Here is a 70,644-nt window from a genome sequence, read left to right as displayed (position 1 = left end):
GACTGTCATTGCACGAGCAGGAGGCAAACAGAGCTCTGCGCCTGAGTGGCAGTCATGCAGGCTAGCAAGCCCTTGCCCCCAGGAATCAAGACCCGGAGACCTAGCCTCTAACACCCGTGAGCTTCCCTCCCTGACATGGAGGGGATTCCCACCCACGGGGACTCTGAAGGGCAGGGTAGACCCGTCCCTGTGGGTTCCTGAGGCTCTAAGTCCTTCCGGGAGCAGAACGCCTCATCTTTCTCCTGCAGTGGCTGGTGGTTTAGAACTGCCGACCTTGTGACTATCAGCCCAACGTGCACTCCACTCCACCACCAGGGCTGGTATGGAAGGAGGGCTCGTGGTCCCAAGGCCTCTTCACCCTGTTTCAGAGTGAGAAAGACCTCCAACCCAAGCTTGGTTCACAGAGACCCCTTTATCAAGCCCCAAACAGGCTCCAGATGAGACCCAGAGACATCCACCAGATGAGAGCGCCCATCAGCAGGGGGCTCGATGGTGCCCAAGGGTTCACACTTGGTGCGTCACCTGATTACAGGTGGTGGGAAAGAAAGGGGCACCAGCAGGACTGTGGAGATGCTGTGACAGGGAGACCTATGCAATTGTGGACTGAAAGGACGGGTATAGAGGATGGGTCCTGGGGCCCTGGTTGTCCAGGGCCTCTTATAGCTCTTATAATAATCCATGCATCCATGTGTCAAACGCATCTGTACATAGGTTGCCATCATCATTTCCAAAACATTTTCTTTCTTCTTGAGCCCTTGGTATCAGCTTCTCCTTATTCTCTCTCTTTCCCATCCTCCCACCCTTATGAGTCCTTGATAAATTAGAAATTATTTTTATTTTCATATCTTACACCATCTGCTGTCTCCCTTCACCCACGTTTCTGTTGTTTGTCTCCCTCAAGGGGTGGGTGTGGTGGTTATGTCAATCATTGTGATTGGTTCCCCCTCTCTCCCCTTCTCCTCTCACCTTCCCTCTACCCTCATGGTATCTCTACTCCCATTATTGTTCCTGAGAGGTTTATCTGTCTGGGATTCTGTGTGTCGAGAGCTCTTATCTGTACCAGTCTACATGTTCTGGTCTAGCCAGATTTGTGAGGTAGAACTGGGGTCATGATAGTGAGGGGGTGGGGTGGGGAGGAACCATTAAAAAACTAGAGGGATGTTGTGTGTTTTGTCAATGCTGTCTATACTGCACCCTGGCTGGCTTGTCCCTTCCTTGTGACCCTTCTGCAAGGGGATGTCCAATTGTCTACAGCTGGGTTTATGAGGTAGAGCTGGGGTCCTGATAGTGGTGGGGAGGAAGCATTAAAGAACCAGAGGAATGGTGTGTGTTCCGTGGGTGCTGTGCTGCACCCTGGCTCCACCCTCTTTTCTTCCTTGTGACCCTTCTGTGAGGGGCTGTCCAATTGTCTACAGATGGGATTTGGGTCTCCACTCTGACCCCCTCGTTCAAATCGATACGATTGTTTGGGGTCTCCTGATGCCTGAATTTTTATGGGGGCAGGCAGCCTCAACTTTCTCCCGAGGAGCAGCTGGTGGGTCTGTACCACTGACCTTGTGTGTAGCAGTCTAGTGCCTACCCAGTAGCACCACTGGGCTTCTCCTGGACTGACTGGAAGAGCTGTAACGTGCTTTCAGATAAACTCTGCCTGAGGGTAAAGCATCCACTGTGCTGGTGCATAGTCAGCAAGGGCCCAGAGGGAGGCTGAGTCCATGCATGCAAAGACCCCGCGTGGAGCTGAGGCTCCCGCTGTAAATAGCAGCCTTCCACAAAGCCATGCTTTGAGAGCTTAGCTCCCACACTTCACCACAATGTGCAAGGCAGAGGCCCCCTCCTGTCTGGGGGCTATCGAAGGACTTTGCTACATGGTGACCGTATGCCTTCCACTGAGCTGGATTCTGTACCAACCTGATGTTCATCCAAAGCAGATCGGCCTGGCCCAAGCCAAACCCTAGGCTGTGGCATGAGATGAACAGTGCCAGTGGGTCACATGTCATGGGCTTCATCTTAATAAGACTTAGTCGTGTATCTGGAGAAGGGCATCATGCTTGGAGGGGGAGAGACATCGTGCTCCAACAATGAGCTCAAGCACAGGAATGATTGTGAGGATGGGCAGAACGGGGCAGTCTGTCCATGGGGCACGCTGAGTGTGAGCCAACTCCACAGCACCTCCCGACAACAACAGGCACGAATTTTCCTCAGGGAACACGGGCTTCGTGGAACACTGCTCCACTAACTTTTTGTTAGATCGCACATGGTCAAGGACCAGTGGGGCTGAGGGGATAACTCCAAGCTGCACTGAAGACAATAGTTGTTTTTGTTTTTTTAAAGAGCTCTAGGAATTGGAATTGATGGATGAGGCAGTTAGTTTATTGTGCTAACCTGGCTGATAAACACATGTGGGATTAATTGAAGGGCGGAGTGATAAATGGCTCAGTGAACCTCACCTTTCTAGTTCTCAGGTCTCTTGCTTTGTGATGGTCAAACCAGGGTGCAGCTGCCTTAGCCAATTCCCTGCTTCAGCTGGTAAGGCTCACTTCCTGTGAGACATCCCTGAGGAGAAGTCACATGGACAACCCTGATGCAGCCCTGGGTGCTGGAGCAGCCATGTGGAGACCCCTGCCAGCGCTGAGATGCTTACACATTCACTGACTCGGCTTTCCTCCTGCAGTCGGCATCATTGCCTCTATTTTGTGAGATGGAGGAGGACTTCGTGGACTGGTGTTGGACATATGGGTTAATGGATTAATGTTGAACTTGTGGGCTTGGGCAGCACTGGGTTGGGATGTTTCTTGATGTGCACTTACCCTTTATATAAAACTCTCTCTTATACACGAGTTTCTGTGCATTTGTTTCTCTAATGTACCCAGACTAACACAATGGGATATCAATTGAAATGTTTCAACAAGTTGAGGAACTTATTTGGAAGACAGCTATTCGGTCAGGTGTCCAGAAGAGATTCACAGCTGTACCTGTTCCTGAGACAGATGACCCAACGGAGCATTCAAATTAAAGAACGATATCGTTGATATCACATGCAAGTCAAATTTTGCTGAAGATCATTCCCACCATGGTTTTAGCAATGCGCTGAGTCCAGGTTGCTGCCGAGGGTTTGGGCTGGATTCAGAAGAGGATGTGAAAGTAGGGGTGACATTGCTGACGTAGACAGAGAATGCCAGGGACATGTTTGCTTGTCTCATTGACCATGCGAAGACATTTGACTGTGTGGATCATATCAAAACATAGATCTCATGTGAAAGGCATGCTTAGCAAACGGAACAAGGCACGCCGCAGGGTTTAAAAGGAGAGGTGTGCGTCAGGGTTGCACCCTCTCGCCGTGCTTATTCAGTCTGTGTGCTGCACAGAGACTCAGGGAAGCTGGATTACATAGAAAGGACTGCAGAGTCAGGGTTGGAGGAAGGCCTATTAACCCTTAGATATGCAGATGATGGACCTTGCCTGCTGACTATGGGTAGAACCTGAAGCACTGGCTGATGAAGCCCAAAGCATGTAGCTTTCCGTATGGATTGCAGTTCAATGTGAAGAAGACCCAAACCTCACAATTGCACGACGGGACAACATCGTGACAAACTCCGAGAAGACCGAAGTTACCAATGATTTCATTTTGCTTGGATCCACAATCAATGCTCATGGAAGCATCAGTCAAACAACAAAAATCAAATGAGACACACTAGCCCGTGTGATCCAACGATTATAAATAATACAATCCAAGAGGAAGGGCCTAGGAAGAAAATCAGTGGATAGAGGTATAAACATAGCGGTGCGCATATGTAAATACATTAATCCACAAGAATAGAGGTATTGGCCTATGTACATCTATTTATACGGCAATACACTGACGTAGTGGATGGACTTTGGGCCTCTGCTCATACCCTCCCTCAATACAAGAACATTTTGTTCTAACAAATCGGCAGTCTGAGATGTTCACCCTCTGGACACAATCACTGAAGACAAAACGGGTGCATAAGCAAACATGGTGAAGAAGGCAGATAGTGCTCGACTATCAAAAGATATAGCATCTGGGGTCTTAAAGGCTTGAAGCTAAACAAGTGGCCATTCAGCAGAGAAGCAACAAGCCCACATGGAAGAAGCCCACCAGCCTGTGTGATCATAAGGAGTCATCGGGACCAGGTAATAGGCATCAGAAGACACATAACAAACAAACACACAAACAAAAACATACTGTTGAGAATGAGGGGAGTCAGAGCGGAGATCCAAAGCCCATCTATAGACAATGGAACACCCCCCACACATACAGAGGGGTCACAGGGAAGGGATGAGTCAACCAGGGCACAGTAAAGCATCGATGAAACACACAATATTCCTCTGGTTCCTTGAGGCTTCCTCACCTCCAGCTATCATGACACCAGCGCTGCTTCTCAATTCCGACTAGACTGGAGCATGTACACAGGTATCGATAAGAGATGGGGGCTCACAACACACGGAATCCTGGAGCAGGAGTGGGAATATCGACACCAGAAGGGTAGGGGGAAGGAGGAGAGCGGATGGGGGGGGGGTCCAAATCCAGAGGAGGAACCATGGCTGTGCTGGGGGTTTCTTGGAGGGCATGCCGGGGGCGGGGGGGGGGAATGGGGAGCCGATGATGGTGAGTACAGGAAAGGAGGACACGCTCTGAATGGATTCTGGCGATGAGTGTACACCTCTTCTTCATGTCATTCAACTACTGAATTAGACGGCACGTGAATTAGATGCCCATGGAACTTGAAAAGAAGAAATCAAATGATGCGTTACACTGGGCACATGGACCACGAAAGACTTCTTGGAAACGTTGTTGTGAAAGAGCAAAGATGTCACTGTGGGCACTAAGGTGCGCCTGACCCACGCCATGGGCTTTCTGCTCACTTCCTGTGTTCCTGAAAGCTGGACCACGCAGAGGGGCCGGAGAAGAACTGACGCCTTTGAACTATGCTGCCGGCAAAGAAAATTAACAGTGCCACAGACGGCCAGACAGACAAATCTGCCTCGGAAGAAAGGCACAGCCGGCATGCTCCTCAGAAGTGAGGATGGGAGACGTGCTTGGCACGCGCCGTCAGAAGTGACCAGTCCCTGGAGAAGGGCGCCATGCTCGGTCATGCAGAGGGGTCAGTGCAAAAGAGGAAGACCCTCTAGAAGGTCGGGCGGCCCAGTGGCTGCAACGACGGGCTCACTCTTGGGCGTGATTGTGAGGATGGCACAGGACTGGGTAGTGTTTCATTTGCTCTCTCAGATGTGGGGTCACGGTGAGTCAGAACTGGCTCAAACTGCACGTAGCAGTCACACATTTCTGTGAAGCAAGCACACAGTTCTGAGTCCCTCATATTCCCAGAAACCCCTTTCCGGTCCCTCTTGTGCCTTCCCCAGTCTCTTCCTGGTGGTGCAGTGGGCTAAGCATTTGGCTGCCAGCCACGCGGTCAGAGCCTCACACCCAGCAGCCACTCTTCGGGAGAAAGAGGAGACTTTTCCTACAAGACAGGAAGGACATGTCTACGCTGTCCTGTCGGGTCGCCGTGAGTTGGAATTGACGGATGGCGGGGGAAGCTCATCTTCTTGGACGTAAGATCATCAGAAGGTGGCATGGGTCCACAGGAGGGGATCTTGGGCCGTGCCGGCTCAGCCCCATCTGCTGGGCTGTCCTAATGGACATTCCCCACTGGGACGGGTAGGGCCCACCAGCCCCGGGATGCCCTTCAGGTATTCATTTCTTCGCTCTGTCTCCCCCTGATTCTTCAGCCTAGAAAAAGCTGTTTTTCCCAAACATGCCACCCATGTCCTTACATCTCCTCTCCCCATGAACCCCATCGCCCTCGGTCTATGAAGAAGCACAGGAAGGACTGTGCCAGCCTGTCACAGACCGCCCCCCTCCCCCAAAGGCCAGGAGCTGGGAATCGGCCACCAGTCACATGTGGGAAAGAACAGGGAAAAGACAAAAATGGAAGCTGGCTCTTAGGGCTCTTATCCAGGGGGTGAGGATGCCGCGCATCGAGCTCGCAAACCCACAGCCTTTCTTCCCAGGACACATGCTGTTTACTCAAATGCCCGACGTAGGGGACACAGTCCACGCTGGCTGAGACGCAGGTGAAGTCAGCGCACAGGCGCTCCCGGAACCGAGCTGGTGGGTCGTCAACTGGTGCACGCACCCCTGACGCATGCCCAGCCTGACCCAGGAGGGCCCCGAACCAACCGCACGCATTAGACGGATGAATAACACAAACGTTAAGCCCCCCCCCAAGTCGGGGGCAAGTCAACGTGGAGACGTGGATTCACTCTCAGAAACCACATAGCTATCTCAAAAAAAAAAAAAAAAGACAGGGGCATTATTCCGTCAGGAACATGGCTTCTCCTCACTTAGCAACTCTCCCAGGATTCAACGTGTGTGTTCACCACAACAGTGAAAGATCTACAGTCCAACGGCGTGGCGGGCATATTGAGGGCATGTGCTTGACAGTCATGAGGAGACGTGTGCATGACAGTCATGAGGAGACGCTGAGGTGCCGGGCAGGAGTCACCCTGGCTGTGGTGGTAAAGTTGTGTGTCAGCCTGGCCAGGTGGTGAGCCTCGGTGGTTTGCCGTGCCGCAAGGGCGGATGGCTGATGTTGTCGTCCTCCGTTTCCACCTGGTCTTTGAGGTCTGAACACGTGGAGAAGTGAGGAATGGGTCCGCACTGTACGCATCTCACATATGCCATGTTGTTGTCACGGTGGGTGCTGTCTGGCCGACAAACACACCGCACCCCGGTGACAGGGTAGAATTGTCCCGCGGGTTTCCCAGGACGCCATCTGACTGGGAGAGATCACCAGGTCTTAGGCTGGCACGTGGGCTCGACCCACTGACCTTTCCCAGTTGGCAGCCAAGCGCTTAGCTAGTGTGCCACCAGGGTACTGTTCACACAGCATATTCCAGGAACCCAAAACTGTCGCTGTGAAGTGCATGGAGATGCTCTCTCTCTCTCTCTCTCTCTCTCTCTCTCTCTCTCTCTCTCTCTCTCTCTCTCACACACACACACACACACACACGGCTTCAAAAATTAATGAAAGATAATGGAATTTTACCATAAGCCCTTTCAAGTCTCTCTCTCCCTCTAGCTCTATATGATTTATATACCTATATAAAAACAGCACAGTAAAATAAAAAAATACCAGCTACTGATGCCTGCACCCAGCCTGCTGCCCCTTTCCCTGGAATCCTGACACAGTTGCTTTGGCTAGAAGCTGACTCCGGACTTGGGACATCTCCCGGGATGGCCCTTCCGTGCAGTCATGGCTGAGAACTCCACACCTAAACCCCAAACCAAAACAAATAGATAAACAAACTGCCATCAAGTCCACCCCGAGTCGTGGCAGCTCTATGGGACAGGGCAGAGCTGTCCCTGTGGGTTTGCCGAGCCTGTGACCCTTTCCGGTAGTAGAACGCCCCATATCTCTCCTGCGGAGCAGCTGGTGGCTTGGGACTGCAGACCTCACAGTGAGCTGCCTCACTCAGAACCACTACTCCACCAGGGCCCCAGCCGTGCTGTGGCCGTTGCTGTCAGTCATTTCCATCCTGTCGGTTCCGACTCATAGTGACCCTGTGCACAGCAGAACGAGACACAGCCCGGCCCTGCGCTGCCCCGCCATTGTTCTACGCCTGAGCCCACGGCTGCAGCCACGTTGTCAGTCCGTCTCCTCCAGGGCCGTCCTCCCTTCCGCTGCTCCTGTGCTTGCCCATGCATCATGCCTATGTCGTTGGCATGGTGTCACGTGGACCCCATGTGACAAAGGACAGCCGCCCCGGGTATTTCCCAGACTATCATCTTGCCAGCAGAGATGGCCGGGCCTTTCTCCCTGAGACCTGCTGGGGGTCTTCAAACCACCAACCTTTGAGTTAGCTGCCAAGCTAAACCCCTGGGCCGTCGGGCCCCTTGCAGAGGCCACCTAGGTCTCCCCTGTCTCCTCAGCCGGTGCCTGGCAGGGGCGAACAGAAAGTCCAGCCGGCACTGCTCAGCATCACTGCAGCGCCGAGTGCGTGGCATGCCGTGGGGGCTCAGCCGGCTGCTCGCTCCTGCTCATCAGCAAACGGCGCCGCCTGGCATCTCCTGGAATCCTAATGAGAATTTTTTCCGGAGCCGTAATTGGATTTCGAGTTCCTATCATCCTTTCTAAGACAAAAACAAAAGAGGCCGCAGTATATTATGCACACCATGCCAAAAATATTTTGTTAGCGCTGCATTTTAAACAAGGGAGACAGGAAAAAGAACGGATAGCTCATTTAAAAAAAAAAAAAAACCTCAAATGGCAGAGGCACTACTTAAGCATACACCAGCATGGCAGACGTGGACGGGGTCCAAATTCAGTTTACAGAACCAAGAATCGCACTAGCAAGAAACAGAAGGCGCGGGCTCACGGAGCAACAAGGCCCCGGACCCAACCCTGCTTAGAGGTCGCCGTGTCTCTGCCTGGACCCAGAAACTCCCAGGAGGCTCCCTCTTCTCAAGGAGCAAAGAGAAGGAAATGGCCGCCTTTCCCTGTGGGCAGCCCTAGGCTGAGGCACTTTATACCTGTGGCCCTAACGTGAGCCTCCCAGAGCCTTATGGGAGAACGCGGAAGACATTTGGCTTCGTTCTGGGGAAAAGGAGGCTTGGAGGTATATGGAAATTAATGGTCCCTAATCACACAACCCTGCCAGGGCAGAGATGGGACTCAAAGCTGGGTCTGAGTGGGAGCCTGTTCTCTGGGGTCTCCATCCCAGTCTGGTTGTTCTCGCTGGTGTCAGTAACGGGTCTGATGCAGCCAGAAGGTGGGACGGATCCAAGGATGGGCATCCTGCCATGCCTGCGAGCAGTGGAGTACGACCCAGCCATGCTGAGAAATGAAGTCCTGATGCGTGCCACACATGCACGGGCCTGGCACGGCCGTGCTGAGAACCAATACCGCGGGACCTCACTTCTGTGAATGGTCAAGACTAGGCAAATGAATAGAGGCCAACGCTGATCTGGGGTCACGGGGAAGTGTCTCAATGTCAGAGGGCTGCTGGTGGCCTCAGGGGTTCCCTGTGGGGATGCAAATTGGAAGGCCAGTGATTTGAATGCAGGAGCCGCCCCCTGTCATCCTCACAGTATGACATGTCATTTCCCACTTCCTGCCCATGCTTCCCAATTCCGTTCCTCCTGCGTTTGAACCTTTGAGAACTGTGTCCTTCAAGTCAGTGCTGCCCTTTGGATGGCAAATCACGGATTAGTCTAGGGCATGCATGTCTTCCCACTGTGGTTGTTCCCTTGTGGGCCTGTCTATGGTTGGGCCAAAATAGGTCCACGGGAGTGAGCTCAGTTCCACATATGAAAGGCAATTCAGGGTCATCGTCTTGGAGTTTCATTAGCCCCTATCCGACCAGTAAGCCTAATCTGTTTTTATGGGGTTTTGAGTTTTGTTTCACGTTTGTCTCCCCTCTCTATCCAGGACGTTCAAGCCATTGATAGGGATGGGCGGGCACCATCTAGCTCTTCCGGTCTCAGGGTTGGCGAGACTGATGTCTGTGTGGCCCATTAGACCCCTGGGCTCATCGTTTCTACTGTCCTTCCATCATTCTCATTCCTCTTTCCTCCGGATGGGAGAGACCAATAGTTGAATCTTAGATGGCTGCCCACGAGCTCTTAAGGACCCGGCCACTACTCACCATAAGGACCCGGCCACTACTCACCAACGTAGGACGCGGAGCATTGCCTTTGCAGACTACGTGATGCCAATTGACCCGAGTGTCCCTAGAGACCAGGTCACCCACACGGTTCTTCTTTTGTGCTCTTCCTGGTGTAAGACTGAGACCATTCACAGAGTAAGTGTCTCGGCCCAGAGAGCCCTTGTCTCGGGGTGCATGATTACCAAGGCACTAAGGAATTTGCATGGCAACCACGCACAAAGTCCTCCTCTCTTCCGAGTGTGTGATTACCGAAAGGGAGAAGCAGGACTGTTTGAATCTACCGTAAAAAACTCACTGGCCAAACAAAGCCCTTTTCTGATCAACAAAAGTACCTTTCCTGGTCCCCGTCTTCTCTTGCATCGAGGACAAGTGGATCATGACCACGCGATCATTTCTGGGGAACAAGGGACGGAAGCCCTTCTCTCCTTCTGGACCGATGGCCCACAAACAAGCCATCGGCCACAAAACTGCAGAAGAAACCCGGAGCTTCCAGTGAGATGAGAGCTTCATGGAACTGCCTTGCAAGACGTGGACACGAGAAACTCCATTTTGAAAGAAAATTAAACCATCATATAAGGCCCAGCCGGAATGTTGAGCCACTGCCAAGAGTCAACAGGTGGTCCGAAGAACCACCCTAGGGGGCCTGGGGAGCCCCAATAAGGCTTGGCCGAATGCCGGGGAATTTCCAGAACGACATCAAATGGCCAGCTAAACTGCCTACATAAACCGGGTAGAGACCCTGAGCTAGGAGTCAAGGAGACATCAACTCCTGCTCTCTCTGACTCGACCTGGGTGCGTGCACCGATGAAGGCAATGCTTACTGGGACGATGATTCTGGAATAATGGCGTGTGGAGTGTGCTGCCCTGATGGTCTTAGACTTAATCGTCTGAGTTAACTTTAAGTTGACTCGATTGTTTGAGATGTGTTTGCAGTGAATAAACCGAGCATTTGAAAATGTCCAGGAGCGTGAGGTGATTATTGATGGTGCCGCTCGTGACAGAGTGCAATGGGATCTCAGACCCATCTTGCGGAAACGGGGCGCAACGAAGCCCCCAGACTTCACACCTCTTTCAAAACGGCTCCCCGAGTTGTCCATCTGAAATGACCCTTTATTGTCATCTGAACTGCATCGTGCACCTGTGGAGACTGGAAAAGGACTGAGAGATCATCCTGCTTCTCCTGGACGCCAGGTGCGGGTGTCCATGGAGTTGGGGTGACTCACCCAGGCCGTTTCCCCTCACCTTTGAGTCAAACAATGGCCCAGGCAAACTCACTCACTCACTCACCGCCATCGAGTCAATCCCGACTCACAGCGACCCTCTAGGGCAGAGCAGAACCTCCTGTGGGCTTCTAAGGCAGCCACGCTCTATGGGCGCAGAAAGCCTCATCTTTCTCCTGCAGAGTGGCGGCTGGTCCCTGGGAACTGCCTAGAGTGAAACCATTTTTGTTTTAACCTGGTGCCCTGTCTAAGGACCTGGCCAGTTTGGGGAAAACTGAAAGGCAGCGGTCAGGTGGAGATGTACCTTAAGGGTCAAGCAGTCACCGCTTTCCTCGCGCCTCGGCGGGTGTTGCAGGGGCCCCTTCCTGCCCACACATTGTTCATCAGCTCCCCTGGGTGTCCCTCCTCCAGGGCGCTGTGGTCTACGAGCCCCTGGAGCATCCTTCATCTTTGGAAGGAGCCTGATTCTGGAGTCAAGATGTTATCCTGATCCGCAAGTCGGATATTAAACAGACGTCAATCCATTACACTCCATGACGGGCTTCACGCGATGGGTGTTTTCAGCAGGTCATCTCTGGAGGGAATGCTTTTCCACCACTTAGTCACCTCGCTAACAAGCTTCTGGGCCAGTGAGTTGGGGTGGGGGGAAGGGGGAAACACACGCTGAAACTAAGAAAAGGCAGAACAAGCCGTTCCACGAAGCCAGGGGGAACTCCCACAAGTGGAAAAGGAGGGCGGGTTGGAGAAGGGGAGCGGGGGTGACAGGTGCAGGGAAATGAGAAGATCAAGAGATGACACCCACCAAATGACAAGATCATTGTGCGGTGCCAAGGTCACTGCCGGTGCGTGTTATGCAACTGGGTTCAAGGACCCAGGGCTGCGCTGCCACGTGCACGGTTCTCACGTGGGATCTGGTCGCGCGCGCGCGCGCGCTCGCGGGCAACACGGGAGCCCGAGGTCCTTTCTCAGTGTCGCCAAGGAAGGAGCCCCGAGGTTGCGGAGTGGACAAGACCCGGCTTTGCTGTGTGGTCTCGGTGGGAGTCGTGTCCTCACCGTCAATCCCACGGGAATCCTCCCATCTGCCGGCTTCCTTTCCTCCGTGTCTGTTTGAAAGGAACCTGTGGTCACGAGAGCCTCCAAGCCCGGGCCAGTTTACAGGTGTGTGTGTGTGTGTGTGTGTGTGTGTGTGTGTGTGTGTGTGTGTCCACTCCAACCTCTCCTCAGTTTGCCGAGGAAGCTGTTTGCTTTTAAAGAAACCAGCTGTATCCATGTACACAGCCCCCCTCCAGAAAGGAAACCTGCAACACGGCCTGTGAGCCCCTCCCTAGACGCGGCTCTCTCCCTCCCTCTCTCCCTCCCTCCCTCCTCGACACCCTCTCCACTTTTTCTTCTTGGCATTACAAATAAGCAGGCTGTGCTTTGCAAAGAATCCGGGTGAGTTTCCTGCGGGAGGTGATCAATCAGGCACCTGCCTCCTGTCTTCACCCCCCTCCAAGTCTGCGGGCCCTGATGGCGGGCACCGTGGGTACAGTTGGGCTGCAAAGCCACGGTCAGCAGTTTGTCGTGAGTCCGGTCGACTCGCTGGCCTGGTGGTGGGTTTGGGTTTCAGGTTTTCGCCGCCACCCTGCTAGCCCATCAGGAATTCTGGACGGGGGCGTCCATGTCTGTGCGGGAATCCCAGGAGTCCCATGAGGTGCGCTGTGGTGATCACCAGCCCCAGGGAGCTAGCGAGTACTTAAACCAACATCTAGTCCACACGGAGGTTGTACACGCCCAATTCCAGAGACTTATCAACTCTCTCAGCCATCTTACATATTTTGCACATTTTGTCGGGAGAGACCAGTCCCTGGAGGACGTCGTGCTTGGTAAAGGAGAGGGCAGCGAAGTGGAGGAAGGCCCTGGGTGAGATGGATGGGCACAGGAACCACTGTGAGGACACCGCAGGACCGAACAGGGTTTTGCTCTGTTGTGCACGGGGTGACTATGGGTCAGAGCCGACCCGATGGAATCTAAGAATAACACAGCAACGTCTTATCAGCTCATTAATGCATTTCATCGGCTGTCAGGTGGAAATGGGACCATTTTGAACGTACAGGGCTAAACATAATGTACTACAATTAATTTCATTGCCTTCTCACTACCTTTTGCTTTCAGTGTTTAGTGTTGCTATAACACAAATATCATAAGGGGGGGACGCTTTTAAGAACAGAAATTTATTTTCTTGCCGTTCAGGACACCAGCTCTGGAGAAGGCAGAGGCTTTCCCTTCCTCTCTTTTGGCTCTAGGGAAGGTCCCGGTCTCTTGGGTTCTTTGCTGGTCTCCCTAGGGCATTTCCCTCCCCCTCTTTTATGCCTTCCTGACTCCCCGTGGATTGTGCGTTGCACTGAAAACGGCAGAGTCAGCAGTTCAAACCCATCAGCCGCCCTGTGGTAGAGAGATGAGGCTATCTGTGTAGATGGGTTGGAATGGCAGTGAGTTTGACTTTGACGGTGTATCGGCACTGCTGAGAAGGGGCTGAGCGTAGAACCCAGCTGACCGGATAGGACATCATCCCTGCAGCAGAGAAGCCGTTCCCAGAGGGGTGACAGCACCCACAGGCATGGGGCAGCACTCCACCCATGTGTGGGGAGGGCACAATTAAACCTATTAACATCTTTGTGGTGTGGCTTCTAGAACGCTTGGAATGCTAGGGGTAGCCCAGATTCTAATTCTCGTGTGCAGTGCAGGCCTCAGGCAGCTGGGGGAACAGACGCCAGACTCAGGGCCATGAGGAGACCAGCGAGCACTGCCCAGCTGCACAGCTCCTGGTAACACCGACCTGTTTCTCTGGGCCACCCAGATAGATACAGGCCCCTGAAACCTTAGCCTGAGATGTAGGACCACCCATGGAATCCCATTCTAGAACAGCTATTCCCAACCTGTGGGTCATGACCCCTTTGTGGGTCGAATGACCCTTTCACAGGGGTCGCCTGATTCATAACAGTAGCAAAATGACAGTGACGAAGTAGCAACGATGGTCAGGGGGACGGGGGCGGGGGTGTCACCACGACACCAAGAACTATATTAAAGGGTCACAGCATTGAGAAGGTTGAGAACCACTGCGATACAGTCATGGAAACCCAATGCCCTGAGCTGGGTGGGGGAAATAACACACTCCTAGGGAATGCCCCCAGGGTCCCGGGGAGAGGATGGTAGGCAGTTAGGAACCTGTTGGACCAGGGAGGAGGCTGGCCCTATGGGAAGTTTATGAGGGTGGGAATTGACAAGACTGGTCAGCTGAGCAGACACACATCCAGGGTCAAGAGCCCAGCCGGGTGTGGGCTTCCTAGAACCGAGCCCAGAAAATCGCCTAGAACTGAGGGCAATGCAGGGGAGGAGTCAACCAGACCCACTGAACTTCTGCGTCAGCAGAACCAGAACTTGGGGGTGACCCCGGGGGTGTAGTAGCACCGTCGCTGTGGGTTTCCGGGGAGCAGAGCCCCGGTGGTGTCCTGGTTCAGCGTTCGCTGGGCTGTGATCTGCATGGTCGGCAGTTCAAAACTGCCAACAGCCCCAAGGTGCTTTTCTACTCCTGCAGACAGTCCCAGACACCCACAGGGGCCGGTGATGCATCAATGGCAGTGAGAGGAAGCAGTGGCCTCTGTGCTGAGACCAGAGACTGAGAGCTGTTCCGACACAGGTTGTCACGTATCTGCTCTTAAGAAGCAGGAATATGACCCAGGAAGGGTAGGCAATAGGGCCAAGAAGGCCAGCCCCAACCCTGCCACACACATGCCCCGCTCCCTCTCCCAGGTTCCCAGGGAAGCGTTGGCAGGAAGAGCCCTCTCCAACAGAGAAGCCATGGGGGACAGCTGAGAGGTGGTTTACTCTGACTCAGTGCCCTTCTCTCACCTGGCCTCAGCCACCGGGTGGAAGGAGCCAGTGGACAGTAGGCTGTGTGCAGACACCCGCAAGGAAGTGTCCACCTGCTGACTGGGGCAGCCAGCGTCACTTGGGGACGAGGGTGTGTAGTCAACAGGGAGGTGGCAGGGCACCACCCCCTGGACCGACTGGGGTGCCGAGGGCCCTGTCTCAGGATGCTCCTGCTCTGTTAACCCCTCCGGGATCCTCCAACCCCACCCAGGCGAGGGCCACCTGAAGCACCGCTGACACCCAGTGGAAGGTCTCGGGACTTCTCCGGGAGTGAGCCACCCACAGCCTGCTGGGTCTCACTCAGCCCACGGTCACAGGCCTGACATCGGACCACAACTGCTTGCTCTTTGGCTGGCCCTGGGCCCACCAAACCAAACTCACTGTCGTGAGTCGACCCTGACACGTGGGGGTCTTTTCCAAGACCGACACTCCTTATGGGAGCAGACAGCCTCCTCTTTCTCCCACCTAGACCTTGAGGTCAGCGGGCCAACATGTACCTCTAGGTGCCCTCGAGGATCCGATGCCGACTCGTAGCACACCGATAGGACAGGGTGCAACTGCCCCCACAGGGGTTCTAAGGCTGTAAATCGTTACCAGAGCAGATGGCGTCATCATTTTCCTGAGGAGCAGCTGGTGGGTTTGAACCCCCAGCCCTGTAGTTAAGAAGCCCAAGCTTGATCCATTGGCCACCAGGGCTCTGTTCATGAGCCTGTCTGGTCTCCTATGTCAGACCCCTCAGGGCCCACAGCCTCACCGGGGGCAGGTGTCATCTTCCCCAGTGCCTGGGTGAGGGAGTGAGGGTTAGCAGGGGTGTCCGATGCCCAAGCAAGGCCACTGGGGAATGACCCATGCTCTCCATGTTATAGCATGCTTCCCTGCTGGGCCACGGCCACTGCCTCCGCCCTGGCCTCTGCACCCGTGCAAAGTGACAGGATGGGTGAAACGCGTGCACGCACACACACACACACACACACACCACCACCACCACCACCACCACACCAAACCCATTCCCAAGCCAACTCCAACCCTGAGAGGCCCTACAGGTCAGCGCAGAATTGCCTCATGGGGCTTCTGAGACTGGAAATCTCTATGAAGCAGGCTCCTGTTGCTTCTGTGGCAGTTGTGACCCACAGCGACCTCATGCACAACAGCACGAAGCACTGCACGGTCCTGAGTCACCCTCAAAACTGGCCCTAGGCTGGAGACCATCACTGCAGTCACTGTGTCCACCCATCTCCTTCGGGGCCGCCCTCTTCTTCACTGCCCTTCCATGTTACCAAGCACGATGTCCTTCTCAGGGACTGGGCTCTGCTGACAACGTCTCGCCATCTTTGCCTCTCAGGAGCACTCTGGCCTTACTTCTTCCAGGGCAGATCTGTTTGTTCTTTTAGCAGCCCGTTGGTACTTCCTAGATCCTTCTCCGGCACCACAATTCAAACGCACCGATTCCTCTTCTGTCTTCCCTAGTCAACGTCCAACGTTCACACGCAAGCAGACTGCCTCATTGCTGTTGTTTTGTTTTTGTCTCTCCTGTCCAGCAGCTGGTGGGTTTGAACCACCGACTTGTCGAGAGCAGACAAGAGAACCCATCCCTGGATGGAGGCCGGGTCCCTTGAGGTCAACAGTCCGACATGTGTCACCTGACAATTTTCATTAGAAGTCTTTGTTCTAATGAAAGGCCTTGAGGGTCCCTCTGAGCCTGGCCCTCCTCCCACTGACAGCTTCAAGCCCAAGTTGGACCCCAGGAGGACAGAGTGACCCTGATGCAGGGGCTCTGGGTCTAGGCAGTCACACTGGGAGGGACAGGACCAGCTGGCTGCAGCAGTTCTGCTTTCAGGCAGACAGGGGCTCTGCGGTCACAGGCCTGGGAACCTCAGGGTCCCCCTAGCCGCCTGCATGCAGCCCGTGTGCCTGCCCTCAGCAACAGCCCTCTGGCCGGGTTCCTTCCCTACAGAGCAGTGCAGCCCTGCTGTGCCGCCCAGGCCTCTCAGGGGCCCAGCCGCACCCCTCCCCACAGGAGCATGACTCTGGCAGTGGTGGGTGTGGTAGAATTAACTCTCACCTTCCAGATGAGAGACTTGAGTGCGAGTCCCAGCCAGGGCTTCTCCGGTGCAGTTACCACCGGTCTGTCTGTGCTGCTGGGGGGACAGGTCAGCTCCCAGGGGGTCTTCCAGACCAGACAGCCGAGGGAGGGCCTGGAGAGCCACTTCTGCAGCTCAGCCGACGGAGACTCTCCGGAGACCCCGGGACTTGTCTCTGTCTCACTCCCTCAGTCCCCGCGGCCAACAACCAACCAACAAGAGGGGTGCCAGGGTCCCTGCCACACCTCTTCCTAAAGGGAGCTGGTCTGAGAACAGACCCCCCCAACCCCTTTCTTCCAGGGCCTCAGAACAGGGCTACCCCCATGGCAGGGCATCTGATGGGGCTGCTTTCCAGGCCCCCTCCCCTTCCTCTTGAGAGGCCACCAAGTGGGTCTTCTTCAGAGAAAGCAGGGCCCACCAAAGGGATTTTGTTTTTGTCTTGAGAAAAGGTCAGAAAACCATCACCGATGGACGTGCAGCCAAACTCTCCCCACCAACCCCCCACCCCCCCAAACCAAACCTACTGTCATCGAGTTGATGCCGACTCATAGCGACCTATAGGACAGGGTCGAACTTCCCCCGTGGGTTTCTGAGACTGTGACTCTTGACGGGAATAGAAACCCCCAACTTTCTCCCTAGAAATGGGGGTAGTTTTGAACTGCTAACCTTGCAGTTAGCAGCCCGATGCAGAACCACTGTACCCATTTATAGTCAGTGATTGCAGTGGGTTAAGCGTCAAGCTGCTAACCAGAGGTCAGTGGTTGAAGCCCACCTTCGGCCCCTAGAGAGACCGATGAGGCTGTCTGTCCCCCTAAAGACGGACAGTCTCGGGAATCCAAAGGGGCTGTTCGGCCCTGTCCTGTGGGGCCATTTCGAGTTAGGGGTCACCCAAAGGCACTGTTGGGATTTGAGTTACCCAAACAGAGGAACTGGGGCAGACAAGCCCCTTGGGAGGCATCTCAGGAGCTGTCCTTTGAGCCCAGCAGCCACGGAGGCCTGGCAGGGGCTGCCCTCCCTGGCTCCACACACCAATGGCACTTAGGGGGCAACCATGCCACTTCCGTTCCCGACCTCCTGCCAAGTACCCGGGATGCAGCCAGCCCCTGACAAAAGCATGCTTGTCCCCTGCAATCCCCAGAGAATTCATGAAAGCCTTGGCTTTCCCTGGCTGCTGCCTGTCGGGGTAGGGGGCAGGGATCATTCCCACCACTGTTCATTATGACCCCCTGCATCCCCACTGCCTGGAGGAGGGGGCGCCTTTAACCACCGGGGGAGTGAGGTGGGGGATGCTGCTAGGCAGGCAAGGAGCTCCCAAGATGCCCCTGAAAGAAGCTGGGGGCTGAACCTCAGTCAATCATGCCCTGCCTTGCCCACACTGGCCCCCATTGCTGCTCAAGGGACTGCACCCCTAGCCTGCCTTCACTGAGTGAATTCTAATTCACAGTGGCCCTATAGGACCCTATGGGCAGGGGGCTGGGTTTGAACTGCTAATCTTGCCGTTAGCAGACAGTGGTTAGCCTGCCACGTCAACAGGCCTCCTTCCCATGGCGGGGGAGCGCTAAGCTGAGAACCATAAGGCTGGTGGCTGAAATCCACCAGCAGCTCCGAGAGAAACAGATGAGACTGTCTGTCTGCTCCCATAGACTGGCGGTCTCAGGGACCATCTGCTCTGCCCTGTAGGGCCATGGCGAGGGCCCCATGGTGGCAGGAAGCAGCCCAGTGGCAGGCATGCGAGTCCCCGCCTCCCTCAGTGTCCAGGGCTTGCTGACAGCACCACCAGCAGGGAGGGCCGTGGAAGAAGGGCCCTGTTTCCTCTCTCCGTCTAAGAGGTGGTGGTGTGGTTGCGTGTGTCCTGGAGTTGATCCCAATGCACAGCCTCCCATTAAAGTGGAGAACTCCTTCCCAGCGTCCCCAGGGGGGCACGGGCAGGTCTTCCCTGCTGCGGAGCCGCCAGGAAGTTTCACCTCTGACCTTGAGGTGAACGGTTGAACCCTAACCAGTGAGCGGCAGGGGCTAGGAGCCAGGATTCAGGGCCTGAGCCTGGGGTAGGTCCTTCCCGGTTCTGTTTCCATTACTAGCAGCTGCCAGCAAAGAGCCCCGGTGACACAGAGGACCCGCTGTGTAAAGAGTCAGTCTCTGAGATCCCATGGAACCGCCCCTCCCCAATAGTGTCTCCGGCAGTCACAATGGTCTTGGTGACAGTGGGTTCGGTTTTTTGGGTACACTGGTGGGGTTACACATTGTGGGGGCTAATTTCAAGGCCCACCGTTTGAAACCATCCTCCACTCCACAGGAGAAAGACTGGGCTTTCTACTCCCATAAAGAGTTACAGTCTCAGAATCCCCAAGAAGCGGCTCTACACAGTCCAATAGCGTCCACAGGACTTGGAACCGGCCGGATGGCAGTGAGAGTGTCTGGGAGGTTGGGTACACTGGCATGGGCACAGGTTGGGCTGCTAATCACAAGGTCTGTAGTTTGAAACCACCAGAGGAAAGAAAAGACTCTACTCCCGTAAATAATGACAGTCTCAGAAACCCACAGGGCAGCCCTACCCTGTCCTACAGGGTCACTATGAGTCAGAATCAGCAGGATGGCAGTGAGTTTTTTTTTGCTTTTTTTGGTATGGCCTCATTAACATAACAAACAAACCCCTATTTCCAAATGGAGTTTATACACTTACAGGTGTGGAAACCAACCAATCAACTCCTGCCATCAAGTACCTTCCCTCTCCTAGTGAGCCTGTTGGGTAACATCGAACTGCTCCCTGGGATTTGTGACGCTGTGAATCTTTACAGGAGCAGACAGCCTCATCTTTCTCCCTTAGAGTGGCTACTGGGTTTGAGCTGCTGACCTTGAGGTTAGCAGCCCAACATCTAACCTGCTGCACCACCAAGCACCCAATCCACGGAGTCCATTCTGACCCCAGCAGCCCTGCAAGACAAGGAAGGACGAACTGCTCCTTAGGGTGGCTCGGCTGGAATGCTTACAGGCGTGGCCAGCCTCATCTTTCTTGTGGAGCACCTGGTGGGTTCGAACCACTGACCTTGCAGTTAGCAGGGCTCTTTCTTTAAAGGTTACCCAAAACAAACTCAGGGCCATTGAGTCGATTTGCCCATAGGACAGAGTATAATTGCCCAAGTGGGTTTCTGGATTATCCATCTTTGGGGAGTAGAAAGCTTTTATCTTTTTCCCATATACGGGTCCAGGGTCCAGGAAACCAACACATATTTGGGGGTGCCATCAGCATCCACTAGGCAAGGGGAGAAAGAGAGGCATCGGCCAGGTGACCAACTCCCTGAGGCCTTGACTTTTGGGGACAAGAGTTGGGAAGGAGTTTTCATCCACTGGGCTGGCCTGTAACCATGGAACCCCCATGTGCAGCACATGTCCTAAGGGTACAGCACCTGCAGGCTGGGACCCCAGGCTGGGAGGAAGGCTGGCAACTTCCCTCTGTACCTGGGGCACCGCCTGAAGCAACAAGGTCCACCAACCCTCAGCCCCCACACCCACCATCCAAGAGAACGAGAGTGGCCGGCAGGGCAGTCCCGCCTGGGCCTGGGCCCCAGCATCCAGTCCTTGTGGGGCCACCAGCGGCTGACCAGCAGCTGAGTGACCAGTGGGGCTGCTCTTTGGGCTCCTTGCAACTCAGTCGGCCGAGTGATGTGAGTGGACTAGGTCCTTCCACTTGGGTGGCCCTAAGAATGGTTCCAAGTGAAACACTGGGGGTCTCAGGGTCAATGGTCCAGTGCAAGTTTGGGGCAGGTCCCCAACTCTGTCTTTAAAAAAATGCTACGTGTGTTTTTAGCGAAGATTCACACAGCGGCTTAGGTTCTCATCAGCATGTGGCATTGGCTCCATTCTTCACACTGCCAGAAGGTTATCATGACTTCTGTTCTGGTGGCCCCCTTTCCACACATCCAGTCTCCCCGCCCCCACCCTCTCATCATTGTGACCACTGGGTCTCATGGACGGGGTTTTAGGAGTACCGCACTCACAGGCTGCCACTGACGGGTGCCATCCCATTGTGACCCCCTGCACAACAGAATGGGACACTTCCCCCTCCTGCACCAGCCTCACAACTGCCCCTGTGCCTGGGCCCACTGCTGCGGCCACTGTGTCCCTCTGACAGCCACGTGGTGGGCTCATGGTGGTGCCTGTTTGTTGAGCCATCTGTTCTGTGGCTACGCGGTGGCGTCGGCGTCAGTGTAGGCTCGAGGCCCGAGGAGCGTGTCACACCCAGGTTCCTCCATCTCCACCAGTCCAGCAGGTGCACAAGTCATGGCCATCGAGTGGGTTCCTGCTCACAATGGCCCTGCAGGCCAGGGCAGAACTTCCCCGTTGGTTCTGAGACTGTCATTCTGTCTGGGAGTAGATGGCCTCACCTCTCTCTCTCAGTGGCTGGTGGGTTTGAACACCCAATCTTGTGGTAAGCAGTCCAACTCATAACCACGATGCCACCAGAGCTCCTAGTACATATACTTACACTTGCTGAAAACTGACTCTCATGGGAGGCAGGGGATGGGGTGGGATTCAGACTCACAGCGTCCCTGTAGGACAGGGTAGAGCTGCTCCTGTGGGTTTCTGAGACTGTAAATCTCCACAGGACTAGACAGCCTCATCTTTCTCACGGGAAGCGGTTGGTGGATTTGAACTACCTACCTTGTGCTTAGCAGCCCAATGAGTAACCCACTCCCTCACCAGGGCGCCTTCAGTAGCTGTATGTATATATATATATATATAATAGATATACATACACACACTGATATTTAGCAATGTGAGGTTCTGCCCCACCTCGTTCTCCCATCCCACAGGGCCCATGGACTGCTGCCCCGACTCTGCAGTGGTCACCAGGCACCCTCCAGTTCTTCTGACCTCAGGGTGGAGGTGGCGGTGTGGGTCCCACGTTCTCTTCCTCTCAGGGTGAGTGCAAACCAAAGCTGCATCTTCTATGGCTGCCCCACACTTGTTCATGGCCCCTGAAGCCAAGGCTGCTGAGACTCTCTCGCTAGAAAATTTGAGTTGGTGCCCTGATCTTGAAAATATTAAATAATAATGTTCCAACAGAGCTGCAGGCTGACATCCTCCCTGTCTGAACCCCAAAGGGCTTCACTGCAACAGTCCATGGCTCCTTTCAAGCCCGTGTGTGTGTGTGTGTGTGTGTGTGTGTGTGTGTGCTGTGCTGCCCAGTCTCAGCAGCTGGACGCTCTGTGTTTAGAGTGCCCATCCTCCGCGCAAGTGAGCTGTCTGCCCGGCCACGGATGCACATGGCAAACCAGGAGATGCTCTGAGATGTTACTTCCTGTACGACCACTTGGCTGCTCCTCAGATGAAACTTGAGCAGCACGCTTCCTTCCTGGTCTTCATGACAAACCACCTGGTACTCACGGGTCCTCACTGACCGCCCCCTCCCCAAGCCCTGGGTTGGAGCTAGCCTGGAGAAGGACGTCGTGTTCAGTGCAGCAGTGGGCCACGTACAGCGGGCAGCCCCTGACGAGGTGGGTTAATGCAGATGCTGCAACCCTGGGCTCAGACGTCATCGCCACCATGTGAGGATGGTGCAGGACCGGGTGGGGACCCCTTCGGTTGTGTCTGGGGTCTCTCTGAGTCTGAACGACCCAACGGCACCTAACCACCACCATTCGGCCAGCAGGTGCGCCAGGTTTGGAAAGCTGACATATAAAGGAGCTGACAACCTCCAGTCAGCGAGATCAACATTGTTCCCGCCCCACACCATGAACCAGGGTGAGCCTGTGTGCACAGGCTGCTTCCTCAACCAATGGAACTTATGAAGCCAGGCGGTCAGCACTGACCCCCAACCACAGGTGGGAGGGCAGCTAGATCAAGGGGAGCAGAACAAGCAGAATGGAAATCATGAGGATGCCGACACATTGTGAACGCTGCAGCCAACAGCACAGAGCTATCTGATTAGAAGTTATTACCCTGCTACTTTGAGTCCTCTCTGACTCACAGCGACTCCACAGGACAGACTAGAACTACTCATTAAGGCTTCCGAAGCTGTAAGCTTTATTGGCTTATCATGAGGCTTATCACAGCCTCATCTTCCTCCTACAGAACAGCTAGTGGTTTGAACCACCTACCTTGCGGTGAGCAGCCCAATACTTAACCTGCCGGGCGAGGGGGATCTAATTGTATAAACTTCCTCATCGGAACCAAGAGTATTTGATAAAGCGATGACGGCAGCGAATCACAGATCCGAACGCGAGGGCTGTAACTGCGCCACCGCTCCCCAGGTTACCCACAGAATTTCACCCGAGCCCTTGGTGACACAGACACGGCGTCGGAACGTCCTTGGAAGGGACCGCCTTCTGTCATCCAACCAGGTCAGCCCCCGAGGGAGAGCTCCACTCGCCCGTTCCCCTTCCCACAGAGAAACGGTTCACACGTACGAAGACCGGTAGGGTTAAAAGTGTGATTTTATTTAGCTGTTACTTGTACGTAATCTATAGTTAGAGATACAAACAGATAAAAATCGCTTAACAGGAGTTAAGTGCGTGTTTTTAACACCGCCTTAAATCCCGTTTACAACAGCATTGTTTAATACTGCAAGGTGACAGCGGACTCTGGTTTGGGAGACAGAAGAAAACCACATGTGCTTTTCCACGGCCGCTGCCTGCTCTCAGAGCTTCCCCACGAGGCCACTGGGTGCGCAGGGACGCGCCAACGTCCAGAACGTGACCCAAGTGAAAATGCCCGAACCTCTCCTCAGAAGGAATGACCACCCGTCTGCGCAGCCTTATGCTTCGGGGCCAGCCGTGCAAAACCATGTGTCCTGTGCGGGGAGCCACGGGGGGCCCTCGGAGCTAATGTGTGCTGCTGCGTGGTGCCGCCATCTCCCCTCTGCCCAGTCCACGCGGCACCAGAGGCTGGCTTCCAAGACCAGACGCTGCACTAAAATCGATCCAGGGAGACCGGAAAGTGTGGGGGAGGGTAGGGGTGAGGGTGGGGACCACTTGGCTCCTAATAGCTGCATGTAAAACTGCAGTGCCTGTCGGTGTGAAATCGGCTTCCTGATGTTTTCTCCAGTGGCCGAGATGGGGGGTGGGGGTTGGTAACAGGGAAGGCCTCTTGGGAAGGAAGGTGGACTTTTGTGTTGGGTTTCCCTGTTGTTTGAAAGACCTGGGTCTCAGTTTGGGGAGGGGCCTAATCTGGGAGATGAGGACCCTCCAGAGACACCCCTCAGCTGGCTGGCCTGTCTTTCTTCTCTGTCATTTCCTAGATGCCAGAGGAGTGATGAGACTGGGGCTGGCAGGTCTGAATAGGGACCAGCCATGGGTATCCGGTGTCAAAGGCCATGTGTCTGAACCCCTCATGGGCGGGCGCAACGGGAGGACTGGCCACAGCCAAGCAGGAGTCCGCCTGAGATGCACCGACGACGCTCCGGTGGCCGGTCCGGTCCCCTGCAGTGACCCCATTGCCTCGACCCTACCCCCAGCTCGGTCTCTCCACCTCAGTGTCCCTAAGTGGCCGTGGCGCGTCCCCACAAGCTGTCTGCAGCGACCTAAGTGCACACGGCTTCTTTAGTAAGCGTCTCGGCACATGTGTGCAGTCGTAACTGCCGTCAACGCCGTGGGCGCCGGGGCATCTCCTGAAGCTACATGAGCAGTGGTTCCGGTATCAGGCTCTCTACCTTGAGCGTCCCAGGCTTGGTCTCACTAGGATAACAAGCCCCCGTCCCCCCAGAGGAGCCTCAGGGTGGCTGTGGGTGTGTCTGGGCAGAAGGGGATGGTAGGGTGGGCAGGAAGGTGATGGAGTGACAGCTAGGGGGTCTCGTCGGGGTGATGCCTCCGTGAGGTAATTCGGAAGAGGTACTGTGCCTGAGCCGAGCCGAGGACGTAGAGCCGTGTGCTTCTATGACCCGGGCGCATGCCCGAGGCTGGCCCAACCCTGCGCGTCTACGCTTCCCTCAGCCTGGCCTGGATGCCGGGGGACGTGGGGTCGAGGAAGACCGACTGCACTCCAGGCTTTCCTTGGCCACCAGGGGCCCATGGCCGGGGCTTTTTCCCGCCAAGCCCCAGCCTCCTGTTAGGTCAGACAGGCCAGGTGGAGTGAGAAGCCACCTGCGGCCCACGCCTGGGACACAAACTCCAGTGGCCCCTCTGTGACTCGAGCCTGTTCCAGGAGGCTGGGCCCAAGGTGGACCAGTGCTCAGGAGTTTGGGGTACCACCCAAATGCCCCCCCAACAGAGAAAGGGCCCTTCTCCCTGTCGCGATCATGACTGAGCCCCCGGGGGTGGGGTGACAAAGGGAAGGGCTGTGTCCCACGGGCTCGCTCACGGTTCACAAGCATGCGCAGAGGGACGCTGGCATCACCTGGGGGCTGCGCTGGGCCAGGAACAGGAGAGGGAGACCCTTCCACACTACTCCCCCCCACCCCTCTCTTTCTCACCAGCTTTTCTTTGAAACACGCTGCAGGGAATAGAATGACCAGACAAAGGATTGCGGGGTGGCTGCTCACGGGCACACGGCCGTGCCTCTGGAGGCCCCGGGAGTCCACCAGATCCCGGTGGGCGGGCACAGGGTGGGGCATGGCTGCAGGGCGGCGAGACTCGCCTTGGCCAGTGACACTCAGGATGGCATGGGCTGTGCCAGGGGGCTGTGCAGAAGCAGTATCACGTCATGAGAACAAAAGTCGCTAAGCTAGGGGGTGCTGACACCACTACTGGAGAGCGGGGATGGGCAGGGTGGGGTGGGTGCCTCGGGCTGGGGCTCGGCTCACCACCCTGCCCGGCGGCCCGGGGAGGGCCCGCGCCAGCCTCAGTCTGACCAGTCGTTGTCATCGAACTCCGAGTCGTCGTCCGAGTCGCTGTACTCCACGGCGATGCGTCTGGACAGGATGGTGGCCACGTCATCCCCCACGGGCTCCCGCTTGGCCTCCTGCTCCTGCTGCTCTTGCACCTTCTTCAGCTGGATCCCTGCGGGTGTGAGAGCAGGTGGCTGTGGGTCAGGCCACGGCCCCTCCTGGGGCACAGAGGGCAGAGGGCGCGGGGGGGCTGGAGGCATGGGCCGTGCTTCGTGGGGAAGGTGTGCAAGCTCAAAGCCACCAGAAGGGCACTTCGTTTCTATCACATTGATGGCCCTGAGATGCGTGAACCACCAGGTCTGAGCACCGTGCAGACAGACGGACAGACAGAGTGCTGGAGGCATGCACTCCCGTGGTGGCCACTGGTAAGGTGACCAGACGTCCCGATTTTTAACAATTCTTCCCATGTCCCGCGGCATTTTACAAAGTCCCAATTTTTGGAAAAAATGCACAACAAGCTAGGGTGTACGGTTTTCGGCTGCCATGTGGCTATTTCACCAGGATATGAGTTTTATCAATGGTGTCCCGCTTTACTAATGTTAAAAATCTGGTCACCACTAGTCACGCCACCTACTTCACCTACTGACCTCTGGCCATCACTGTGGACTATGACTTTCAGACACCCCAGAGAGAGCCGTCCTGGGGGTGCTCCTGGACTGCCAACCGCAAGATCAGAGGTTTGAGCCCGCCAGCAGCTTCGGAGAGCCACGCGACAGTCTCACTCTTGTAGAGGACAGCCTGGGAAAACGGCCTCCTCCTCCTCCTCTTCCTCCTCCTCCTCCTCCTTCTGCTTAACCGTGTACCACCACCAAACGTGACCATAACCCCTGCTCTCCGGTCGACTCTGACCCACAGAGAACTTACAGGGCAGGGCAGAGCTGCCCAGAGAGGGTACCAGGCTCTCATTGTGAGGACTGCACACGGTGGCCTCTGTTTCCCTCCAGGGGAGCAGGCTGCTGGGTGGGAACCCCCTGGTTAGCAGCCCGACACAACACACCGGGAACTGCACAAGCAAAACAGACCTTAGACTCGCTACCATTGAGCCGGCGCCGACACACGGTGACCCTGAGGACAGGGTGGGACTGCCCTGCAGGTTTCCCAGGCTGACACCCCAATGGATGTAGGGCAGTTTATCCTTCTTCCAGGAATGGGCTCCGGGACTTCAAAAAGTTCTTGGGAAAAACATCCCGTTAGCTCCATTTCCCACACACACTCCAAGGCCCCCCATACAGGTGGTGGGAGATTCACAGTCGAAAAGAGGTTCTGGGTTCTAAATTAGAACACCAGGCCCCAAGTGCACCTAGCTCTCCTGGCCCCTGAGTTCCGCATCCCACCTGTACCCTAAAGCCCAAACCAGACTCACTGCTGTCTGGCGGTTTAGATTCTGACACTCCCGGACAGGGTAGAACTGCTCCAGTGGGTTCCTGAGGCTGTGACTGACTAGTGGAGTCTCTCTCCCATGCAGGGCTGGTTGTTTAGAACCGCTGACCTGGCAGTTAGCAGTCCAGCGGTTTCCCACTGTGCAAGCAGGGCTCCTGGCCATCGAAAGCCCAGATTGGCCCCACCCCTCAGTATCTCCAGCCCTCTCTTGGGCCCTCTGTGCACACAGGACTGACTGGGGTGAGGGTATGGTGGGGGGCAAGGGGTGCCCCACTCACCCATTCGGATGGCGGCCAGGAGGTCGCTGCGAGCATCGCTGATGGGTGGCTGGGCGGCTTCCGGACGCTTGGTCTCAGCGGCTCCCAGGGGGACGTGCATGGGGGAGGGCGAGAGCGAGGCACCGGCCCCTGGGGGGCCTGGTGGGGGCGGTGGGGGTCCTGGCGGTGGCGGGGCGGTGGCGAGGAGCCCCGCAGGCGGCGGGTGTGGAGGGGCCGGGCAGGAGGCCGGTGCGGGGACCTGGAGGGGGCTGACGAAGGCAGTTTGTGCAGAAGGGATCATTGGAGGCGGGGGAGGCGGCGGTGGGCCTGAAGGGCTGTAGTACTCCATCATCTGGGCCGGAAGCAGCCTAGGGAACAGAAGGGGCCAGTCCAGGAACAACGGTGGGGGCCACGTGCCCCAGGGCCCCGCCCACGGCTGTCCAGCCCTTCCCACGCACGCACGTAAGGAGGGTGGGGTAGAACTGCCCTCCTCCCCCATTCCCCCAAATGGTGACTAAGGGAGCAGACAGCCTCGTCTTTCTCCTGCGGAGCGGCTGATGGATTTGAACTGCTGGGCTTCAGGTCAGCAGCCCAACGCGCAACCCGCTAGGGCAGCACATCGTCTCTAAGGATCAAGGCTGGGGGAGGGCAGTGTGACACACACAGCACCTGCTTGCCCCCGGCGGAGAACCCGCTGTAAATCACCACAGGGGCAGCCGGTCATTCTTGCCCGCACCCTGGTCGCCTCCCAAACATGAAGCGGCTGTTTGAATTCTGACACCTCACGTTAGAACAGGACAACATGGGAGGGCCACCAAGTGGGGTGCAGGGCCCCTGGCGTGTCTCCAAGAAAGAACTGTGCTCCACGGGGCTGGGGGCGGTTCCCGAGGCTGATTTTCCTTTTATGGGGTGGGGGGCAGAGGAGACAGGAGAGTGCGAGGCCTTTCTGCAGAGGCGCTTCAGGGGTCCCACGTGAGGGGGTGAGCCCCCTGCATGCGTGCCAGCCGACTCACCCGTAGTCTGCAGGGGGCCCGGGGGGCATGCCCTGGGGGCCGTCTGCGGCCTGCGGCGGGGGCGGCGGCGGCGGCTGCTGCGGTCTGTTGAGCGCCGCGTGCCTGGCGGAGGCGGAGGGCGGCCGGCACTCGTGGTCGGGGGCCGCCCCGTGCTGGCTCGCGTCGCCCGCCGCGTAGGCAGGCGTGGCCGGCTGCGCGTGCATGGAGTGGTTGGGGGTGGCCGGGTACGAGTAGTCGGTCACGTCGGAGGCGTGGGATCTGTACGGAGAAAAGGGGGGAGGGGCGCATAAATGAAGTTCATCTGACCGTCGGTCGGATGGCTATGCAGCACAGGCGCACGGTCTGCACGGACGCTCCCGCCCCGAGCGGTGGGGGTCAGGACTGGGCAGCGGCAAAGCCCCGTGTTACATGGAGCTGGGTCACAGTTTAGAGTGGGCGCGCCAAGCAGCCAGAGCAGGGCCCCGGCCCCCACCCCCACCCGCCTCCCTGAAGGGCGGTGTCTAGGGGGCATGGGGTGGCAGGGACCCCAAGATCGGTGGCCTGTCGTTGGTGAGGACAGAGTGGGGTGAGCTGGGGTGGTGAGAGAAACAGCACGTGGAGAGTCCACAGGTTCTGGAACGCAGGAAGCTGTGAGGCCAGGGCTCACGGCCTGGCCTCTCTGTGCACCGGCAGCTGGGGACGAAGCTGGAGGGCTGGGAGGGGTCAGCTGTTAGTTGCCCACCGTGGTGGGGTGCCGAGCTGGGGGTGGGAGAGGCGTTAGTAATGAGCCGCCCTGCGCCGGGTTACAGAGCACGCGGTTGTCAGTACGTGGGGTCGGCATCCACTCGGGTCCGCGGAAGCAAGGGGGCAGCGGGGCTGGGGCCCGAGGGGAATGGAGAGGACGAACCCTCTAGGCACCGTGTCCTCCCTCGGGCTCCCTGCCTGTTCCAGGGCCCGGGGGGCGTCGCTCATAAACTCGACACCCATTTTCCTGCGGGCCCATTCATCTCTTCTCGTGCGCACCTTCCGCACGCTGAGCTGCTGGGTCCGGTGGGGGCTCGGCTTGTGCTTCTCTCTCTGGAGGGAACAGGCGGAAACACACTGGGTGTGTGAGGGGGCACAGGGGGGATGGGGCGGGGCGCCCCAGTGGGAGGGTCGCTTGGCATCAGGTAGGTGTGAAGGCGTTGGCTTCTCCTGTCCCCTAGGGGAGGTGTGAGTGCTGGAGCCTGGGTGTGTGCAGGGTGTCCTGTGAGCTGGACCAACTGCAGCGAGGGAGGGAGTGAAGACAGGTCTCTGTGTGGAAGGGCCCTGGCCCACACCTAGGTTGGCTGTTGGAGGCTGTGGAGTCCAGGAACCGAGTGGGGCTGCCTCTTTGGGGTCCCTGGCCGTGATCCTGACTGGAAGCAGGACACCGGGCTTTCTCCCGCTGGGCGGTTAACTGCGGCACCAGCATGCACTGACTAACCCACAGTTGTCCTGTGGTTTCCATCCCTTAGTGACCCCACAGGGAAGGGCAGAGCTGCTCTGCCGGGTTTCTGAGACTGTAACTACCCCCGCCACCCCGTTCCCCCAAGCAGCCTGCTTCCTCTTTCTCCAAGGCAGTGGCTGGTGGGTTTGAACTGCTGACCTCCTACGTCGAGGTTTTAAAACACAGAAAGGGAAATCCCTAGATGACACTGACTGAGCAGGCTTGACCAGAAATGCCTGCCTCGGAGTGTGGGCTGCCCAACGCCCCATAGGAAAGGACACCGCGGCTCCAGAGAAGGACGGAGCTCTCCTGAGGGGGTGCAACATGGACAAGGCCAGCAGCCCAGCCTGGCTCTCAGGGCTGTCTCCTGGTGACGGGGACAGAAGGCACCGGGACAGGGGCTCATTAGATGGGGGAAGATGAAGAGAAAGCAGAGACAGACCCTGAGCAGGCCCCCCAAGGTTTGGATAAGGTGTTCCCATGCCTTTCTTCCGAGGATTGCTTTCTAGAGGGAGGGCTCGGAGGAGGGAGTCCAGGGAGGGGACTGGTCAGCCAAAGAGAAGGTGGCGGCAAGAGGGGTCAGCCTGGGGACCACAGCACCCCGTGGGAAGGACATGACATCCCCACAGAGGTCAGGGGGCAGTCCGAAGGAACACACCTCACAGCGGCAACCTGCTAGAGTGGAGCACGGGGGGGGGGGGGGGTGAGGGGAGACAAATGATCAACCCCTCCCTCCCCCATGTCCCCAGCTGATGGGCAGACAGCTCCCTGGGGGGCAGCTGGTCGTGGTCACCTCTTGCTGCCCAAGTCTCACTGCCCTGCTTTAAGAACAGCCTACTCCTGATGTGCCCACCGCAGAGAGCCACCTGGCTGGCTGGGAGCACAGGCCACAGGAAAGGCCAGCGAGCAGCAGTACAAGTCTTTCCATTGCCCTCCAAGGCTGCCTGCCTTCCATTGAGGCAGGGGGACGCAGTCCCGCGGGCCTGCCCACCTGAGGCGTCGGAAACACAGGCTAGACCACAGAGGACGGAGGTTCCCGACCGTGGTATGTACAAAGGCTGCAGAGTGATGTGATAAAACAGTGAGGCGGGGACCTGGCTGTGTAAAGGCAGAGACAAAAGGCAGACGGTTCCCACACATCCAGCAGTCAGACGGCACCCTGAAAAGCAAGTCGACCCTGAGCCCCGCACCCCACAGGCTCCACAGTGCAGGCCACGCACGGTGACCGCTTCTAGTGGCCGAGCTTCGGGCATCCGTGTCACTGTAATTTCCAAATGGAATCAACGAATTATTTGAAGATAAGGAAAAGCGGCGCCTCTTAACTACAATGAAAAATAAAAGCAATGGCGTTAATTTACGGGATTCTGATCGAAGCATGGAGAATACTGAAAGCAGCGTAGACCGCTAAGAGGACGAACCAACGTGTCTGGGAACAAGTATGGCCAGAGCGCTCCTTAGAGGCGGGGCTGGTGAGACTTCGTCTCACGCACTTTAGACATGTGATTAGGAGAGATGCTGTCCCTGGAGAAGGACATTCTGCTTGGTAAAGTGGAGGGGCAGCGACAAAGAGGAAGGGCCTCAAGGAGATGGATGGACACAGGGGCTACAACCCTGGGCTCCAGCAAAGGGACAATCGTGAGGACAGCGCGCAGGACACACGGGGAAAGGCTCTGTTCTGTTGTGCTTGGGGTGGCTGTGTCTGGGAGCTGACTCAATGGCACCTGACCACAATGCTTGGTTATAACCTGGCAGCAACCCATGTATTTATATCTATACCTCTTCATCTAGCTATCTGTAATGCTTGAATGCTAAGCACAAGTTGTGGGTTCAGAGCCACCGGCCACTCTGTGTGCACCAGAGACCTGGCGACCCACTCCTGCAAAGATGGCGGCCTGGAGAAACCATGCTCTCTGTCAGAGACCTGTTGGATGGCACGTGAGACAGTGAGGTAGTTAGTTTATTGTGCCAACCTGGCCAATAAACACATGTGGGGTTAATTGAAGGGCGGAGGCATAAATGGCTCAGTGAGCCTCGCCTCTCTAGTGCTTGGATCTCTTGCTCTCTGCGATGGTCGGACCAGGGTGCAGCTGCCTTAGCAGTTCCCTGCTTCAGCTTGCAAGGCTGACTTCCTGTAAGACATCCCCAAGGAGAAGCCACATAGACCTACCCTGGGTGCTGGAGCAGCCGTGTGGAGACCCCTGCCAGCGCTGAGAGGCTTACACATTCACTGACTCGACTTTCCTCCTGCAGTCGGCATCATTGTGTGTGTTTTGTGAGATGGAGGAGGACTTTGTGGACTGGTGTTGGACATATGGGTTAATGTTCGACTTGTGGGCTTGGGCAGCACTGGGTTTGGATGTTTTCTTGATGTGCACTTACCCTTTATATAAAACTCTCTCTTATACATGAGTTTCTGTGGATTTGTTTCTCTAAAGTACCCAGACTAATACAGACAGGTTCGTTTTTGTTTTTTGTTTTTCCCCTCGAGTCCACGGACAATACTATAAATGAAATTCTTAAGGCCGAAATGCAAGCCCTTTATGTTCTGAAAAATGAGGGAGGTGAAGGCATAGCTAACCAGCACAGAGGCAAAGGCAGAAGATGATGTCCTGGATGACCTTCCACTTTACGCCTGGAAAATTCTGATCTCCCGGGCCGGGATGAAGCACAGTCATTTTACTCTGGGAAGGGATTCCACCACACCACCACCCCCCCCACCCACACACACACACAACTTTTTTTGGTATGTATGTGTGTGAACTGTGGAAATAAAAGGATGTAGAGTTGGTAAAATGAAAGCATGTGCTGCATAAGCCGACCATCATAATTTGGGGGTGGAGGAGGGGGGAGGTGAAGCAAGCTGACAGAAAGGAAAACACGACATTCAAGTGATTCCTTACGACAGCCCGCTGCTGCCCAAGGAACTACAAGCAGACCTGTACAGAGAAATGAAACTGACATTGAAATTCAACCTTGAGGTTCAACAAACCCAATTTTCTGCCGTCGAGTGGATTCCAGCTCCTGGGGAACCTTCTCATCTCAGCGGTCTCTGTGGGTTCATGGGGCTGGACATCTTTATGGGAGCAGACAGCCTCATCTTTCTCCCAGAGAGTGCCTGGTGGGTTTGAACTGCTGACCTTGCGGGAACCAATGGGTAATGACTATGCCATGAGGGACCCTTAAAACTTGAGGCTAAAACTCAGTTAAACCTCCAATGATGCTCACGTCTTTCACAGAGAAATGGCCTGGTCAGAAAACTCTTGCCTGGAACATGCTCCCATCCGATTGCTTGCCAGTGGGGTGGGAATATTTAAGGGTGCCGTAAACCACCAAATTACGTCTCCCCTTATGTGAATATTTATTAATAAGCATCTTCCTTAAGTCTGAGTAGGCGTGCTGGTGATGTCGTGGGCTGGCATTGAACTGGTAGCCACATGGTCAACAGTTAGAACGCACCAGCCGTGCTCAAGGAGAAAGGAATCTGTGTTCTGCAAAGACCAGGAAGTCTCGGAAGCCCACAGGGGCAGCTCTGCTCCATCCTGCAGGGTCGCCGTAAGTCCAGTCGACTCGGTGGCAGTGAGTGTGGGTTTGGGTGTTCATATGTTCGAATCTGGGCTCCATCCTGAGGCGCCTGAAACGTCTCGAGTTCTGAGAGCTCCCCACTCACTCGGGTAGCTGAGTGTTGGTGGGAGGAGGGCAATGGCCACCCCTGGAAGAACTGCCACTTGGCCAGAGGAGAAAGAGTCCACCAGGTTAAAACCGATGGTGTCCCATCACCCTAGGAACTCCTCCCGTGATAAACAAGGTTTACTGGTCACACCGTCACACCTGCAGGAAATAAGACCAAGCACCCAACTCGCCACCATTGAGGAAATGCCGGCTCCCGGCCACCCTCTAAGACAGGGTAGAACCGCCCCTGTGGGTTTCTGAGACTCACTCTGCAGGAGCAGAAAGTCTCGTCTTTCTCCCGCTGAGTGGCTGGTGGTTTCAAACTGCTGACCTTGCACTGAGCCACTAGGTCACCTGCAAGAGACAGTTAGCTCACTGTCCTGGAGTCAGTGCTGGCTCACAGCGCCCCCGTGGGCTTCTGAGACGTACTGTTCTCAGGAGCAGAAAGCCCAGTCTTTCTCTGGGGGAGCTGCTGGTGGTTTTGAACTGTGGACCATGCAGATCCCAGCCCAATGCCTAAGCACTACACCACCAGGGCTCCTCCTGCAAGAGATACTTCAACCTAATTACTGAAAAAGATTAGTTAGGCACACTCCAAATAGCTTAAAAAAAAAAAGTTAGGCACACTCCACCAGCATTCTCCTCTTGAGTTACCTGGAGAGAGACATGTTCCTCTGGCCATCGTGTGCTTTAAAATGGCGGCAGGGAAGAGCAGCGCAGTCATCCTTAATCATGCTGGCTGCAGCCAAGGGGCCGTGACAGCCCCGCTTTCGAGTGGGAAGTGAAAGATTGTTAACAGAGCAAACTCAAGTTCAGGCCTCCCAAACACCGGGCGACGTCAACCACACACCCCAGGTCCATGAGATGAGAGGCCCCAGCAGATGGCGGGTCCCTCGAGTTCTCCACAGGGAGAAGTGCTCTAGGTGGAAAGTTCCGGAATGCCGAGAGCCAGTGCCCACGGGTGATGAAACCCAGGGGTACCCTGAGGCCTGGGTGGGCGTAGGGTTGGGGGGTCGCAGTGTCACACACACCTAGTGTCTGGGGACAGGGACCCCTCGGACGAGGCGCCGTGGCCCCCGCTCTGAGACAGCCTGTGGTCGGGCCTCAGCTCTTTGTCATACGCCATCATGTTCCACTCCTGGCGTCTGTTCCGGGCTTTTCTAACCTTTTTCACCTCGCGGGTGGTACCGTCGACGCGCTTTTGCTCCTGGTGTCCGGGGCAGGGGAAGAGAGAGAGAGAGAGCATGCGAGACAGGGGGGAGGAGGGGGACACTGGTTAGATGCAGTTATCATATGTACAGGATGCACGCCTCGCGCTCATGCTAAGGACACGGTAAAGCCGGGTCCCCCGCTTGGCCGGCAGACACAGCAGAGGGTCTGCTTCACTGTTCTCTCTACATCCAGGAAATGCGACTGCTCTGTCCGGCAAGAAAGTTGTGGGGGGTGGGTCATCTTTTGGGGTACCAACTCCTCACTGGTCTGTGCTTTTAGGCTGTGTCCGATCTACTTTGCTTGTCAATCCGTCTCTTCTGCAAATCTACTCCGAGTGCACCAGACGGTGACGCCTCTGACCACCGGGACATGCCTCCGGAGGGCAGGCCAGCCTACTGCTATCTGCTCAAAGGATAAACTCAAGCAAGCATTCTAGAATATTCAACCCAGCAAGCTAGCTTCTCGGCGAAAGCAGGATCACTCCGAGCTCACTGCCCCTGAGCAGATGTCGACTCACAGCGACTCTATAGGACAGGGTAGAACTTCCCCCGTGGGTTTCCAAGACCCACTCTTTATGGGAGTAGAAAGCCTCATCTTTCTCCTGAGGAGCTGCTGGTTGTTCCAAACCACTGGCCTTGTGGTTAGCAACCCAATTCTTAACCATGGTGCCACCAGGACACCAAGAAATCACAGGATGTAAACTCACCTTCCTGTCCAGAGCCCCGAGCTCCAGCCCCTTGGGGCCGGCAGGTACAGTACAAAGGCATTCAGGAGGCAGCTGGGTCCCACATGTCACCCTCTCGGACTGAGTCTGCAGTGGAGCCCATGGGAGATGAAATCCCCACAACACGTCTTCCTCTGGGGCTCCCCAGTCCCACCCTGGCCGGTGCGGTCTGACCACTCTCTCCTCCTAGTGGGAAATCCCCGCCTTCTCCTGTGGCAGGATTGCTCTCAGAGAGCACGTGGGAAAATGCCAGCATCTCTCCATCTTATTCTTCCACACACTTTATAAAGCCCCCCGGATGTGCTATGACACCTACAGCTTCATCACAAGGCTCGGCCCACCCCCGAAGCCACCCGGGAGCACGAGTGACCCCAGCACACTCACAGATGAACAACGAGTGCGCCCTTCCGCTACATGGAACTATGCCAAAACCCTGGAATACACCCCATTTGTCTGAGCCCGCCTGGGCAGCCCTAAGGACTTCCGCCCAGAATGCTCCCCAATCCTGAAGACTCCTTTTCCATCTGCCCTCTGCCCTTCCAGCATGTCCTTTCCACCTACACACACATGTGTATACACAATACATACACACACATACTGCATGACATGAAAGCACCACACACACACACACACACACACACGTCCCCCAAACTCAAACCAAGCCGTCTGCCACTAAGGTAATGCTGGCTCTTAGCAACCAACCCACTAGAACAGAGAACTGTCCCCACAGGTTCCCAAGGCTGCTGGTCTTTACGGGAGCAGACAGCCTCATCTTTCCCCCTTATAGAGTGGGTGGTGGGTTCAAGCTGCTGACCTCGGCACACATGCAAAAACATGCAAACACAGGCACATGTGTGTAAACATGCAGCATGTATAACACACTTGTGCCTGCAGGTGTGAATACGTGCACGCGCGGGCACACACAGACTGTTGGACTGGCTTGTGCAAACCCCTGGTGGAGCTCCATTTCAATGACGGCACACTGGATGGACAGCGGCCTCCCTCGGTGCCCAGGTCACATGCACGGAGTTTCTGACACTGTCACCTCATCCCCTGCACCGGCTTGTCCCTCAAAGCACCCGCTGGCATGGGGACACCAATGGCAACTGCACACGGTGGCACAATTACTGTATCTGTGGGGAGTGGGTTCCCCAAGAGATTAGCACTTCCACCAGGGGGGAGTGGGGTGGGGCTGGACTTTTCCCTCTTTTTATCCAGCATTTAGAAAGCAGCTTCTAAGAGAACTATTACACTAGCGACTCCAGAGAGGGAGGGAGAGACTCTCTCACCAGACCTGGGAGCCGTCAGCTAGCTCTGCAGTGACTGAGCCCAGGCTGCGCTTGTCTCCAAGGCACCAGTCATAAAACAAGGCATGCCAGGCCAGAGGCATTTCGATTCTGGACGGTGTGGACCAGTGTCTGAAAGGGGAGAGCTCTTCCAAGCTGGGTCGAGACAAAGGGGGCCCAGGCATCTGCTTCTTCCCTGTTGCGACAGATGTGAACGCCTTGAGTTTCCTCGCTGGGCTGCTCACTGCCAGGTCGGCGGTTCACGCTCACCACTGCACAGAGTGAGGACACCGAGATTGGCTTCTCCCCTAGTGTGCTATTTTCTGAGACCTGTGCAGTCACCCGGCTCGCAGACGGCACTGTGGAGAACCTCGTCCTCAGAAACCAGTTCTTCCTAACTGCAGGACCTCAGACCCCTGCACTCTGTCTGACCTCTGCTGGGTTTTGCGTGGCTGCTTGGGGCCCAGGCCTCAGTCAGGAGCCTGTGCCCATGGCCTGCAGTGGTGACCACGTGGAACACAAGGCCTGGGCTCCAGCCTAGCTCAGCATGAATGTGGCTTTCAACACCCCTTATCACCAAAAGACCGGAATGTTAGGCAGAAGTGGGAGTTGTCAGGGCAGGTGAGTGTAAAGATACCCAGGACTGGTGAAAACACTTCAAGGATGCTGCTAGAGGCCAGGCCTCCCCTTCCCCTTTGGTGGCCTTCCAGGTCCAGATGCAGGAGGCTGACCATTGCAGATAACATTGTAGCTTCATCTTGGCCTTGCAGACAACCAAGCCACAATGGAAAATCCCCCAGTTACTCCCTCTCCCAGACCCACTGTTCAGCTCTTGCCCAGAGAGTGTAACTTCATGGGCCCCCAACTGGGGACCCGTGACACTTGCCCAGGAACTCTGAAATAAACCTTTGAAACTGTTTTGTACCTTTGTTTTCTTTCTTTATTTCCGTCACCAAATCTACCTTACACCCCTCATTATACTGTCCCCTGACCTGTCCCTCACAACACTATCCCCTGACCTGTCACAACTCTGTTCCTCCCTCCAGGACATCAGCCTGGCCAAGTGACCACCTGCCAGGAGGATCACTGAAATAAAGAAGCGCAGACAGCGGGGCCAGGGACGTTACCAGGCAGGCAGGAATGGTGGGCACACCTTGGACCACAGCAGAAGGGAAGCCGACCTGGTTTTCAGAGCCGAAGCAGGCAGTGTTGGCGGGCTAAGGCATTATGCACTGGAGAGCAGTCAGGGCCTTCCCAGCAAACCCTGGCCAGGCCTCCCCCTGCCTCCTCAGCCACTCAGCACTGCAGGGCCCCTGGCAGGCAGCACCCCGATGGCAGAGCTGCCTCCCCCCCGCGGTGCCCCCGCTCACTGCCCGGCTCACCTTCTGTCTCCTCTTCTCCTTGCGCTTGTCCTCCGTGTCCTGCAGCATCTTCTCCTTCCAGAGGTCGAAGAAGTAGGAGGGGTCCGTGTAGAACTTGAGCCCGTCCTTCTTGTCATCTCTGCGAGCAACAGGGCAGGTCAGAAACCAGTGAGCTGCCTGTGCACAAACCTTCCCAGCCAGGGAGGCGGTGACTCCAGGGCAGATGCCACTGGCACCCGGGCCACTTTAAGGACCTCCATTCTCATCCATGCTCACGGCCATGGGGCCCAGGCCGACTCACAGTGACCCCACAGTACAGGGGAGAACTGCCCTTGTGGGTTTCTGAGGCTGGGACTCTACAGGAGGAGAGAGCCTGGACTTCCTCCCACAGCTGGGCTGGTGGTTTTGAACCACTGACCTTGTGGTTCAGCAGTCCAATGTGTAACCCACTGAGCATCACCCTGAAGTGATGTATACACCTGCCCGGTTCACATACTGGAGATGGCACTGCTTTCCAAGGGCGGATGGCTAACCCCTCCCATCAGTGCTGCCACATGGCTTTGAAGTACCTGAAACCCACTGCAATGGAGGTGATTCCGGCTCCCCCTGACCCAGGCTGCCCCTCAGTTCCTTAGACAATTTCATCTTTCTCCTGCGGAGCAGTTGGTAGGTTGGAGCCTTGGACCTTGAGGTCAGTAGCCTAACACTTAACCTCCTGTCCCACACCACCAGGGGCTCTTTCAGAGATAAAGAGGAATCGAGGGCACCCTTTAATCAGAAAGCGCGAGTGCCCATTCTCCAAGAGAGAGGAGGAAAGCCTTCCGTTCTTAAAGTCTCTGCACGCGGTGCCGCCGACCAATCCCATCCTCCTACGGACACTCGACTGAAAACCAGTGGCCCACTGCCATCATGGGATTCTGACTGGGAGCAACCCAGCAGGACTGCTGGGAGTCCTTAAGCGGGAAGCGTGCCTCATCTTCCTCCCCAGGAGCTGCTGGTGGTTTGAACCACCGACCCTGAGGCTTGGGGCCCAACGCCTCACACACAGTGCCACCAGGGTCCTTCATAAAGACAGTAAAAAAAAACTCCAAATGAACCTCTCTCCCATCAGGTCAATGCTGACTCATAGTGACACTCCCCCCCCCCCCCACCCCCCGCACCGTGGGTTTGTGAGACTGTAACTGCTGCCGGGAGTAGGAAAGCCCAGTCTTTCTCCCTCGGAGTTTCTGGTGGTTTCAAACTGCCGATCGTGTGGACTGCAGCCCTCATAAAGACGGCGTGACCCCTGGGTACCTGTATGGTGTCAGGCTGTTGAGCGGGGGTGGCGGGTCGCTCTGGTTGTAGATGTCGGCCACCGGGTTGGGCACACTGCTCTTGGACACCACCTGCTGGTCTTGGACGGTGGAGCTCTTGAAGGCTTTCTTCATGTTGATGTCCTGCAGGGACACTGTTGGGAAACAAGCCCCGCCCCCAGGCGGCATGGTCAGGGGCTCCCCAAAGGCTGTGGGGAAAATGCGGCTGCTGGAAGCCCCTGCCACCTCGCATGGGGAAACCCCATAGCCCACTGAGAAGTGAGGACAGTTGGACTCGTTAACTGAACCCTGCTTTTAGGGTTCATCCAGACCCTTCTGTGGGAGCATGTGAGCACCCTGCCCTGCTCTTCTCTCCAGAAAATCGAGTCCAAGTCTGGAGTATTTCCTTGATCTCCACCCTTGATTTAAGCCAGACTTCTCAGAACCCCCTTCGGAATGCAGTGAGGAGCATGGAAACACAGATCTGGGGTCTCAGAAGGAAGTCATTCAAACAGTTCATCTCCCTTTAATGACTCATCACGGGAAATAATGTGGCTGAAAATACACTACACCTTGCTGCTGTCCAGTAGGGAAACCTACAGGACAGGGTGGAACTGCTCTTCCGGGTTTCTGACACGGTACCTCTTTATGGAAACAGAAAACCTAATCTTTCTCCCATGGTATGGCTGGGGGTTTTGAACCGCTGACCTTGTAGTTAGCAGCCCAAGGCCTAACCCAGTACACCACCAGGGCTCACTAGAAAAATACAATTCGATCCCCACCAGCCCCCAAGACAGAGAAAAGGGGGGCTTTGGGGAGAACTGTTAATGAGCCCAGGTCCAGCATGTGCGGGTGAACAAGATGGGCAGGATCTGGAGACAGCAGACATGCCTAATGACTGTAAGACAGGTGCTTGGGAAGCACCAGGGTTTTCTGACACCCACATGAAGGGACCACGGCAGGGTGCTGCCACACTCTAGTTGCAGAAGTTCAGTGGCGTGATCTCAGTGACAAAGCCACGCAGGGAGTCTGGTCTCAGCTGGGGCTGGGAGTTCCACATCTCGCCCTGACGAACCCTGCAACACGGGGACAACCAGCCCGAGTGACTGCTGAAGCTCGGCGTCAGCAATGCTACGGGGCTTTCCAGAACCATGGGGGAGAGCGGGAGGGACAGGCCCAAATGGGTTCCCTAACTTTGAGCCAAGGGCCTTCTCTCCCACACCATCCAAGCCAAGGACCGTAGCAGGGCAGGGTCCTGAGTGGGCGATGCATCATGAAGCTTTAAGAGGCACCAAGCTTCCCAACACGTCCCCTGCAGGCAAAACATCCCCAGGGACTCGGCCCCACAGGCTCGCCATGTGTGAGAGCCAACCCCATCCCTACCCTACCCCGACCAAAAGTACGACGGCATTAAAAAGTCCTTGTGGAACCAATGTGAAGGGCAGGTGATTCACGTAAGGCATGAAACTTGTCTATCTGAGCAGAGCAGGTTATTTCAATTCTGTGTGTGTGCGTGTGCGTGTGTAAAGAAGAACCTGTGTCTTCAGCTTGGGCGTGCTGTTGGGAGAGGTGGCAGGGAGAAGGCTCACTGTGCGGGTTGCACACACCCTCATGCCCTGCATTTCTGAGTCCCCAGTTTGCTTCCACCCTTTGAAGAGAGACGGGAGGAAGTGCCCATCTCTCTCTACAGTACAAGGGGGCAGGGGGGCCCACACACAACTACTGTTGAACGTATTGGAGTTCAGTCACTCCCCCAAGGCAGCCATGTAAGTGCAGCGGGAAACCAGAGAAGGGAGCTTTTTTAGCTGATGAGAGAGAGAGAGAGATTTCCAGTATATAAAAGGTAAAAATAATTCCCAGCCAGAATACTCTTCAAGTGGACGTGAAGGGGTGCATCTCACGCTTTCAGCCTTCTTTTCTTTGGGTTTAATCTCAGACTTTCATTCAGTAGGCATCGACGTCCATGTTTTTAAAATAGAATCCCTTTTAACTTTCCTTGATAAACAGCTACTACATAATGACTGCTCATTAACACAATGTACCAAAAACCAAAAACCCACTGCCATCAAGCCAGTGACTGGGCGTGAGCCTGTGGGGCTAAGCGGCACTGCTCGTAGATCTTTACAGGAGCAGACAGCCTCATCTCTCATCCTTGGGACGGCTGGTGGGTTTGAACTGCTGACTTTCAGGTAGGCAGCCAAGTAAGCTCTCGGTCAGTGCCACCTGGGCTCCCTTTCCCCCTTATGAACATGATTTAAAAGCCACAGAGCCTCAAGACTTTCAGAAAATGCCACTTCTGCCAATTTAATAAAACAGTTAATAAAACGCATCCATCCACTGAAGCACCGAAATTTTCTCCAGGGGAGGCGCCACAGCAAAGAGAGCCCTGATGGCATAGCAGGTTACAGGTTGGTCTGCCAACTGCAAGGTCGGCAGTTCGAAACCACCAGCCGCTCCGAGGGAGAAAGACGAGGCTTTCTGCTCCCATAAAGAGTTGCAGCCTGGGACAGCCCCCAACCCCCAGAGGCAGTTCTACCCTGTCCTGCAGGGTCACTGTGAGTTGGGATCGACTCGATGGCAGTGAGGGCAAAGCCTCACTCAGTGGCCTCTAGGAGGTCCAGCCTCCCTGACACTTGGACCATACCTGGGAAGAGATTCTGAGAATTTTAGATGAAAAACTATTTTTTGTAAGAATCGCCAGTGGACTACTCTGGGACTCTGGGCACTGAGGGCATTAGAAGAATCCTTTCAAACAAATCCTGAATCTGTAGTTCTTTCAAAGAGAGGAACTGCTTGAATCAACAACAGACCCCCTGGTTGGGGCCTTGCCTCTGTTCTTCTCGGGAAACCTGAGCTGAAAACAGCAGCACCCTGCCTTAAGGAAGAAAGCAGAGACCCCGGAGCAGATAAGGGCCACGGGCTTGTCCACACCACATCGGCTAGCCCACTGGCTTTGTGCCACGACCTACCCTCTTCCACGGTCGAGTCCAGCTGGGTCACTTTGACGGCCAGGCGGTCGATCCTGTCCTGGAGGGAGTTTGCTCGGACATAGAAGCTGTTGGCCTCGCTGAACAGCTCACCGAAGATGTCTTCTGCATGCTTGCCTGTGGGGCAGAGAGAGCCCAGAGTCCGGTCACCCACCTGGGCCATGGGCAATGGCGAGGCAAGCGGACTGTCATGGGCCAGGGGACGTCCTTCACAGGAGGTAGGGGGCCCCTATCCACCCCAAGCCAACCCCAACTTCCAGGATTTCAGATGCCCTGTTAACAGAGGATCTTTCTGGAATGACCAGCTATGTACTTGGGATGTGTTGTTGGGAGAGAACCAGTCTGTGGAGAAGGACATCCTGCTTGGCAGTGAAGAAGAGGCAGGCCCTCGACAAGACAGACGGACACAGTGGCTGCAGCAATGTGCTATGCCTAATAAAAAGGTGAGGCTGGCAGGGGACTGGGCAGTGTTTCGGTCTGTTGTGCATGGGGTCGCTATGGGTCAGCGGCCACTCAACGGGCCCTAACCACCACCTATGCTTTCTCCAGTGTCACGTCCCCTTCAGTGTGACTGCTTTGGGACAATGACGCGAACCGAAGCAATGCCCTTGGCCTGCAGGTTTGATGTTGGAAACGTAATCGCAGAAACTCGACTTCCTCTGATTTCCCGTGGTCATTTGTCAATCGAAGGCTTTGCCCCAAGGCTTGGAGTCAGAATAGCAAACATGTCAAGCTTCAGCTCACCCTTGCCAACCAATTAGATGAGTCTATTATGTGGAAAGCCGGGCACGTCCGTGAACTCTGGTCACACTCTAAAAATGATGGTTTTCTAACGTGAAGTTTCCTGCCTGGGTTGCCCGCCCCTAACTCTTGTGAGGAAGGGACACAGCCCCACTTTCCTTCACATGTAATGGATACAATGCAGACAAGGACCACAATCGGATGCTCGTGTGCGCAGTGAAGAAAGGCCCTTGACCTGGGCAGCAGATACTTGCTACCTGCCCGCTGTGTGTACCTGGCCAGCTCTTTTGAGACAAAGCATTGCTACAAGGGCTCCAGGTTGGCTTATTCTGAACAAAAGAGTGCTGAGACGGTGGGGAAAGTTTGAAGAAAACCGGAACCTGCCCTGGGGAGAGAAAGGGCGGGCAGGCCAGGCGGAGGGATTTTTTCCATCACAACCAGGCACCTGACTCATTCCCAGAGGGCAGCAGGGGCTGTCCCGGGTGTGGGGAGACCATATTCCAGGCTCCCCCTAACCCTAATCTTGCACTCCCAGACTTCTTTCTGTTCCCCAAACGAACCCCATTGGAGAGGAGCATGGTCTGAGCCCCTTGAGGCCGCCCCAGGCGGTGTCCATGGAAGAGTATGGAGTCCCCCAGGGACTGGAGGGAGATGGACAGATACCCACCCTCGGAGGGCAGTGTGGACACCCAGGTAGAAGGCGAGTCCAGAGCAATCGCCTGGCATGTCCAGATTCATGTTTCACAGGGTTACACTCTCTGCTTTAGGCACGGGCATGTGTTCGTGTGCAGCGTCCATGGCACACAGCAACTACTGCAGAGATCAACACTCTTGCTGGAGTGGGTCAGCACTGTGTGCACAACCCCCCCCCCCCTGCCCCCCTCACACACATCCGCCCGGAGAGGCACGTGCGTGCGAGAGAGCGAGCCACGTCCAAGTCATCTTCTGCCAGCTGCTGAGCGGCCGCTTGGCTAAAAGGAGACGCTGGAGAGAAGCTAACGCGCTGATGGACGCAAATAGCACGGGCGAGGAGCGCACAGTGCGGGATGCGCACAGCGCTGGCTTCCGCAGCGCAGCCCCACCGAGAAGCCGCATCGCATGCGCACTCTCCGCCGCAGGCCCACTCACAGCGGAATGGGCTTGGAGACCAGCATGCCCAGCTGAGGGTGATGGACTCGTTCCTGCCCACCACGCTCCCATTGCTGGGCTCGCTGGGCTCCTTGTGAGGGCTGCCCAAGGGGGTCGGACCAACGGTGATCCCGTTGCCTGACACTAGGGCAAGGGTGAGAGGTGCGCATGGGAGGGGGCTCAAATGCGTCAAATGGCCGGACTTCCCTGGCCAGTGGAGGCAAAAGAAAATAAGATTCCTTGAGACCACCCCCCGAGATGTTCTTGAAACCTCTAAAGGAAAATCTCCCCGAGGTCACGTGTGGCAGGCGGCCTCAAGGCTCTCAGCGGAGGCAGAAATGGGGGTGCCACGTGGCAGACCAACATGGCGGAGACCAGGGTGGGAGGAGTGGTAGAACTCAGAGAAACCGTGTTTCACTCTGTGGGGCTGGGGGTTCCCAGGGTGAAATTGCAGGATCCGTCTGCAGGTAGAGTTCAGCAGATGAGAGGCTGGTGGCGACTTGGGCTGCGGCGGCAGCAGCAGCAGAGGGGAGAAGGGGAGCGCAGACTGGGCGTGTACTCTGATGGAGGGGGGCAGACTGGGCGTGTACTCTGATGGAGGGGGGCAGACTGGGCGTGTACTCTGATGGAGGGGGGCAGACTGGGCGTGTACTCTGATGGAGGGGGGCAGACTGGGCGTGTACTCTGATGGAGGGGGGCAGACTGGGCGTGTACTCTGATGGAGGGGGGTAGACTGGGCGTGTACTCTGATGGAGGGGGGCAGACTGGGCGTGTACTCTGATGGAGGGGGGCAGACTGGGCGTGTACTCTGATGGAGGGGGGCAGACTGGGCGTGTACTCTGACTGCAGCCCACCTCGTGTTTCATTGGACGAAATGTTAGGTTTGAGAGAAAGAAGGGAGGAGCCAAAAGCAAGGGGCGGAGTCGAATTTTCATTGCTAAGACAAGGAGGGTGCTGAGGTCTGAGGCAGAGGGCAGAAAGAGGTAGCATACATTCTACTCCAGATGACTTCGAGGGTGCGGTGCCTGTGAGAAACCCATCCAGGTGATGGCATTGGGCAGGCAGCTGGATACACAGGAGAAACGTGTACAGGGAAGCTCAGAACGGAAGACATACACTTGGGGAAGTCATGGGCAGGGATGTTGAGTGGAGCCATGGGGGGCGGGGTAAGATGCTCTAGGGAAAAGATGACAGTCGGAGTTCTGGCCGGTTCAGGGGTCCTGTCGCGGGCACCCCAACATTCCGAAGGGCCATCAAAGGAGACGCACAGGGAACAGTTTGTGACGAAGAGAAGTCTGACGTGGGTGGCCCGGAAGCCAGCTGAAGGCAGCCCCTCTGGAAGGAGGTTTTCTAACCAATAGAACCAAGACTGACCACTGAGCTTCTCCACGGGAAGGCCACTTCTTTGAGGCATTTCTATCTAAATGGGATTGTTGACCAGGTTGGGGTTAGTTCTATTGTCTGGTGTTTGTTTTCCATTTGTTCCTCAGGTTCCTTGTTCTGTCTTTCCTGCCTTTGGTGATAACCGAGCATCAATCTTAGAATTCCATTTCGTCTACTCTATGTGCTAGCTCTGTTTTAATGACGACCAGAAATAACAGTGTATTTCCTTAACCCAACAATCTGCTTTCAAAATGAACAACATTTTGCAAACAGTATATAAAACTTACAGCATTTCCTTCCACACCCTTAAAGTCTCTCATCTATCTTACTTCCACGAAGACTACGAAGGCCACAATAAATTTTAAACAGACAATAATCTTTGAGATAAATGCCCAAAGTACTTTTAATGATCTCTCATAGTTACCCCCACACTTAGTCTTTCTGGTGATCACGGTTCCTTCTTAGAGATCCAAGCCTCCATCTGTCGTCATTTTCCTTCAAGGCTAAATCATTTCCTCAGCAATTGTTTGTAGTGCATGTCTGCTGAGACTAATTCTCTCAGCTTTTGTCTGAATAAAATACGCCTTTATCTAAGCTAATTTTTGCAGCAGTGATAGAATCCTAGAATGACAATCATTATTTATACCACTTTATCCATTGTTTTCAGGTCTCCATTGTTTCTGATAAGTCAGCTGTCAGTCTTCACATTGTTCCCTGTATGGGAAGCACTTCCCTCCTCTGGTTCATTTTAAGATTGCCTCAGTCTTTGTTCTGTGTTAGAAGTTTGACTATGATGTGCCAAGATGTGGAATTTGCTAAGCTTCTAGCAACTGTGAATTGATATTTAGCATCAATATCTTTAAAAATGTGAACTCATTATTTTTCGTAAGAGTTCTGCTTCCCTGTCCTCTCTTCAGTTGGGGGACTGCAATTGTGTAAGTAAGAGGCCATTTGACCAGTCCTGGAGAAGGCATCCTGCTTGGTAAAGTGCAGGGACAGCGGAAGGGAAGGCCCGTGATGAGATGGACGGGCACAGTGGCTGCAGCCACGGGCTTAGACATAAGAGCGATGGGGGAGGAGGGTGGCAGTGAGGGGTGGGTGGCGCAGAACCGGGCACTGTTTGGTGCTGTTACACATGGGGTCTCTATGGGTCAGAACTTACCAATGGCACCAGACACAGCAGACCATTCAATATCGTCCTGTGTTTTGTTCGGTTGTCTGTTCTGTCTTTAATTGTTACTATAGTTTCTACTGTCTTCCCTCCAAGCTCACTGATCATTTCTTCCGTCTGGTCCCGTCTACCGATAGGCCTATCAAGTGAATCCTTCATTATCCAGTCCTAAAGCGTCTTCCCTTCTTTTTGAATAGTTCCGATGTCTCTGATGAAGTTCCCCATCTGTTCACAAGTGTTCTGCATAGACTGTTGGTTCCGTCTACTATGTCCTGCAAGATATTTGTCATAGCTACTTCGCAGGGCTCATCCACTAATCCCAACATAATGAAAGAGGGCGAACATGGCTGATGAAACCACAGGAATCTGGCAAGAGGTGGCACTGAAATTCAAATTCCATTGCCTCTTTGACTTCTGCTCTCAGGAGTTACCCTACATTGAAATCTTGCTACATTGGAATTTGTACAGGATGAGGAGAAACAAACAATAACCCCATTCATACTTCTATATTTTGGGGTGCATTTCTCATACCCCAAGCAAAATGGTGAGAGGACAGAGTTTGAATTCTCAACAGTTCTGCCCTTTTTGGGGGGCGGGGGGGACTCTTCTTATGCCAGTCTCCAAGCAGACTTTTATTTTATCATTGACTAATTAAACATGACTTCTTAACTCCCTCCACTGGGCTTTCCATTTTTCTCTATGAGGATGGAAATACATATTTCTCTTTGAAGGATTAAAAATGTTAAAACTGTAAGATATGAAATAATAATAATATAATATTCGAGGATTCACAAGGGTGGCAAGGTGGGGAGGGGGAAACAAAAGGAGCCGATACCAAGGGCTCAAGTAGAAAATGTTCTGGAAATGATGGCAACATATGTATAAATATGCTTGATACAATTGATGTATGGAACATTATGAGAGCTGTAAGAGCACCCCTCCCCCCAATAAAATGATCTAAAAAATGTGAAAGCTCTGCTGTGTTTCTTCGACAATTGATTTCTGTGCAGATAGACTAAGACTTATCTTAATTGACCCTCAGCACTCCCCTTCAAAGGAGCCGTGGCGGTCCCATGGCTGCGTGGGGGGCTGCGACCCATCAGCAATTGGAGGACACCAGAGCCCTGCAGTTACAGCCTGGGAAACCACAGGGGTGCTGTGAGTCCGCACTGACTCGATGGAAGCCAGTTGGGCTGTGGAACCCTACCCTTAATCTGCAGGGAAGCAGATCTCTATCTATTACATATCATCTTATACTCCGCTACACAAACCATTCCATGTAGTCAAAAGGATTTCTATCAGAAACATCCAAGAACTCCATTAGGTGCGGCACTTCAAAATAGTTAAACCTCTGTGCCAAGCAGTAGAGTTAATGGCACCTTAGCAGAGCTGATGCAAATCCACATTCCTGACCCGGTTAGAGAGAGAGAGAGAGAGTGTCCTTGAGACAGCATTTTGCTGTGAATTCAGCTTTTGGTTCAATATGCATATGTCCTTTGATGAATATCAGTAAAAATATTGGCCACTTATTAAAACGCTTTGAGAAGATGCAATTATCCCAAGCTTGGACATATACCTGATAAAAAATGGAAGTTTTCCTTAGGGTTAAAAAAAGAGAGAGAGAGTAAACCCCAATCAAACCAACTGCCGTTGAGTTACTTCCAACTCCCCTACAGGACAGGGTGGAACTGCCCCTGTGGGTTTCTAAGACTGAAACACTTTGCAGGAGCAGAAAGCCCCATCTTACTCCCACGGAGCAGCTGGTGGTTTTGAACTGTTTCCCTTGTGGTTCTTAACCGAACGCATCACCATGACACCACCAGGCCTCTCTGAAATGAACAGAGCTTCAGAATCCTAGATCATTTGTGGGGACTATCTTGGCTCTTGGTGAGGAAGATGATGACTCTCAAGAAATGAGAAAAGCCTCTTTTTTTTGTTTGTTTGACCCCCAAACACCCAGAGATGAAGACCCTCTCACGGCCCTACAGAGAAACACTGTACAGCCGGGATCAATGGTTAAATAACGGTGTATCAATACAACAACACCCAAAAGATTAGAATGCTTCCCAGAAAAACTTAATCACAGAGCTTGATTATCTGTGATCGGAGACGAGCTACAAAACAGCCTGAACAACGGAATGCCAGCTACTGTGAAGACATGGACCAACCCTACCCAAGACTTTATGGGACGAGTGGAATGTTGTCATTGTTCCCCCTAGTGGGCTATGCACTGCGCTGCTAACCAAAAGGTCAGGGGCTCGAACCCACCACCAGTTGGACAGGAGAAGATGGGGCCGTCTGTGCCTACAGAAGCCAGTCTCGGAAACCCACAGGGGCCGTGCTACTCTGTCCTCCAGGGTCCATAGGCGCCGGCACTGACCCGGTGGCAGTGCGTTTGGTGGGATGCTTGGTTTGTATTTTCCTCTGCTTTCTAATTGCTATGTCAACTCCTTATTACTATCAAGTACACCCAAAACCTTTGGAGGAAACGGGTGATGCACGCAAACCTCTGTCCCTGGTCACTCGTGGGGCCCCGTCAAGGGCCAAAGTGGGAAGACAGCGATCGTCGCAGGGACAAGGAGAAAGGAGACAGAGGCCAGCCTGTGAGGTGCTCAGAGGGGCCGTGACATCCTGGGCACAAATGCTGCCATCTCCTTTGTTTTTTTTCGAGTGGGTTTTATTAAAATGACATTATAGCATCGGAGGAAACCTGATTGCAAGATACTGTCATTTTAATTAGGCAATGAGCTGATGCCAGCGAGCTACTCAATTCAGTCATCAAGGGGGGTCGGCGCGGCAGCACCCCTGATTCATGGTGATTGCTGCATTAAACTCTTATTAGCCGACGGGGGGGGGGGGGGGGGCAGATCCCCTAGCTACTCAAGCAAGTCAGGCGTTCTTAGTCAGACCTGTTGCAGCTTTAGCTCTCTGCATCACGCATGTTAGAAGGCAGCAGCCCTTGGCGCGAACAAGTACAAAGCCCAATCTGGAAATTACTAACTTGCTAATGAGGTTATTTCTAGGATCGGATTGGGCTGCCCTCCTTCTAAGGCCCTTTCTTTTCCACCACTGTTGCTGATGCTGGAGAAGCCTGACCAAACCCACTGCCACAGAGGCGTCTCTGCCTCCACTACTGGCCCCCTCCAGGACAGACCCTGTGGGTCTCTGAGGCTGTAAACCTGACGGGAGTAGAAAGCCCTGTCTTTCTTCCACAGAGCGACTGGTGGTTTCAAACTGCCGACTGTGTGGTTAGACCAATGACGTGTAACCACGAAGCCTCCAGGGCTCCTTCCTAATCGGAATCAATATAACCTCACTGAAAGTTGTCAGCCTCTGAAAGACTGGGTAAAACCCCATAGTGGTGAAGTGCTGGTCCTCAGAGCCCAGTGAGTTTCTCGTTTGGATCCAGTGGGCGACAGGCTCCCTACAGGTACAGGGCGCAGGCTCCTGGCTGTGTCTCTGCCAGCTGCCGGAGTCAAACCTCACGCCCTGGCTCACTGCCTCCTCCATCTGTCATCAGAACTGGCAAAGATGGGCCTCACCAACACTACTGCTTCTGCCCTGCTGCCCACCGTGTTTCACTGGAGCCCTGGTGGCATAGTAGCTCCACGCTGGGCTGCTAACCTCAAGGTCAGGAATTCAAAACCACTAGCAGCTCCTTCAAAGAAAGACGAGGCTTTTTTACTCCCATAAAGAGTTACAGTCTCAGAAACAACAGAGAAGTTCTACCCTGTCCTACAGGGTCACTGTCTCAGAAACCCACAGGGGCAGTGTCACCCTGTCCTATAGAGTCACAGTGAGTCTCAGCAACCCGCAGGGGCAGTGTGGGTTGGAATCAACTTGAAGGCAGTGGGTTTGCTAAGGGGGTTAACTGGGCCCACCCAGGACCCCACTTTCTTTGAAGGTCTATTCGCTGGGGGTGCTGGGAGCTGCTGAGTCCAGCCAGACTTGTGCTACCCCGTGTGACAGGCAGGGCAGAGCTGCCCCACTTGGTCTCCCGGGCTGCCATCTTCACGGGGCAGATCGGAGCCACCAAGTGGGTTCAAAGTGTCCCATGGCTCAGCTGGCCCCACGCACTTCACGGTGGCACTCCGGGGGCTCCTTGGGTGGCTAGTGAGCAACCTTGGTCCCTTCATGCAGGTGACAGGACACAGGTGACAGGACACAGACAACAGGTGAGCGGGCGTGAGGATGAGGACTTGGGCACCCTGGGGCAGGGGCACTGTCCCTCCCGCTTCTGGTGGGTTCCGAGGTGTCAGCATGCCCGCGTGGGCGATTTCACTCTTCAGAGAGTGCCAGCACGTGTGTGCAGCGTGGAGAACCGTCAGATGACGGGTGATCATAGTTACGTGTTGCCTTCTGTCGGTCCCGCTCTCTGCCAGGGGATGTCTCCGGCTTTAGGACCAGAGCACGCGCTGGAATCGAGTGGCGGGTACCTTGCGATGGCAAGAGAGCATGGAGCATGGTGGGCAATGGGAACGCGGCTGCTCCGTCTGGCAGGAACCGGCAAGGTGTTGGGTGTGGGCTCAGACACACGGCAACCCCGCCCGGTCCTGTGCCATCCTCACCACTGTGTCCACCCTTACCCCTTTCTGCGATGATCGGAATTTACATCTTGCCACGACCAACCACAGCCAAAAGGCTGCGGTGATTTGTCTCGAATCCTGGGGAGACCCATTTTAAAACGCATCTTTAATTCGCTTCCTCCCCGAGCGAATGATTGCAGGTAAAACAGAACTAAGATACGTCGACGTGTACAATTGTTTCCATTAAAGCCTCCATCTCGACAGCATTTCATCTACAAATGAGGCCGAAGCCTCTGAATCTGGATGAGCCGCGACGGCCGGTCCTCCCGTTTTCAGGAACACCGGCACATGCGTCTGAGAGCGTGAAGCTGGAGGGCATCGTGAGGGGGAGGAAGGCCACGCGCAGAGAGGTCAAGATCACGCGATCCCACTGGTGCACAAGTCAAGAAGAGGCTGTCACACTGAAAATTGTTTTTAATATGAAAAAAGGAGCTGGGGTTTAATATAATTTTTTTTCCTCCTACGCGTGAGGCTAACACAATGTGACTTGTGGTGGAAGTTTTTTCTGGCTAATGAGCAATTCTGGGAGAGGCAGCTGTGAGAAACTGTCACCCGGATGCAGCGGGACACTCTGGGGCGGGCGGAAAAGGGGTGTGGGATGAAGTGAGAAAGTGAGGGGACAAGACCCAACGTCCCAGAGCTCTGGGGCAGAAAGACAAAAACAACCACTTCCATGCACATGGAGGCTTTTAGGAAAACGGCCCATTCCTCGGATGTTTTACTGCAGTGTTCCAACTCAGGAGACGCGGCCCCCTTCCTTCCTCCCGCTCACCCCCTCCAGGGTTCTCAGTCAGGAGCACCCTGGTAAAGCTGTCTCTGTGAACCATCGGTGCACGGGTGACGCGACCGGCAGGCTGCTCACCGCAAGGTCAGCCGTTTGAAACCACCAGCTGCTCCTTGGGAGAAAGATGGGCCCTTGTACGCCTATAAAGGGTTAGGGTCTCTCAGAAACCCACAGGGTCCCACAGGGTCACGCTGAGTCGGCGCCGAGTTTGGCTTTTGGTTAGCAACCAGATCGTCATCTGGCCTCAGTTTGGAAGCCAAGACTCCTGCTTCGTATCTTGGAAAACGTCCAGTAGGCTTAAAGCCTGTGAGTGTCACTGCTCTGGGCCCTGAGTCTCAGCGTCTCCCTCGCACGTCTTGGTGGGGAACCTGCTACGGCGCAAGGTCTCTCCCGCCTTCTGAATCTATTGATTTTTATAATAAAGAGCCATTGGCTTCTCTTGGCTTTCCCAAAATCATTCAGTCAGGGTTAAACCAACCCCCTCCACACACATTGATTTTATCTTCGTTTCTATAAGCTTCTACAAATCAAGTCCACAGCGTGTGGACCGTGTGGATATTTGGTCCCATCTAATCGAGACGTCAAGCCGGCACGCCCCTCAGTGCTGGGGAAGGGGACTCTGCACCTCACCTACCTTGGACACGTGGTCGGGGGAGACTCATCCCTGGAGAAAGACATCCTGCTTGGGGAAGTGGAAGGTGGGTGAGGAACAGGAAGACAACCCCCTCCCCCAACGAGAGTGGCGACACTCACTGCGGCAGAACCGTGGTGAGCGAGGATGCTATAGACCCAGACAGCGCCGTTCTGTCATGCTGGGGCAGCTATAAGTTGGAACCAGCTCGATGGCACCCAGCCACCCGAAGCAGCATCTGAACCGACTGGCTGGGGCCTGAAGTCTCCCTGGCACCACACTAGGCATGGCATGACTGGTACCGGTTGGCCGGGACCAGGCTAGGGAGCTGAGTGCTTCCCTTTGGAGACCCGCAGACCACCTCCTACAGGCAGGAGGCAGGGGCTGAGATGGGGGCAGACTCACTCAGGCTGCTGAGCTGGCGGATGATGGCCGCGAGGGTACTGTTGGTTACACACTCCAGCTCGCTGGGGACCCCTTCCGGCAGAGCGCCGCGGCACAGGTGCCGCGGCTCGATGCTCCTCTTCACCAGCGGCATGGCTCCCGACCTGGAGGCGACAGAAACCTGGGTCAACAGCTTTTAATGACCTGCTTCTTGGGGTTCCCTGTGCCCCAAGAGTCCTCATGCTCCTGCCATTTTTAAGGAGTCCGTGTGGCACCATGGTCAGGTAGCCTGGCTGAGAACCGAAAGGTTGGAGGTTCGAACCAACCCACCCTGGGGTGTGAAGGAAGGGAACACTGGTTCCATGCTCCCACAGAGAGGGCAGCCTGGGGCACCCCGCAAGCCCGTTCTCCTCTGCATTGGGGGTGGGGTGGAGGCTGTGTCTTGGAAAGGGCTCAGCACCACAGGAGGGTTTGAGGGAGGGGCGGGGGGATCTGAAGGGTCAAGATGCCAAGGTCCTGAGGCTGAGGGAGTGGGGACAGTGATCTGGGGGTACAGGGCAGACGCTGGCAGTGGTCCTGCTGTATTATACCTTCCTATGTCCACTCAGGTGGTGGCTGAGTCACTGTCATGGACTGAATGGTTCCCCTCCCCCCAAAAATAAAACCCATGTGTCAGCATGGCTGGGCCATGTCTGTAGGGGTTCCGTAGTTAGGGCATGATGTCCTTGTGGATGTGATGGGGCGTGGTCATCCTCTGCTTGTGCCGTGCTCTAAATGCTGACCTCTGTGTGTTCCCGAGACAGGGTTAGGCTGTGTTAAAGGTGGGTCAGGTTATGCTGGACAAGTTACCCAGGCAGAGTTAGGGTGGGATGTGAGACCCTTACTCAGGTCACGGTCCTGGTTAGATGGAAGAGGACTTCCTGGGGTGTGGCCTGGCCTGCACCACCGTATCTTACAGAGGCCAAGAGAGAGACAGACAGAGGCAGAGAGAGGGCTCTACCACCATCAAAAAGACAAGAGCTGGGAGCAGCCCACAGTCTTTGGACCTGGGGCCCCTCTGCTGAGAACCTCCTAGACCCAGGGTAAGACCTGATGCCAAGAGACGCGGGCATCTCCAAGGGCTGCCAGGCTCGCCGGTGCTGAAAGGAGAGAGTGGGAACTTCCCCCAGAGCCAACAGAGCGAAGTCCCTGCTCTAGAACGGAAGCCCTGAGTTTGAACTCCCGGCCCGCCGTGCTGTGAGAGAATACAGTTCTGTTTGTAAAAACCCTCCCTGGATGGTCTGTTTCAACAGCACTGCTTTAACGAAGACCGTCACCCTTTGGGGTTTGGCGGAAATAGGAGCAGTACTTTCAGATTGCGATCCTCGTCTGCTGACTTGGGTGCACGGCCTGCGGTACCTCCCACCAGCTCTCTGAGCCCAGGTCTCCTCCCTGTGTGACGTGGACACCAGCAGTGCCGAGTCCACGTGGGCGTGGGGGGCAGAGAGGCTGCTGTGAGTGGGAATGGATTTGCTGGCACCCAATGCAATATCCCATGAGGCAAGGGCTTGGTGGGCAGCTAACAGCCTCAAGCAGACTCTCAATCACTGTGCTGGATCCTACAGATTGCATGGCATCTCATCCACTGTCATCATGGTGCTACGCCGACAATCACTGAGGCGCACTGGCTGAGCGTGGTAGTCACATCATCCGATGTCAATTTGGGACTTGAGAGGATTAAGAGTGAAGGGGTGGACTCTAGTCTGTCAATCAGGCCAGTGAGGCCTCGGTGGGCACGGTCTTCCCCTGGGAATTCTGGGAACTCCGATTTCCTCCTTGGAGGCAGGAGAGACTCTCTGTCTAGTGCTCATTCCCTGGGAGACACTCTACTGACAAGACACGTGGTGTTATGCTGATGGTGGCGAGAACCCTGGACCTGGAGAAGCCATGGGGAGACTCTGCCAGTGCTGAGATGCTTCCACCACCACTGGATCCACAAGACTTCCCACCCACTGGCCTGTGACCTTCCTGCATTTGGTGTCATTGTATGTGTTTCATGAGTCTGAAGAGGAATTTATAGATTGATATCTGGCATATGGGCTAATATCAGACTTAAGGACTTGATCTGGGCTGGGCTGGGATGTTTTCTCAATATTCAATTGCTCTTTTATTTAAAGCTCTTCCTCGCATATGAGTGTCCGTTAGTTTGTTTCTCTAGTCTACCCGGAATAACTCACTGTGGATGAGGCCTACCACCCAAAACTGCCACCTGGCTGATTCCAACTCACCTCCACTACCCTCCTGCGGGGGTTTCCAAGACTGAAAATCTCTACGGAAGCAGATGCGGCTTCATCTTCCTCCCTCAGAGCGGCTGGTGCCTTTGAACCGCTGGCCTTGCCATTGGCAACCAAACGCCTACAGAGCCCCCAGGACTCCTTGCCACACCACCCACACCAGCCAGCAAAGTTCCCAGGCGACCTCCATCCAGCATCCTCCAGGGAAGGAGCAGAGCAGTATCTGCGTGGTTCCTACTTTCTGGGGCCGGGAGCTAGGGCAGGTGAGGGGGGGCTGGGGGAGCAGACGGAACACAATAAAACCAGCCAGGAAACAGGAGCTCCTCTTGAGGAATTAAGGGGGGGGGGGGATAAAGGAAACCACTTGGAGATTTAATGGAAGCATAAAGCGTGTGTGGGGGGGACTACTCAGGGCCCAGCAGGAGGAACGATTCTGTGGGCACACGGAGGAAATGAAGCCACAGCAAGGGGATGTGGCAGAAAGCTATCAAGGGGGATGAAGGAGGGGGTGCTTCTAAAGATAGCACAGATACCTTACTGCCCTCCCCGAATGCCAGTTCAGCAGCCACAAAAACACAATAACCAAACTCCCTGCCGCCACGCCGGTGCCGACTCAGCGACCCTACGGGCCGCAGCAGAACTGCCCCTGTGGGTTTCCACAGTAACTGGTCCCAGGACAGGAAATCCCTCACTCTCCACAGAGCGGCTGGTGGTCCCCAACTGACGACATGGGGGCAAGCAGCCTCACCCGTAACCGCTGCGCCAGCAGGGCTCCTCCGTGTAAGATAGCCACACAGGAGCCCCCCGGGCTGGGAAATGGAAGGTCAGAGAGCCCGTGTGAGGGGTCCCCGCAGCGGCACGCCTGCCCACGGGCAGAAGCACGGTGGTCTGGGCTGAGCCTTGGCAGCAGCACCCGGCTGTGGCTTTGGCAAAGTACCGGGTCTTTGCTAAGGGGCTCGGCATCTACGGTGTCCGTTGGGGAAGCCAGAGCACAGCAGCAGGCTATGAGGCTCCTGAAGTCAAAGGACGGTCCGTCTGAAACGCCGACCAGCGGCGGATGCTGGGCACTCCGCCCAGCGAATGACGGCCACGTGTGCCACCTGCAGGCACCTGAGGTGACACCCAGTGTCTGGTTCCGCCTGAAAACACAGAGATCTGGTTTCTGGGTCGATCTGGCTCTTCACCAGGCTGCGCAGACAGGCCTTGGGGCTAGATACAGGCAGGGCATGCTGTGGGGTGAAGAGCAAGGTCCCCTTGTCCCCTCCCCTGCCCGCCCTCCTGGGCACCTGGGGGTGGGGGTGAGCCGAGAAGACTCAGGAGCCAGCTCTGTTCCTGGGCCATTACTTCCCACATTTATACTTCAGTGGGTTTCTCTGCTTAGCGCTGGGTCCCTTTGTAGTTGAAGATCCTTAAGTTTTTCAACAAAAACTAAGTGTCCCCTCCTGTGAAAAAGGAACCCGGCTGGCACAGTGTGTTAAGCACACAGCTGCTAACCGGAAGGTCAGTGTTCTGAGCCCACCAGCCGCTCTAAGGGAGAGAGATGAAGGTGCCCGCACCTGTGAAGACTGACAGCCTTGGGGATCCTCTCCTATAGACTCGCTGAGTTGGAGATGACTGAACAGCGGGGTTTGCGTTCCGCGGGATCGTAGGTAACCAAGTCAAACAGATGCTCCCACTGGATTCCCAAGCCTCCCTCAAGGGCAGGTTGAAGTGCCAAGGTTTGCAATAGACATTAGTTCTCTCACACGCCGTGCAGACCCTCACCTAGTAAGACACAGTCACCCGGGAGAAGGATCGGTCAGAGTTTCCAGGTAACTTCTCACACATAAAACTCAACCACACCAGCACAAGCAAAGTCTCGGCTGATGGTGACAGCCAGTGACGTGCTGGGCATGTCACGTGCACGGGAGGCTCACTCTCAGCCTGCCCTATGTGGACGGCCACGTGGGTGCTGACCGCCGAGAGGTGTGAAGCCCTCACGGATGAGACTTAACAGTAGGCTTCGGTGTGATTACACCTCAGCCAGAGGAAGATGAGAATCCTCACCCTGGGCCGATCATCAACGCAGTGAGACACAAGACAGGGCTGTAGTGGCCAAGGAGTTGGCTCTGCTTGGATCCATGCTCCAGATCATGCCCCTGCTCCACGTCTTCCTCCCCTGACGAGAAGACCGACTGCCATTGGGTTGATTGGTTTCTGCGACCAGGCATCCTTCCAGGGTCTGACAGCGTCATCTTCCTTTCACGCGGTGGCCAGTGAGTTTGAACTGGCGACCTTGTGGCTAGAGTGGTCTCATGCTGCCAGGGCAGCACCACCTGAGCTCCTTCGACTGTGTGGATCCTTTCACAGCTGCGTCTTTTCTGCTTGCCCTGCCGAGGAACTCCGGTATGACGCCGAATTTAAGAAAGGAGAGTGGCCATCTCGGCAGTATTCCTGACCTCAGGAGGCAGGGGTGGCCTTTTGCCAATAATCATGATGATGACTGGATGTCCACGGATCCATTCTGACTCACGGCGACTCCACAGGCGTTGAGGGGAGGACCGTGCCCTGAAGGGTCTTCAGTGGCTGGTGTTTTTCTGGAGGTAGGCTGCCGGGTGCCCCTTGTTGAATGCCAACCATTGACCATCCAGGGAGCAGCTGAGAATGCTCACCATGTGCACCAGTGTGGGAGTCACCCAATCTGGTGTCAATTTAAGGATGAAGAGTGTAGGGGTGGAGTCTAGGCTGTCAATCTGGAGATAGTCAATGAAACTTCTGTGTGAGCATGGCCTGCTCCTGAGAATTCTGGGAAATTGGGTACTTCCTCCTTCGAGGCAGAAGACACCTCTCTCTCTCTGCTGCTCCCTGGGAGACATTGCAGAAGACAAGCCACATGGATGCAACCAGACCTTGGACGCTGGAGAAGCCACAGAGAGACCCCTGCCAGCACTGAGATGCTTGCAACTCCACTGGACCCAAAGACTTTCTACCCACTGGTTTGTGATCGTCCTGAATTTGGCTTCATTGCATGTGTTTCGTGAGTCTGAAGAGGACTTTATAGATTGGGGTTGGACATATGGACTAATATCAGACTTAGGGCCTTGGACTGCACTGGGTTGGGATGTTTTCTTAATGTACAATTGCTCTTGTAGATAAACCTCTCCCTTATATACACATGTGTGTCCATGGATTTGTTTCTCTAGTCTTCTCAGTCTAACACAGCCGGCTCCGGCATCAGCCGTGGGGTTTCCGCACCCACCTTTCCTCCATGTGAGGAAGGCCCTGCCCCTCGGCTGCTTGCCCGAGAGCGCTTCAAGGCGGGTCATCTGAATCCATAAATGACCCACACCCTCATCTCAGCCACAGTTACGGTTAGCATTACCACTCGGCGGGCGCCAGGAAGGAATGTGTGGACAAACAGAGGAGGCAGAAGTCTAATGGGGGGACCAGGAAATTTACATAACAAAAACCTGGCTGAACCGAGGAAATAAAGATAAATGATGCCGGACGTGTAGCAACCCTGCCAGGCAGGCCGGGGCTCCTCGTGGGCTCTGCGGGAGTGACCTCCACAGGAGCAGGCCTCACCTGTCTCCTCGGAGAAGCCGGAGCTTCTCGGGGAGCAGCTCGGCATGGATCCCCTTGTGCCACCAGCCCAAGAAGCCCTGGGCGAGCTCGCCACTTCGGCTTTTCATATAAAAAATAAATGCAAGCGTAATACAGAATTATATATCAGGGGGCTAGAGGGAGTTCATGGAAATTAAAAGGCGGTGGGATTTTGAAGTCCACCCCTCTGCTCACCTACTTTCCTCTTTAAAAGCCTTGAACGTGGATCAGGACGGAAAGCTGTGGACTATCATCTGCTTTTACTCCCCAGGCGCCCTGCTGGCGTAGTGGTCACAGTTGGGCTGCTAACCACAGACAGCGTCAGTAGTCAGGAACCATCAGCCCCTCCACAGGAGAAAGAGGAGGTTTTTCTTCTCCAACCAAGAATAACAACCGTGGGAACCCACGGGGGCAGTTCTACCTCTCCTCCAGGAGCACTAGGAGACCGAACCCGTTCGATGGCAGTGAGTTTGGGTTTGGGTTAATATATATAGATGTAGACTTCTGTTGTTTGAAGCAGAGATTCTAAACTATCAGATTATCGAAACCAAACAGCTTTAAGACATGAAAAGCACACACACACACACACACACACTTACCGTGTCTTGCTGGCTTAGGGGCTGAAAGGGCTCTTCCTGAGCAGCATTGTCAGTTTCACAGTCACCGCTACCATATTTAAAACTGAAGAGAAATGAGAAAACAGTCGTCAGCACTGGTAAGCTCAACCCACCCAGGTCTCCGCAAGGCAGCCTGCGCTGAAACGTCCCTTGTACCCCGAGTTTCATTATGTCAACGCGCACCCCCAAGCCAGTTCTTCTTTTGTACCTGGTGTAAGCCAGGGGTGAGTTCCCGGATGACTCCAATTCCCTGGCTCGGAATGTGCTCTAAAACCAACATCCAGGGATCAGAGCCCATTGCAGTCACAGGGCAGAGAGACAGAGAGTCAGACATATCCCAGATCTAGATACAGTCTGCCCCCTCAGCACCACCGCACATGAAATGACCGCCAACAGATGCACTGGACAGTATGAGGGGCTGCAGAAAGGTGGCGGCCGAATGGAAGCCAAAGATGAGGGAGGTCTTCCCCAGTTAAAGCTCCCAACACACACACACACACACACACACACACACACACACACACACACACACTTCATGCAAGAACTACACCGGGAAGAGCATTGGAATTACTCTTCTTACAACACTTGAATTCCATGGCCATCTGGCTGGGCGTTCTATAAACATGTTGAGAGTGCGCACTGAGATAAACTAGGTAATAACAAAGACTCGATTCCATCAAATTGACCTTATAGCGAGTTAGCAGGGCAAACAATGCTACTGACAAGGATACAGAATAACATGGCAACACGTGCCCTTCCACCCCGCCACGTGCTGGAGAAAGACTATTCGTGTTCCCCTGGGGAGGTGCGCACAGAGGGGCACTGGGCGGTTCAGCCTCACTCCTCCGGGTGCCCAGCAAGCTCACCAAGCATGCTGTATGAGTCGCACCTCTTGAACACTGCAGCTCACTCCTGATGCGGCGACTGTGTCAGTCCGGGTAGACTAGAGGAACACATCCATAGACGCTCATATGTGTATAAGAAAGTGCTTTATATAAAGAGTCATTGTACATTAAGAAAACACCCCAGCCCGGTTCAGATCAAGTAAGTCTGATAGTAAGTCCAGATGTCCGATACATCTAGAAAGTCTTCTTCAGATTCTCGAAACACATGCAATGACGCCGAATGCAGGAAGATCACAGGCCAGTGGGTGGTAAGTCTTGTGGATCCAGTGGCATTGTGAGCATCTCAGTGCTGGTGTGGGTCTCCATGTGGCTCCTCCAGCTCAGGACACTAGCGTCGGTCCGTGTCTTGTCAGCTGCAATGTCTCCCAGGGAGTGAGTAGAGAGAGAGCATGTCTCTTGCCTCCAAGGAGGAAATACAGGAGTTTCCAGAATCCTCAGGGGAAAGCCACGCCCACTCAGAGGCCTCATTGGCTATGACCTGATTGACAGGCTAGACTCCACCCCTTCACTCTGAATCCTCAAATTGACCCCAGATTATGCAACTAACACAGGGACCAACACAGGCAAGTCACCGTGACTCGGTTTCAACCAGTGGCTATGGAGTTGTTCTGACTTGTGATTCCGCAGGTGTCACAGAAGCCTGTGCTCCACAGAGTGTTTCTGTGCTGAGTTTTTGGAAGGAGATGGCGCTAGTCCAAGTTGACTAGAGAAACAAATCCAGAGACACTCGTATATGTGAGAGAAATTTAAATCAAGAAGTAATTATGCATCAATGAAACATCCCATCCCAGTCCAGATCAAGTCCATAAGTTGGATAAGAGCCATGCCCAATACTACTCCATGAATTCCTCTTCAGACTTACGCAGCATGCGCAACAATGCTGAATTCAGGAAGATCACAGGCGGGTGAGTGGAAAGCCTTGCGGATCCAGTGGAAGTGGAAGCATCTCCATGTGGCTCCTCCAGCTCCTGAGTGTCTCCTCAGCAGGAAGGTGGGAAGCAGAGGGAAGAGTGTGTGCTGCCTCCAGGGAGGGAGGGAGTTCCCAGAATCCTCATAACTAGGCCATGCCCACAAGGATAGACTCCACCCCTTTGTCCTATTTATCAAATTGACCTGAAACTATGTAACTACCACACTGCCACCGACCCGGTTCAATTCCCAGACCTGGTCTGTTTACCCAAGTCATGGTGTGACACTACGCCTTTCACTGGTCACAGAGGCCATACTCCCGTCCCCACTGTTTTCACCTGTGCACAGACGTTCCACTCAGACCATCAGGCACCTTCTGGGGGGCAGCCACTGCCAGCTTGTTCAGAGCAAGGCCTCCCCTGAGATGGGCCAGCCCTCGTTGAAGCAACCAGCACACAACGGGTGACGTGGGCAACAGCCCTTTCTGTGGCCCGCCCAGGTGCGTGCCTGACTTCCAACTCCATGTCACTATAAGGGTCCTCAGAAAGCCCCTCTGGGACAGAGCAGAACTGTTCCCATGGGTCCCCAAGGCTGCTGTGAAGAGACAGCCTCCCCTCCCTGGTTTCCCAAGGAGCAGCTGGGGGCTTGAACTGCCCACCTTTGGGGGAAGTAGCCAGGCACTTAACCACTGCGCCCCTGGACCCCCTCCCTCGAGGCCGTTCCGCTCTAATGGGGTCATGATGGGTTGGAGGCAGCCCCAGGACACGTGACTCCAGCAACAAATGTGCCCTGTGCTGCTCGGTCTCCAGGTGACAGCTTCCTCTGGGCTGAGTGCTCCGGGGGAGGCTGGTTATGTTTCGGGAGCCCATGTTGGCTCCGGGGTCATCCCTTCGAGTGCCAGGCACCACAGAGACAAAGAGCAGGAGGAGGAGGCCAGAGGGCACTGGGGGTTAGGGTTCGAGCAACCCCTTCCCGGGTTCCTCTTTCCTTTCTGATGCGGTTCTTGTGATCTGGGTGCAAGTGGGCAGAGCAGGTTGGCTTTCCCTTCAACACTCACACACATTGAGGCTGACATGAGATGTGGGCGCTGCAGGCTCCACAATGCAACAGTGCTCTTGCCCCTCCCTCTCTCCCTGTGTGTACCCCCCTGGGTTAGTCCGGGTGGACCAGAGCAACAAATCCAGGGAGGACCATTTGTGTTTAAAGAGAGTTTTATGTAGAGTCATTGTGTATTAAGAAACCATCCCAGCCCAGTCCCGATCAAGTCCACAAGTCTGATATGAACTCATATGTCCAATACCAGCCTACAAATTCCTCTTCAGACTCAGGAAACACATGCAATGACGCTGAGTGCAGGAAGATCACAGGCCAGTGAGTGGAAAGTCTTGTGTATCCAGTGGTGGTGGAAGCATCTCAGCGCTGGTGTGTCTCCACGTGGCTCTAGGCTCTATCAGTGTAGTTCCATGTGGCTTGTCAACAGGGATGTCTCGCAGGGAGAGTGTCTGTTCCCCTTCCAGCAAGCTCTTTATCTCCTTAGCGTCTCCATGTGAGGTCATCAAGCCATGACCTGATTGACAGGCTAAGCTCCACCCCTTCACTCTCAATAGCCTCAAATTGAGAACAGATGATGTAATGACCACACCCTCCCTTTCCATCCTTCTTTCTAGTTCCTTTCTCTTGTCCCCGCCCCCAGTCCTTCGTGCCGCCCCCTCGTGTCCCTCTCCTCTCCCTGCACCCAGCCTCCTTGTAGTCTTCAGGGTCTTAGCTTTTGTCCATTCTGTGCTTCATCGCTGGGCAAACATTACCCTGGGAGGTGTCTCCCACTGATTCTTCTGAGGAGTGTGTACCTCCCTGGGGTGGCTGTTCACCTCCAACCCACGCCTCCCACCCAAATCACGGCCATCAAGTCTATCCCGATGATGTGCGAGGTCAGATCCAGTCTGAGCAGTGCCAAAGGCCACAGACTCCAGGGGGCCCCCAGTCTCCAGCTGAGCAGTGCACATGGCCTTTGCTTTGTGCCATTCCTTTATAGAGTTTTGGTCCATTGTTCTCCCACTTCATCCGGGGCCTCCCACTGTGAGCCTCTTCAGAGCTGGCAGCAATGACAGCCGGGCACCATCTAGTCCTTCTGGTCTCCTGGTCCTGGAGCCTGAGGGTCACAGGCCTCAGTCCTTTGGACTAATTGTTTACTTGGGTTTATTTTCTTCCCTCCTCTTTGAGTGGGGAGAGACCACTAGTTGCACCTTAGATGGCTGCTCATTAGTGTTTTCAGCCCTGTGGTGGTTAGGGATTCCGTCAATAAGGGTAAGGGGTGGGGTAGAGCCCAAGCTAGCAATTGGGTCGCAGCTTGATGACACCTCCCTGGTATCATAAATCTTTTTGTATGAGAGAAACAGAGCAGAGTCGAACCCTCTTTGGTCCTTCATGTTCTGCCAGAGACAGATCTTTCATCTGGTTCTGTTGTAAATGGCGAGATCAACCACGCCACAATATTAATAAGCAAAGTCGCTATTATTTAACAGCTGGGCCAAGAGTAGGCTGGCGCCTGGAAAATCGCCTCAATCCAGGACAAAGACAATCCAACCCTTTTCTAATTCAAAACAGGGGGCTGGCTCAAGGGGAGGGATCTTCTAGCCGGCACATCCTTATCATGGTGGCAGGGTCACGGGATCAGGAGAACAGCACAGCTGCAGGTGCTAATTCAAGGTCTTACGAGATAGCGAACATTTCTTGCTTAACTAGGCAGGCAGGATTTGGAGACATCTTGGAAGAGTCAAGGTCTGGTTGGGAGAGAGAAGAGGAGAAGGGGGGCTAACTGCTAGCAGGGGTTCAAGGCACTTTGAACCCAGATGGAGCGCGGCACACTAAGCTAGGCGAGGCCAGTCCCTTGATCTCTTCTCCGGTCAGCCTGCTGATCCCAGGAGGTGTCAGCAGACCACCAAGGGTGGAGCCATTCAGGGGACTTGGAACCTCTACATCTGCCAGTCTGCACCCCTGCTGTCTCTGCTTCATCGTCCCGCTTCTTGCCTGTCAGTTTCCGTGGGTCAGGAGAAGCCTGATTGGACCGGACTAGACTTGCCCGTTTCTATAACCATGTGAGCCGTTTCTTGACAGAAATCTTTCTGCATATAAGATATACACACACACTCACTCACTCTCTCTCTCACTCACCCACTCACTCACTCACTCACTCACTCACGGATTCTGCTTCTCTGGAGAACCTAATCTGACACCATACCCTGCCCTGACTTGTCCTTAGTGGACAAAGGAGGGTGTGGTGTGTGGCTTTGGTGTGCAAACAGAAAGACAGAATCACAAGGGTCACTCATGTCAGGTGAAAGAGGACTTCGGAGGGAGCCGGAGGAGCCAGTCAGGGTGGGGTGGGGTGCGAGTTGCATGGAACCCACAACCCACGGGGAACCTTACAGACACACGTGGGATCCCACAACACGGAGGCTGGCGGTCCTGGGGCTTGGCACTCAGCTGCACACCCAGAGGCTGGCCGTCTGGCATGCTGGTCATCCCTCAGGCATGGCTTCTGTGAAGATGTCAGCCTGGGAACCCTCGGCAGTTATCCTCTTTCTATCACGTGTGTTGAAATCAACCGGGTTTCGGTTGGCACACCATCACACAATCATCGTACTCACACGTGTGGCCTGAGAGCCTGAGGAAATGGGTGTGGGGTGCAGGGGACAGAGGGGTGCAGGCTGTGGCCGGGAGGCGAGCTGACCAACAGAAAGGGCACCCAGGAAGGGAGACCAAGGACTCCTGACCAGCTGCTCCAGGAGTCTGCCCACAACACAAGACACCGACAGCCTATCAGCTAAGGAATCCCAGGACCCAGAACTCCTTTTGTTTCTTAAAATAAACTCCCTTCTTTCATTCATTAATTATTTTTTAATTAAAACTGGACAATTTGCCTGTTCCTATTCTTCCAGAACTTTCCCTGTGGCTCAGAATCCCACCAAGATGGCAAACCAAGCACCTCGGAGCCAATCTCCTAAAGCCGGATGCAGCACCAACCTCAGAGAGAACAGCATCCCTTTGTTGCCTCTCCCTCGGCCTTAATTGCCAGGGACTTGGAGTTACAGGGAAGCACCCGTGACTTAAGTTCATCCCCGAGTCAGAGGGAAGCTAAGACAGTCTCGTGTTAGACTGCAGGAGGAGAAACAAGCTGGCTACCTAGTGGGCGCCGTTTCTTGCCCCACGGCCCAGCAGCGTGCTGTTCAGGCAGGCTTCCTCTTATTAACACCGCCCATTAAAACCAGTTTCAGGTGTTGATTGGGCCTTTGTGGGTGTGGGAGCGAGGGCTGGGGCCTTACAAACCTTACTCTGGACTGAACTTGCAGTACCCCTCCACCCTGCCTTCCTCTTTCACCTCTGGTGACAGGGGCGAGGTCGGCTGGCATCGCATGAGAGGAGGAAAACCAGGCAGCCAATCAACAGGGACCCTACTGGCACCATGGGTTAAGTGCTGAGCTGAGAACCTCAAGGTTGCCAGTTCAACCCCACTAGTTGCTCCTCAGGAGAAAGATGAGGCTGTCTGCTTGTCGACTCGGGATGACTCAGTGGCAGTAGGTCTAGTTCGGTGTGGGTTTCCGGCTCCTTCCACGTAGATGGGAAGCTCTGCAGCCCCATGGCTACCACAGGTGGGCAATTACCCAGGTACCAGAGCAGTCGTACCACAGTGGCTGGGATGGCAGGGGGTAGTAGCTGAAAAGCAGGTATCTACTGCATTACAGACGGTTCCATTGCCAGGGGACACTGAGCCTCCCCCGCCCCCAACCAACACCCACGGTGAAAACAGGGCGAAAGGCAAAAGGCCACAGAAGTTTAGGAAGTAAGTAACCAGGCCTTCCAAGGACATTTCTCCGTAGTACCAGTGGTTCTCCACCTTCCTCATGCCACCGCCCTTTCATACAGCTCCTCATGTGGTCGTGACGCCCCCCCCCACCGTAACATTTATTTTCGTTGCTACTTCATCACTGTCATTTTGCTACTGTTATGAATTGGTGACCCCTGTGAAAGGGCCATTCGACTCCCAAAGGGGCCGCGACCCACAGGTTGAGAACCGTTGCTCTATACATTTTGAAGTTTCCAGAAGAAAAAAAGATCCTTCTGTAATCATGCAGCTGTTGACACAGGCGCCCCGTTGGGCTGGCTTTCCACGTCTGGTCCTCGTTTATTTTGTTGGTGGCAAGTGTGTGCAAGAGCAGTCTCTGAAAATGATTGGCGTGACTTGGACTCCACAATTGCTACAGTAACCACCTTAGAACGTAGCTCCTCATTTGCATGCGAGACGTCTGAAAGGTGTGTGAATGGAATCACAATTATTTTGCTTCTGTTGTGAACTAGATCAACTGACCTAATCATGTTCATGAAAATATGAATCCAACTTAACACACTATATTTTGATTTCAGCAATAAGACTATTCCTCAGAAGCCAATGATAAGTTTAGGAATGTACATACTCCACACAGTATTGCCTTCCTCTTCAAAGTCACACTCAGCAGTGGGGAGGGGGCTGAGCAGAACAACACCCCCCCCACCCCACCGGAGACCCTGTCCACACCAGGGGTGACCACGCGGGCTCCCTAGCTACGTCTTGCATTACGTTTGGGTCATGAGTTGATTCTGGAAGTGCCCGTGGGTCTGGGGCAGCCCGCCGCATGCCGCCAGACGGAGGCACACGTGTACACAGCACTGCAGGCGGTGGCGGTGGACTCTTCCCTTGCCACCACCATCTCTACACATCCCAGAACCAGAAACACAGCTCACAGCTAGGTACGTGATGCAAAAACTCGATTTCTGACTCACAGAAACCCTCTAGGACAGAGTAGAACTGCCCCTGTGAGTTTCTGTAAATATTCAAGGGAGCAGGCCGCCTCATTTTTCTCCTGCTTAGCAGCTGATGGGCTTGAACCGCTGACCTTGTGGCTAGAAGTCCAACCCCCTGAGCCACCAGGGTTCCACGAACAGGGTAGTTAGTGGTTGGATCCATAAACTTTCTTCCCACCACCCCATCCCAGCAGGAGGCCTTGTGCCCAAATCAGGCTGACAGGTGTAACAGTGACCTTAGCCAACATGCCTACACCCGAGTCCAGCCCTGACCGAGCTTGTGGATCAAAAGGAAGGGGGAAGAAAAACAACCACCAGCCAGTCGGAAATGAACCTAATATTCCAGTCACCCAGAACATAATTGCTGGCGCAGGAAAAGGTTTCCAGTTTAAGTCCGGTCTCTTGCTCATTAGTGTCGCGCTGCCACTGTGGATTCAGACTCACAGCGACCCTGCAGGCAGGGCAGGGCGGCAGGGCTGCACAGAGGGGCTTCAGGCCGGGATCTCGACAGGAGCAGAGCGCCCGGCCTTTCTCCCTCCCAGCCACTGTGGGGGGTTTGAATCTCGGGGCCTTCAGTAACCCCCACTCCCACTGCTGCCAGGGCCATGCCGACTCGCAGTGACCCTCTAAGACAGGGCAGAACCACTCCGTGGGGTTGCCAAAGCTGTACATTTTTATAGGGGCAGACAGCCTCATCTTTCCCCCTCGGAGCGGCTGGTGGGTTTGAACCAGTAGCCTTTCAGTTAGTAGTTTAACTCAGCTACCGATGGGGCTCATTAAAAACTGAGCACACACTGCCAAGGAGTTGATTCCAGCTCACACTGACCCTGAGGAACAGACCAGACGGCTCCACAGTTTCAAGTCTGTAAACAATCCACACGCACAGACTGCTCGCCTTCCAGCTAACAGCCAGGCATCTAACCTCTGTGCCACCAAAGCTCCTTGCTAAGGGCGCGCGGCCATCCCTTAATTCAGCGGTACTCACCTGTGAGTCGTGACCGCTGTGGGGGTCGAACGACCCTTTCACAGGGGTCACCCGATTCATCACAGTAGCAAAAGTATAGTGATTTTATGGCTGGGGATCCCCACCACATGAGGAACTGTATGAGGGAGGCTGAGAACTGGCGCTGCCTTAACTCGTCCTTGTGGTGGGCCGCTCTCGAGGTCAGCGTGAGTCAGACCCACAGACGGCGCCTGACCGCGGCATTGTGACCTTGCCTGTGGGACCGTTCCCAGCAGGTTTCAGGCTAGGAAGAAAGCGCTGGCGAGCTACTTTCGAAAATCAGCCCATGGGAACCCTGTAGCTGACCTGGGACGGGCACAAGGGCGGGCAGCGTTTGGCTCCACTGTCCCTGGGGAGGCCGAGTGACCAGGCTCAGCCTGATGGCCCTGGATGGCGTGGAAAGCATCATTCTCGGAGTGGCGGAGAGGAGAAGGGGACGGAGTGCGGCTCCGTGTCGGCCTACGAGTGCCATCAGCAGCTCTGTCGAGACTGGGGAAATCACTGCTGGCAGGGCCCCAGGCTCCCAGCTGTACAAGCTCACTGCCATCAAGGCGGTGCCGACTCATGCGACCCTACAGGACAGGGTAGAGGCTGTGACTCTTCACAGGAGCAGAAAGCCTCGTCTTTCTCCTGTGATGCGGCTGGTGGCCTTGAACGGCTGGCTGTGAAGTTACACCACAGGAGTCCCAAGCTCCCATTTGTACAAAAAGGTGAGTAATGCTAAAGTCTCCCCAGAAAGAGGGGTGTGGAGGGCTGGGGGAGAGTCCGGGTGGGGGGAAGGGGCAAGACAGGCATCAGATGAGCATGATCTATTCTGCCTGAGTTCTCCTGCTGAAGTCACAGTGGCTGATGGCCGGAGGCGGAGAGACTCAATGTCAGGAGCTGGCAGCTTCACACAGAACACTCTGCCCCAGGAAGTGCTGATGCCACCTCATTTCCATAAGCAGATGCAAGAACCTCACCAGTCCTCCTGGAGGACATGCCAGAAGCCCCAGGCTGGCCCCCATCCCCCACCCCAAGTGACAAAGCCAAGGGTTGTGTCCGGTGGCAGATGTACCAAACGGCCCTGGCTCTGGGCTCCTAGGACAGTGTGGTAGTTACATAATCTGTTGTCAATTTGACAGGATTAAGAGAAGGGGTGGAGTTCAGCCTGTCAATCAGGTGGCAGCTTAATGAGCTCATCTGGAGGCACTAAGGAGATAAATAGCTCGCTACAGGCAGGAGGCAGGCGGACTCCCTGGGAGACATTTCAGCTGAGAAGACACATGGAGTGACACTAGTGCCGAGCTGAAGGTGCCACATGGAGACCCCTGCCAGTGCTGAGATGATTTCACCACCTCTGGATCCACAAGACTTCCACCCACTGGCCTGTGATCTCTCTGCCTTCAGCATCATTGCATGTGTTTCCTGAGTCTGAAGAGGACTTTATAGATTGGTATTGGACATATGGGCTGGACTGGGCTGGGATGTTTTCTCAATATTTAATTGCTCTTGTATATAAAGCTCTTCCTTATTCACCTATGGGTCTGTGAATTTGTTTCTCTAGTCTACCCGGACTAAGACAGACGGCTCCTTGTAAAGAGAATGAAGGCTATGCCCCTATTCCATGGACAGGACACTGAGATGTCGATCACCCTAACGGATATCTGAGTCCTGATGTTTGTTTTATTTAAATAAGGCCCTCGTCCTGGTTTTAAACCACGCAGTATGCCCGTGTTCTGCTTGCACAACCTTGTCTTGATCCATGAATAGATTCCACAAGAGCACAATGACGTGTCCTGGAATCCCTAATCTTCTCAAGGTGATCCGTAGTTTGTCAGGATCCACACAGGCCCATGCCTTTGAGCACTCAATGAAACACAAGCAAACATCTCTCTGGTGTTCTCATTTCAGCCAAGATCCAGCTGACATCAGCAATGCTGTCTCGCGTTCTACATCCTCTTCTGAATCCGGCCTGAACCTCTGGCAGCTGCCTGTCAGTGCACTGCTCAACTGTGGCTGGATGATCTTCAGTAACATCTCACTTGTTTGGAACGGGCAAACCTATGGATCTCTTCCAGTCAGTTGGCCAAGCAGCTGTCTTCCAGGTGTCCAGGCCTCAATGAATGACAGCTTCCAGTGCTTCGTCAGCTTGCTGAAACTTTTCGATTCTCACTCCATCAGTTCCTGGAGCTTTGTTTTTTGGCTAATGCTTTCAGTACGGCTTGGACTTACTCCTTCAGCACCATTGGTTCTTGCTCAAATGCTACTTCTAGAAAAGGCTGAATGTCAACCAGTTCTTTCTGGTACGGTGGCTGTGTATTCTTTCCACCTTCCTTTGACGGGATACCTGCATCATTCAAAATTTTTACCATAGA

The 70,644-nt window shown here is 54.8% G+C and overlaps 1 protein-coding gene across 2 annotated transcripts; it reads right to left on the bottom strand.

Annotated features, from left to right (window-relative positions):
• Positions 1-24,396: 24,396 nt before the first annotated feature.
• Positions 24,397-53,314, bottom strand: WASF3 (WASP family member 3). Of its 2 annotated transcripts, none has more exons than XM_075563576.1 (8): positions 53,182-53,314; positions 42,335-42,469; positions 39,367-39,520; positions 38,095-38,212; positions 34,522-34,697; positions 28,375-28,632; positions 27,383-27,729; positions 24,397-25,836 (listed from the first exon to the last, which is right to left on the bottom strand). In XM_075563576.1, exons 1-8 carry the CDS (start codon positions 53,312-53,314, stop codon positions 25,679-25,681), a joined length of 1,479 nt encoding a protein of 492 aa, XP_075419691.1. In that variant the 3' UTR covers positions 24,397-25,678. The 2 variants fall into 2 exon arrangements, with proteins under 2 accessions (XP_075419691.1, XP_075419692.1); XM_075563577.1 differs by lacking the exon at positions 34,522-34,697 and adding an exon at positions 29,261-29,430.
• Between the last annotated feature and the right edge of the window lie 17,330 nt (positions 53,315-70,644).

Source organism: Tenrec ecaudatus, chromosome 11 (genome assembly GCF_050624435.1).
Source record: "Tenrec ecaudatus isolate mTenEca1 chromosome 11, mTenEca1.hap1, whole genome shotgun sequence".
NCBI classification, from domain to species: domain Eukaryota; kingdom Metazoa; phylum Chordata; class Mammalia; order Afrosoricida; family Tenrecidae; genus Tenrec; species Tenrec ecaudatus.
Note: the sequence above shows the minus strand (reverse complement) of the source record. Positions and strands in the feature narration are given on the sequence as shown.

Bases quoted from the DNA above. Each gene is read 5' to 3' on its own strand.
- WASF3 (XM_075563576.1), bottom strand. From the start codon at position 53,314: ATGCCGCTGGTGAAGAGGAGCATCGAGCCGCGGCACCTGTGCCGCGGC. The intron at 39,521-42,334 runs GTAGGTCGTGGC...GTTTCCCAACAG, and splicing joins GGACTCGACCGTGGAAGAGG to TGTCCCTGCAGGACATCAAC. The intron at 25,837-27,382 runs GTGAGTGGGGCA...TCACACCCGCAG, and splicing joins CCTGGCCGCCATCCGAATGG to GGATCCAGCTGAAGAAGGTG.